This window comes from Hemiscyllium ocellatum, unplaced genomic scaffold, assembly GCF_020745735.1.
Source record: "Hemiscyllium ocellatum isolate sHemOce1 unplaced genomic scaffold, sHemOce1.pat.X.cur. scaffold_498_pat_ctg1, whole genome shotgun sequence".
In the NCBI taxonomy this organism is placed as follows: Eukaryota; Metazoa; Chordata; class Chondrichthyes; order Orectolobiformes; family Hemiscylliidae; genus Hemiscyllium; species Hemiscyllium ocellatum.
In genome coordinates this window covers 74,640-135,828 of record NW_026869087.1, presented here as the reverse complement: position 1 = coordinate 135,828, position 61,189 = coordinate 74,640, and the positions used below count along the sequence as shown (strand labels likewise).

At 45.6% G+C, this 61,189-nt stretch overlaps 1 long non-coding RNA gene and 3 other non-coding genes across 9 annotated transcripts; 3 read left to right on the top strand and 1 right to left on the bottom strand.

Annotated features, from left to right (window-relative positions):
* Positions 1 to 3,482: 3,482 nt before the first annotated feature.
* trnal-cag (transfer RNA leucine (anticodon CAG)) lies at positions 3,483 to 3,564 on the top strand. Its single transcript has one exon. It is a non-coding gene; the product is annotated as a tRNA-Leu (tRNA).
* A 1,487-nt stretch (positions 3,565 to 5,051) lies between these two features.
* Positions 5,052 to 5,124, top strand: trnav-cac (transfer RNA valine (anticodon CAC)). The gene has a single exon. It is a non-coding gene; the product is annotated as a tRNA-Val (tRNA).
* A 14,960-nt stretch (positions 5,125 to 20,084) lies between these two features.
* Positions 20,085 to 20,248, top strand: LOC132813864 (U1 spliceosomal RNA). The gene has a single exon (XR_009644190.1). It is a non-coding gene; the product is annotated as a U1 spliceosomal RNA (small nuclear RNA).
* Positions 20,249 to 23,071: 2,823 nt separating this feature from the next.
* LOC132813862 (uncharacterized) lies at positions 23,072 to 53,956 on the bottom strand. 6 transcript variants are annotated; one of them, XR_009644182.1, is made up of 6 exons: positions 53,915 to 53,954; positions 49,705 to 49,893; positions 48,592 to 48,699; positions 45,364 to 45,472; positions 40,243 to 40,349; positions 23,072 to 23,498 (listed from the first exon to the last, which is right to left on the bottom strand). It is a non-coding gene; the product is annotated as an uncharacterized LOC132813862 (long non-coding RNA). The 6 variants fall into 6 exon arrangements; XR_009644183.1 differs by having other exon boundaries at positions 49,749 to 49,893; XR_009644184.1 differs by lacking the exon at positions 53,915 to 53,954 and adding an exon at positions 53,552 to 53,609.
* Between the last annotated feature and the right edge of the window lie 7,233 nt (positions 53,957 to 61,189).

Sequence of the window (61,189 nt, the reverse complement as noted above, 5' to 3'; positions counted from 1 at the left end):
GAATTCAGCAATGCAAAAACCTTGATCTGTATCATTTTCCTGGCCATGCAACACCAAGTATGATCACAGCAACACAGTGAGCAAGTGTCAGAAGGAAAATTAGTGCAGTGCCAGAGAGAATGCTGGAGCAGCAGTTGACACACGGGGAAGTGCATTTCCAAAACAGGAACACTACCAATAAGCGACTGTGGTGGAAGAATTCAGAGGGGGTTACACTTTGGAATTGATACCAGAGACACAATGGAGATCTGTCATTGAGTCTGTTAAAGAGAAGATTTTAAGATTCACTACAGATGAAAAACAAAATAAAATGTTCATTGGTTAGTGAAGGCAAATGTTGCAATTATATATTTTTCAAAAATCTACCCATCTTTGCAATGAGTATCTCACCATTTTCCTCACTCGGAGTCAGAACCACTGGTGAAGATGATCGTTAAAATCCCCGTTACTAGCCATGAATCAGAGAACTTCGTTTCCCAAACGTTAAGGTACAACCAGGAACTTGAGATAATCATTAATGTGTGCTCCTGTGATGCAGGTGACAGTGCATGGAATCTCTGTGCAGTATATGTGGCTGTGCTGCGCTGAAGTTTTAAGTTTGACCTCACATGGAGCAGCTTCAATTATTCATTGTCTTGAGGGGTACGGATAGAAGGTGATATTGAGCAAAGCCAAGTATATGGGAAAATACCCGTGTTTGTGGATTGAGAAATGACCTTTATTGGATAATAACTCCTTGATCAACAAACATACTGCAAGTAGTTAAAACGTGAAGAGACATTTGTGTAGAGAGAGCCAAAGTGATTGACAGGCAGGTGATAACGTTTCCCATGTGCATTGCTTTAATTTCGCGAAAATAATGTTGAACTGTTTTATGTTATGCATTTGTTGCAAAGTCGCAAAGGTTATTGCAATAATCAAAAAGGAAAAATCACATAGGACCGTTGAATATTGTATTGAATTGAATTTTTGGCCTGAGCATATTTTATCTTCAATGGCATGCTGCAGAGAATACAGAGGGTTAAACATACAAAGATCAATCTTCTTGGTGCATTTCTTTGGTGGAGTAAAAATGTACGAAATATACATAACATCATGTGAATGTGTCGAATCTTTAAAGTAGTGTTGCGTCTCCCAAGTGACGTTCCAAATTCCGACTGATTAGGATATAACTTCTTCTGTCTGCAGTTATTTTAGGACATCAGCTCCATTTACAGAGTTTCACCATGAATAACAACGCCACACCTTACCAATCCATGAACGTTTTTTTTACTCAATCTTAATCATTCTTACGTGTTCATGAAATTCTTTGTGGCTGAAGTCAACCAAATTCGAATTTCTTACGCAACCACACTGACTTTCCTCTCAATGGTAAAGTCCCTCCTTGTATGTTTGTTCGTGTATCTTTTAAAAACACTGTGAAATCAGCTTCTACGTTTTTTTTTCTGAAAGTTCGTCACGATTTAACTAACTGTATTGATTGGAAGAAACTCTCATTCAAACTTATCTTAATCATTCACTAATTGTTTTGAATCTCTAACTAAAGTTATTGATTCACTCGAAAGAGGGATTTCCCTGATTTAGTCATTCAAACCTCACGTTATGTGAAAATCTCATTTGTTGACTTCAAACTTGGGTGTTTCTGCTCCAGCATTTCCAGATCTCGTGAATAAACTCCCTCATTCTTTCCATCATCCCGTTTGCATCTTTCTGATATTATGTCTCAGTAAACAACGTCACTTGTCTTCTAATATCTTGCTATCCAGAAACAGCGTCGGTGTCCCTTCCTAACCTCTTCACATGTTGTTGGTGTAGCATGAGGACAAGGATTACACACAATGCTCCCACTGAGGTGACCTGAAGATTTTACAGTCACACTATGAACTCTTTGCTTTTTAAATATGACGTCACTATGTAAAAACTCCACTCAGGTAAATTATTATCTATCCAGTTCATGAACATCATCTCCGTAGGATCGAAAATATCTATCACTCCCTTTATTCTTCCATGAAATGTTTGAAAGTTTTGTAAGGCCAACATCTCTAACTCCCCGTGCCCTGAGTGAGCCTCAGCTATTTCTAAAGGCGACTCAAGTTCAAATACTTCATAGTGTGTCTCCAGTCATTCCAGTGCAGACTGGTTCTGACAGTAAATGTCATCACCAAAGGCCACCGTGGATCTGAAATCAAAGTTTGTTCACATAGTAATTGTCTTAGCTATTGTGTATCGTACGTCCATGTTCTTTTTCAATGTGTTCATCATTTCATTGGTCCCTGTATTGAATTCTACTGAATGATTAATTTGTGAATGGAGACTTTCCCTTCACCACTCATTCGAAACTCCATGGAACATTGAATGATTTTACTCATATGCTTCCAGAGGACAGTCCTGCATCACTGGGATGAATCAGTGAACATTCCGGACGTATTCTTGAAGGCAAGGATTTCCTTCTCCAGTTTAGGGGATCATTACTGCACTGAATCCCATGTGTGCCTTCATTAAGATCAGAACAGTTGCAGCAAGATTTTAAAACTAAGATTTGCAATCTGCTTGCATTGGCAAGATAACATCGCATCCTTTTGGTTTTCTTTAATCACTGACGAGAAGGAAAATGTAAACGGGGAGAGCGAGTGGGAAAGTGAGGCAGTTGCAGCTCTGGTGAAACTCCTTCTTTGTGAGTCTCTCAGCAACAAGAGATATGCAGGTGACTCATTCGTGAGAGATCTTCACATCGAGAACAAAAAGCAATCAAGTGCAGTTAGCACCACTTCCGGAGTGGGGGTGGGGTGAGCAGTAACTTCTGTCGCTATGTTCAGAAACTGCCTTTTCGATTTACTTGGACACAAACTGCATTTCTAAAAAGCACCATGGAGTTTAGCAAAATTTATTGAGTCGCTTCTTGTCGATTCCCACACAGGTCCAACTCAGTTGATATCCATGTGGCTCAAGTCCAGGTGTGAACATCTCTGCAGTAAATTGCACGGTTAGGTAAAGGCAAGGAAAGTGGCTTCTCGATAGAAACAGTTAGTGAAACTATGCTGCACGGTATGATGTGGAACACGGCCTGCTCAGCTTGTGCATTTTCCCTGTAGTCCGGTGTGTTTCGTGTTCCGTGTAAACGTGAAAGTTGTCCTGTTTCGAGCAATCGGTGAAATCATTCAGCAAAGCAAGAATCGAAATTGAAGTAATGTCAAGCAGCTCATGGTGATTTGACCAAATCATAACCGAACATATATTCTCATGCAGTCAAAGATACATTCTGTTGAAAAGAGTCTGAGAAGATAGACACAGCTTACCATTGATTTTTGTCTGGATTGATGGGCTTTCATTATCTGCTGCGAAATAGACATTGTAGCCGGGCACATACCAGCTGCTGTGCGAGTCGGGACAGGGACCATGGAACCCTTTTTCATGTGACTTTGCATGTGTGGTTATGCAGGAGCACAATTCGAAATGCAAGAAAATGGGCGCTCAGGCTGTCTGGTAGTGTGGCCGAGCGGTCTAAGGCGCTGGATCCAGGTTCCAGTCCTGTAAAGGGCGTGGGTTCGAATCCCACCACTGCCATTTCAGCTGATCAACTCGAATGCTGCTTCGATCCCTGCTGCATTGATGTTCTCGGAGAATTAACTGTGGACAGGTGCCGAGAATTGTCAGGTCTCTCAGCTGCCATGATGTTATTCGCCTCCCCTGCAGAAAATCGCAAGCAGCTCAGCGATTGGTTTACGTTCCAGGCAAGTTGAGGTTTTACTGGAACCGAATGGAGACTGTTATTTCATCGCTGTTGTGAAACAAAGTCCGGCGGTGAGTCGATTCATCGTTATTTGGCTTTCTGGCGAATGGGAAAATCTTCCAATGCATATGTTATTGAATTTCTCCCATTTCCTGCATTTCCGTCCTGGAGACACCGGAAGGGAAAGGTAATCTAATCGAGACTGTGATTGGTGAAATTCACTTTTTTATGGCCATACTTATTATATTCTTTCTTTCTCTCTTTTCAGCATTGTCTGGGAAGTGGTGGTGCACTAAGGCTGCAGTATGTTTGAAAGAGTAGTTTGGAATTGCCCTGTTGTTAGTTGTGAGATTACTTTATGCCTCATGCCCTCGGACTGTCTCACATTTAGCATTCATGCTTCGCTGTGTCTGAACATGCATTAGGTATGCCAGTTTTGTTGTGTTCCGTGTTAAATGCTTTCTGTTTGCGATTCGGTCAATACATTACGAGTTAACAGGGGTTCTGAGGTAACTTGCAGCAGCAAAAATCCTCAACTGAGGATCTGGGAAAGTTTCACGAAGCATGGTCAGTCGGAGCAAAAGTAAGGAAGTCGTTCGTTTCTGCAGTGTTTCACAATACTACCTTTCCCGTGAGCAGTCGAACAGACTAAATGATTGTGCTACAGACTGCGACGGCAAGCTCCGCTGAAAAGTAATCCTTTAATACCGGTGTAAGCAACGCAAGGTTATTGGGGTACACCGCGTGGAAACAGAGACTTCGGTGTATCTCATCCATGCTCACCACATCACCAAAATTAAACAAGTCCCGTTCCGCAGCATTTCTCCTCAATCCCTCTAAACCCATCCTATCCAGAAACTCATCCGATTACCATTGCAATTTTCTGAGTGCAATAGCCTCCTCCACTCCCTCTGGTAGCTCATTCCATACACCCACAACCTTGTGAGTGGAAAATGTGCGTCGGGGTCCTTTGTCAATTTCAGACCACTCACCTTGAACCTATGCTCTCGAGTTTCCAACTCACCCTAGCTTGTGTAAAACACGTAAATACTCAGTTTACAACCCTTCCATAAAACCATGTCGCAGCCGTTATGCTGCCGGGAAAGTTGTCCCAGCTTATTCCACTTCACACTCCAGTCCAAACATTGACGACATCCTTGTCTATATTTTGTCACTAATTTCAGTCTATATTTTTTGACTTTTTCAAGATGTCAATTCCCTGGATAACAACGAGCTATTGGAAAAAGAAAGGTGAAACGTAGAATGGCTTCAACTTTCAGTGCTGGATGCCACAGAGCCGCAACGCGCTCGGCTGAAGCTCGTTTCTGTAGTGTAGTGGTCATCACGTTCGCCTCACACGCGAAAGGTCCCCAGTTCGAAGCTGGGCAGAAACTGCTTTGTTCTTCAATTGCAGCCTTTTACACGGACAAGAACGGAGCTTTCTTGCTTGCTCTCCCATCTGCAAATCTGCCTTCGAAAATGCTCGAACAAATCTGCTCTCTTTGTGAAATGTGATGCACTTCCATTTAATTAGTGAGCAAAGCATTGTAAAGGCTTGTTCTGATCAGAACCATTGTAAAACCTGGTTCTGATCATAAGTCATTCTGTTTGAGAGTGTAGTTACCGCGTTCTGATCCCTTCCACGAAAAACTGTCCCGCATTTGCATTCCTTGCGCAGGCGGACCGGTTCAAAGACAGGGAAGAAGCTGATGCGCTGGTGCTACTGATCAGCGCACCACTGATTCCTGAACTAGTCTGTCTGTCAAATGTAAACCAAAGTCTTCTCTGCAAGGCCTCATTTGGAAACTCTCTGTCGTTATTCAACGTGCGAGAATTGGCAGCAGAGGTGCTGAATCATGGTTTGGATCAGTTCGCACGTTAGTGACTCATTCAATCAGCAACAGCAATGAAAGAAATTATACTCTCCGAGGAACCTCTTGGACCTGTGCTTTCATAGCACCGCTAGTATTAAGGTGCGCTCCGAGATCTAAGCCATGTTGGAACTGAAACGGAGGAATTGACAGAGAGGCTGCAGAATGACATCGCATCCTTTTGGTTTTCATTAAATCACTGACGAGCAGGAAAATGTAAACGGGGAGAGCGAGTGGGAAAGTGAGGCAGTTGCAGCTCTGGTGAAACTCCTTCTTTTGAGTCACTCAGCAACAAGAGGCGTGAAGGTGACTCAGGCGTGAGAGCTCTTCACATCGAGAACAAAAAGCACTCAAGGGCAGTTAGCACCACTCCCGGAGTGGGGGTGGGGTGACATAATTACCTTTTGACTTCAGTTACTATGTTCAGAAACTGCCTTTTAAATTGAGGTGAACAGAAACTGCATTTCTAATAAGCACCATGGAATTTAGCAAGATTTATTGAGTCGCTTCTCGTCGATTCCCACACAGGTTTCCAACTCAGTCGGTATCGATGTGGCTCATGTCCAGGTGTGAACATCCTTGCAGCCAATTGCACGGTTAAGGTAAAAGGCAAGGAAAGTGGCATCTCGAACTGGCCCCGAGGTCAGAGCATCCTCACAATGTGATCTGTCGTTCTCGGATTGTAATGCTACCTCCGCTTTTAGGGTGGAGAACATTCTTTGGGACCCTTATGCTGCAAAACAGACACAGTGACTGAAACTATGCTGCACGGTATAATGTGGAACACGGCCTGCTCAGCTTTGTGCATTTTCCCTGTTGTCCGGTGTGTTTCATGTTCCATGTAAACGTGAAAGTTGTCCTGTTTCGAGCAATCATTGAGCAAAGCAAGAATCGAAATTGAAGTAATGTCAAGCAGCTCATGGTGATTTGACCAAATCGTAACCGAACATATACTCTCACGCACTCACAGAAACATTTGTAGCTGAAAAGAGTCTGAGTAGGTAGACTCAGCTTACCATTGATTTTTGTCTGGATTGAGGGGCTCCTTCTTTGTGTTTCACTCAGCAACCAGAGACATGAAGGTGACTCTGGCAGAGTGCTCTTCACATCGAGAACAAAGAGCACTCAAGGGCAGTTAGCACCTCTTTGACATCTTCTGGGGTGGGGTGGGGCAATCACCTTTTGACTTCTGTTAAGATCCTCAAAAACTGAAAGTTGTCCTGTTTCGAGCAGAGGACGAAATCATTTACCAAAGCAACAATCCAAATACCAGCAATATCATGCAGCTCATGGTTACTTTGCCCAATCATATCCGAATATACAGTCTCTCATACAGACATTACATTTGTGGCTTTAGCAAATCTCAGAAGCTTGATTCCAGCTATCAAATGATTTTTGGCTGGATTGAATGTTTGTTGCGAGATTGATATTGTAGTTGGGCATATCCCTGCAGCTGTGCCAGCAGGAGAGGGATCCCAGAACTGTTTCCCTGTGACTTTGCTTCTAATGTTTCACAGGAGCACCATGGAAGGTGTAAGACAATACACTGCAGCTGTGGCTGGTTTCGTGGCCAAGTGACCGAAGGAACTGCTTTCTCACTACAAACTCTCAGGTGGCTCGAGTTCAGATCCAACCGCTGCCCTTTGTGGGTGTGCTGTTTGTTTTACTGCAGCCTGTTAAATGCTGCTGTGTTTAAATTCCAACACAACCATGTGGTTTTGCTTTTGGAAATGTACCTCTGATTTGGGAGAGTGCACACTCTCTATCCTGTCAGTGTTTATGCTGTTATGATCACGTTTGCGTCCCACATGAAATGTCCCCGTTCTCAAGCGGTTCTACTGCTGCATCATGTTCCGGCCAAGTTGTGTTATTCACTGTTTTCACTGAAACAGAACGGAGATTGGTATTGCATCGCTGTTGTGAAACAAAATCCTGCAGTGACTTTACTTCTCATTATTTGGTGTTCTGGCGAATGGGAAAATAATTCCACTACATTGTGATGTCATATGGTCTTAAATTTCTTTTATTTCCTTCCCTTCTGCCCTGGAGATGGAGGAAGCAGGCACTGCCGCATTGTTGATCGGATGGGCAAATTAATCTAAACGAGACTGTGTTTGGGAATCTCTTAACTTTTCATGGTCCGTTCATGTTCAGTTCTTTCTTTTCCCTCATTTCGGAGCTTTTCGGGAGGTGGCGGTGCACCAAGTTTCCAATACATTTTGGGAGTGCAGTTTGGAATTGCTCTGAAGGATCTGGGAGATGTTTATGGCTGATTGCCCTCGCACTGTCCCCAGAACAGCATTCATGCTTCAATGTCTCTTAAAATGTATTTTAAACAAACTCCCATTTCCCAGCATCTGGCCCCTATCCCACTAAACCTTTCCTATCCAGAAGCTCAGCCGGTTGCCTTTGAAATCTTCTGAGTGTACGAGCCTCCTCCACTTCCTCTGGTCGCTGATTCCATACACGCACAACCTTCTCTGTGGGATAGGTGCCTCATTCCGTTTTATATTTTACCCGTCTCACCTTAAACCTATGCTCTCCATTTTTTAACTCGCCCCATATTGCAGAGATCAATAACTCAAATTTTTCTGTTGACAAACCTTCCTTAAGGTCATGCCTGACGATGAAGGGTAAGACGTCCCAGTATGTTCAGGCTCGCCCGACATTCCAAACTGTGCATCCCTGACACCATCTTTGTTTATATTTTGTGAGCAATTTCACGTGATTTTCTTATTTTTTAAATGATGCCAATTACGCTGGAGAATAACCAGCTCCTGGAAACAGAAAGATGAAGCGTTGAGCCGCTGTAAATTTTAGTGCTGGCCGACTCTGAACACCAGCTGCTCGCGGGGATGTTGCCTGTAGTGTAGTGGCTGTTAGAGTCACCTCATACACGAAAACTCCCCGCTTCAAAATCGGGCAAGAATAGCCTTATTCCCGATGGCAGCCTTTCAGACTGACATGAGCAGAGATTTGTAACTTGCTGTTCACGTCAGCAAACCTGGCTTTGAATTTGCTCGCTCATACATGCTCGAGTGATGAAACGGAATACAATCCCATTTCATTTCTGTGTGAAACATTTTCACAGTGTTCGCCAAACTGGTTTTGAATATGCACAGATGTGTACAGCACTGATGGCCATTCTGTGTCACAGTGGAGTTCCTGGACTCTGATCCTTCCACTAAAAACAGTACCACATTTGCTTTCCTTGGGCAGGCGGCCTGGTTCAAAGCCAAGGGGCAAAGGTTCCCAGCAAAAATCCTCAACTGAGAACCTGGGCATGTTTCATGGGGAATGGTCAGTGGGAGTAACATCGTGGAAGCACCCGGTTCTGCAGTGTTTCTAAACACTAAATTCAAGAGCGATTGGATTTTAGTATTCTGAGGCATAATTTAAATTGATTGGTAAAATTGGAATTGTTTCTTAATTACCAAACAAAACTGACTTGTTCCACAGCCAACCGTTACATCTTTCCAATTTTCCAGTACAGGCTGAGACTGCGAGCTGGTCATCACAGGTATTTGTCAGCGCTCAGTTCCGAACAGCATTCACTCTCATTTGAAGGTGGAGGGCACGTCTTCAACTTCATAACACTGTTCTCATCACAAAATCCTGCAGCTTCTCATCATGGGGACAGGGGTTGGATTGCAACCGTTCCCGTATTAAATGTAAAGATTTTCACACGGGAAGCGCCATTCATGAGGTGGGAGTGGGGATGGGGGAGTTTCTGTAAGCTGTGTCCCAGGGCTGTGCAGGGAGCTGCAGTGGCCACTGTCTGTTGACAGCAGGGGTCTGGAGAGAGCAGTGTTTGTCCCTATCTTACTCCATGTGGAGCCAGGGAACACAGAATCATCAATGGTTTGGGCTGCAATTCAACCTTGCCATGGATTTTCCGGTTTAAATGGAGCTAGGGTAGTATTCCCATAGTCTGATCTGGAACAACCAAAGCTCCATACCTGGATGGTGTCAAACTACCAACCTTTATCTTTCAGCCCACTGCTGACCATTGGAGTCATACAGCCTGTCACCAACCAGGCGTGCCGATTTCCCTAAAGCAGGAAGGTTAGCGGGGATCTGAAGGGCGGTGGAACAACTGGAGCTCTCACTGTTTTCAGAGTCTGTCACCAATTTTCCTGCTTTCATTACCAAAAGTGTCAGAGAGCTTGAGGGGTCTGCAAACACCCAGAGGGAAAGGAACTGGGAATTAGAAGATACCCAGATCGTTCAAAATGACTGCCTGAGCTACATCACTATGACTCTGGTACTGGGATAATTCAAGCACATGGCTTGACAGAATCTGAAAATTAAATACAGAACTTCAGGCTGTTCAGTCCAAATGAGATCCATTAAGATACAGTGGACATTGAATCTCTTCCATATAGCGACTTCATCAAATCCTCCCTGTCAATCTATCCACAATCTTAATTTTTGTATTTCTTCGTCCATTTCCCCCAGCTAATGTGAACATCTTGTTTTCATCTTCCTTATCTATACCAATTATAAGCCAATAAGCTCTATTGCATCTCGCTTCAACTCCAGTTGCTCCATTGCATCCTAAATCACTCCTTAATCTTACTGGTAAATGAATGAGTCTATCCCCTCTCTGGACCCTCCCATCCTTCACAATGTATGATGATCTCTGTTGTGAATATACTGATCACCCTCGACCTGGAGGAGGGATAATGCGAGTTTCTGAAATTATCGAGAGGGTGCAGGAGGAACCCAATAGGACTGGCACCTTTTGGGAGAGAGAAATAATGTTAATGTTTAGAGACAATTTCTTACTTTATTTTGATTATTCTTTTCTCTCTGCCCTAATAGTGATGGATCTTTGAAGCTTCTTTCTCCAAGGATTTCAAGGAAGGATATATACACAAAAGTATCAAACAAAGGGAATTATTTGTCTCTCTGATTTCTCACCTGGACAGACACTGCCTTTATTAAACTTCTTTGAATATTTGAAGAAGATTCATAGACAGGAAACGCCAAAGAAACATTTACTCTAGATCTGACTTGATCAATCGATTCATCACAAACTGGAAATAATTGGCATTTGAGTGTTGCATCCTCAGTCATTACCAATCACTGCATACAATTTCTCCATCATATCCTCCCTGACGATCTGTACCAAAGTCTTAGGTGATTGTTGGTGTATCCCATACCTGGGGGAGGTGTGTTCCAGTTGGAGGTAGTTGGGAGCTGACAGGATGAACTAGGTTGGGGAGTAGATGGGGCTTGGGTAATAGATTCTGGGAGTATTTGAACATTGCTCAGTCAGCCATTATCCTCAAGCCATGCGGGCTGACAGGGGGAGTATTGACCTGTTACTGTCTCTGTCTGTCTGTGAGGAGAAAGTGAGGACTGCAGATGCTGGAGATCAGAGCTGAAAATGTGTTGTTGGAAAAGCGCAGCAGGTCAGGCAGCATCCAAGAAACAGGAGATTCGACATTTCAGGCATAAAGCCCTTCTTCAGGAATGAGGAAAGTGTGTCCAGCAGGCTACGATAAAAGGTAGGGAGGAGGAACTTGTGGGAGGGGCATTGGTGATGCGATAGATGGAAGGAGGTCAAGGTGAGGGTAATAGGCCAGAGTGGGGTGAGGGCAGAGAGGTCACGAAGAAGATTGCAGAGGGAGTCCCTCCCTCGCTCACTGCACACCCCAGGTCATCTCCTCTGCACAGAAGCTCTTCAGCCACATTCTCAAACAGACTTGCTACCACAGCCACATCTCCTTCCTCAGCACCTGTCGACGGAACCGACCTCGAACTCAGCACTGCCTTCCTAACCTGTAATCTTCTTCCTGACCTCTCCACCCCCACCCCACTCCGGCCCATCACACTCACCTTGACCTCCTTCTACCTAGCGCATCTACAACGCCCCTTCTCCAAGTCCTTCCTCCCTACCTTTTATCTTAGCCTGCTGGACACACTTTCCTCATTCCTGAAGAAGGGCCTTATGCCTGAAATGTCGAATCTACTGTTCCTTGGATGTTGCCTGACCTGCTGCGATTTTCCAGCAACACATTTTCAGCTCTGTCTGAGTGTGACAGAGTGTGGGCTGGGGGTCACTTGTTCCCTTTTTGCCTTTTCTATCTCTCTCACTGTCGCTCTCTCTTTCGCTTCTCTCTCCTCTCTCGTTTTCTCTTTCACACTCTCATTCTTCTGCTCTCTTCTCCACCTCTTCTTCACCCCTCTTCTCCTCCTACCCTCTTCTCCCTCTCTCCTCCACTCTCTCTTCTCTCTCCCATCTCTTTTCGCTCTCCCCCTCTCTCTTGCCTCACTCTTCTCTCCCCCTCTCAACTCTCTCTTCCCCCACTCTCACTTCATCTCTCTCTCTCTCTCTCATTACGGTCGCACGGTGGCTCAGTGGTTACCACTGCTGCCTCACACTGCCAGGGACCCAGTTCAAATCCTGCCCAAGGCAACCGTCTGTGTAGAGTGTGTACATTCTCCCCAGTGTCTGCATGGGTTTCCTCAATCGGTCCAATGGTGTGCAGGTCTGGGTGGACTGGCCATAGTGGAGTTGCCCAAAGGGTAAGGTGAACTGTTCAGACAGAGCAAGGTCTATGTGGGTTACTCTCCTAACCATCTTTCCACCCCTCTCTTTCCCCCAGTATCCTACTCCCCTCTCCTCTGCCACCCTGCCCTCACCTGTCTTCACGATTCCCTCCTCGTTTTCCGCCCCCACTTTCACTGTCCTACCCATCTGCACTTCTGTCTTTCACCCAATCTCCTCCTCCCCACCTTCAACCACTCTGTCCTCCCGAATTCTTCTCGCCACCTCCTTCTGTTCCCACGCCTCCTGCTGTCTATTCCCTCTTTCCATGCCACCACCTACTCCCCCTCACCTCTTCTCTCCCCGCTAACATCCCCCCGCTCTCCTCCTCCTCGCCCCCACACCTCACCCACTCTCCTCCTCCCCCCCTCTGAAACCCTCCTTTGCCCCTGCTGCTGTCTGCCTCATTCTCCCTGCCCCTCTTTCCTCCACCTCTCTCTCCTCTCCCTCTCTCTCTTTCACCCCTATTTTCTGCGCCCTCTCTCCTCCCCTCTCTCTCCTCCCACTCTCTGTCCTTCCCCTCTCTCCTCCCACTCTCTCCCCCCCCCCTCTCTTCCCCCTCTCATTCCCCTCTCTCCTCGCCCCTCACTCTCCTACATCTCTCTCTCCTCCCCCTCTTCGTACACCCCCTAACCTCCTCCCTCTCTCCTTCCCCGCTCCATCCACCTCTCCTCCCATTCTCTCTCCTCTCCCTCTCTCTCCTCTCCCTCTCTCCTCTCTCTCCTCCCCATCTTCCTCATCCCCCTCTCCTCCCCCATGCTCTCCCTCTCCCATCTCCCCTCTCCCACTCCCCTCTCTTATCCCACTCTCCTCCTCCTCCTTCTCTTCTTTCTCCTCTTCCCTCTCTCCTCTCCCCTCTCCTCTCATTCCTCACTACTCTCTCCTCTCACTCCTCATCACTGTCTCCTCTCCCCTTTCTTCTTCCCCTTTCCCCTCTCTCCTCACCACTGTCTCATCTCCCCCTCCCGTCTCTCCTCTCTCCTGTCCCCCTCTCTTCTCTCTCCTCCCCTTCACCTCCCCTTCTCCTCTTTCTCCCCTCTCCCCCTCACCTCTCCACTCTCCCCTCTCTCCTCATTCCCTCTCCTCACCCCTTCTCTTCTTCCACCTCTCCTTTCTTCACCTCCCCTCCTCTCCCGCTTCCCTGCCCTCTCGTTCCCCTCTTCTTCACACTCACTTCTTCCCCTCTCCCATCCCCCTCTTCTTCACCCCTTCTCCTGAACTCCTTCCCTACCCCCTTGTATCGTCTCCTCCCACCTGTCCTCCCTTCTACTCTCCCATCTCTCCTGCCCCCTCCTCCCTGGCTCTCCTCCCTGTCTCTGCTCCATTTCCCTGTTCACCTTCCCCCTCCTTCCCCCACTTCCGCCTCTCCTCCCCTTCACCTCCCACTGTCCTCCCCTCCTCCTCATCTTCACCTCTTTCCTCCCCAATCCTCATGTCCCTCTCTCGTCTACCTCCCACCACCTATCTCCTACTCCACCCCAAACTCCCCTTCGCCTCACACCCCAAACGCCCCCTACGTCCTCACTTCCTCCTCTCTCCTAACCCCTCTCCTTCCCTTCTTCCCCATCACTCATCCCCCCACTTCATTCGCTGTCTCCTCCCGTCCTCCACCTTCCACGTTCTCCCCACCTCTACTCCTCTCCTTCATTCCTCTCCTTCTCTCCTACAACCCCCTTCCCATACACCCTCCACCACTCTACTCCCCCTTACGCCATCCACTCCTTGCTCCTCACCCCCTGTCCTCCTGTTCCCTCTCCTCCCATCTCTCCTCCTACTCTCGCCCACCGTTCCCAGCTCTCTCCTACAGCCCTCTCTCCACCCCTTCTTTCCTCTGCCATGCCTCTTTCCCCAATCCAATTATCCCCGCACCTCCCCTTCCTCCACCCTCTCTTCTCCCCCTCCCTCCTCACCTCTCCCTCCCGTCCCCTCCCCACTCTCCCTTCCCATCTCTCACATTGAAAGATGAGGCACACAAAGTGGTCAAAAACAGCATGAAACTGGAAGATTGGGAAAGCGTTAAAGATCAGAAGAAAGTCACAAAAAGAGTGAGAAAGAACCGTAGGAAAGAACAGGAGAGAAAAGATGTACCACATAATTTAAAGACAGATAGCAGAAGTTTCTATGAAAACTTTAAATGAAAAAGAGTGGCTAAGGTAAATGTTGGTCCTTCAGGGGATGAGGAGGGACATTTAGTTATGGGGTGTGATGAAATGGCGGAGGCACTGAACAGGTATTTTGTATCGGTCTTCACAGTGGAGGGCGCTAATAACATGCCAGAGATTGACAAAGAGATGGAGTTGGTGAGGACCTGGAAACAAATATTATTACGGAACGCTAGTGTTGGGCAAGCCCATGGAGCTAATGATAGACAAGTCTTCTGTCCTGGTGGAATGCATCCCAGCGTGCTAAAAGAGACAGCGGGGGATAGAACAGTTGCACCGTCAGTAATTTTCCCAATTTGCTGGACTCTGGGGCAGTTCCAGCAGATTGGAAAACATTGGCGCCGCTGTTTAAAAAGGAAGGTAGACAAAAGATGGGGTAGTATAGATCAGTTAGTGCAACATCTGCCGTGGGGAAAATGCTTGAGTCTCTTATCAAGGAAGAAAGAGCAAGGCACTGCTGGATCCCCAAGTGAATACCTTCCCACACATGGAACAGCTGAACGACTTCTCCCCCATGTGAATAGGGTGATGTTAAATAAAGACCATTGAATTTAAGACATTTACAGATCTTAAAGTTTTTTTCCCCCACAGTCAGGGGAAAGCTCTCTTGTCAGTGTAAAGCCACTGGTGTGACATGAAGCTGGATGACAAAATAAATCTCTTCGCACAGAATGTCTGTGTCAATGAGTCTCCAGTAGGTCTGTGAATTTTCAATCCTTCTGACAATCCAGATATTTCCATGGTGCTGATCTCCTCGCATATCTCCAAGTTGGATGATCTGGTGAATCCTTTCCCATAAACACAACATATTTATGGCTTCTCTGTCTGTGAGTGTTTTTAGATTGTGAACTGGATAATGTTAAATAATTTCTGCAGTCAGTTCACTGGAACACTCATACACTTATGTGTGTGTGTGTATGTGTGTGTGTGTGTGTGTATGTGTGTGTGTGTATGTGTGTGTGTGTATGTGTGTGTGTGTGTGTATGTGTGTGTGTGTGTGTATGTGTGTGTGTATGTTTGTGTGTGTGTGTGTATGTGTGTGTGTATGTGTGTATGTGTGTGTGTGTGCATGTGTGTGTGTGTGTGTGTGTGTGTATGTGTGTGTGTGTGTATGTGTGTGTGTGTGAGTGTGTATGTGTGTGTGTGTGTGTGTGTGTGTGTGTCTGTGTTGGTGCTTGACCACACACAATGTTGTTTGAAACCTTTGCTCACTGACATACAAGATAATCATGTTCCCTTTATGGCCAAATGTATTTAGTGACTCTGTTGGATCTTTATATCATGTCTGATTTCTCTCACTTCTGGCGAGAGGTGCAAGTGGAGTTCAATGCACCTAAATGTGAGGTGATGCACTTTGGGAAGAATAACAGGAAGGCAGAATACTGGGTCAATGGAAAGATTTTGGTAGTGTGGATGTGCAGAGGGATCTTGGAGTCCGTGTCCATAGATCCTTGAAAGTTGCCACCCAGGTGGATAGTGCTGTTAAGGGGGCATACGGTGTGTTAGGTTTCATTGGGAGAGGGATTGAGTTCTGGAACCACAATATCATACGGCAACGCTACAAAATGATGGTGCAGCCACAGTTGAAATATTGTTTACAGCTGTGGTCGCCCCGTTAAAATACGATGTGGAAGCATTGGAAAAGGTGCAGAGGAGATTTATCAGGATGGTGCCTGGTCTGGAGGGAAGGTCTTATGAGAAAAGCTGAGAAACCTGGGTCTTTTCTCATTGGAAAGAAGGCGGCTAAGGGAGGATTTAATAGAGACATACAAGATAGTCAGAGGATTAGATAGGGTAGACAGGGAAAGCCTTTTTCCTAGGATGAGGACGACAGCTTGTACGAGAGAGAACAACTATAAATTGAGGGGTGATAGATTTAAGACAGATGTCAGAGGCAAATTCTTTACAGAGAGAGTGGTAAGTGTGTGGAATGCCCTACCAGCTCAGGTGGTCAACTCAGCTCCATTAGGGAGTTTTAATTAATCCTTAGATAAGCTCACAGATGATTTTGGGATAGTGTAGGGGGACGAGTTGAGAAAATTCCACAGGTCGATGCAACTTTGAGGGCTGAAGGGCCTGTTCTGCGCTTTATTGTTCTATGTTCTATAATCTGAATCTTTTTCCACGGTAGAAATGACAAATTCTAGAGGACATAGATTTCAGGGGATGGGGAAATTTAAAGAAAATAAAAACCGAAAGAACGGAAGATGCGGTTGATCAGAAACAAAAACAAAAGTTTCTGGAAATGTTCGACAAGTCTGGAAGCACCTGTGAAGAGAAATCAGAGTTCACGTTTCTGCTGAAGGACCCGAAACATTAATGGATTTTTATTTTCTCAGATGCTGCAAGACCTGCTGAGCATTTCCAACAGCATGTGAAAGTTTCAAGAGAGTTATGTCAGGCAAGTTTTAATACAAAAGGTGATAGTTGAGTAGAATGTACTCTCCTGGGAGGTGATAAAAGCAGAAACAATCACAATGCTTAAGAGGCATTTGGGCAGGCACATAAGCAGGCAAGGGGTAGGCAGGGATATGGATCATGTGCAGGCAGGTGGAATTAGTTTGGAACGGCATCATGGTCTGCACAGACATGATGGGCCAATTATTCCGGTGCTGTAATGTTCTGTTTTCCAAGGGGCACAATGTGTGGAGCGAGAGTTAATGTTTTTTTTAGAACATACAGTGAGTTGATACATTTTGAGAGAAGCAATGTAGAAAAGAAATATATATTTGCATGGCACAGACACAAAGAGTAGAGACTGAGGGAAGGGGGCAAGGTGTACAATTCTTTAAAGGAGAGAGGACATAATCAAAGTGTTTTGATCAAAACATATGGGATCCTGGGTTTCATTAAACAATTTCATTGACTAGTTAGGTCACAGTCAATCATTGTGTCCAATTCAGGTCAACAGATTCCTGATCTTCAGGGTGTGGAGTACAGACATATTGGTGTGGTGCACTGATGAAGAAAATGCAGTCACTGGATTGATTTGGAAAAAATGCTATTTTCTTTGAAGAAATCAAGTTGAAAAAATCATGATAGAATAAAATGGATATGATTATAACACATCTAGATAGAGCAGACAATAAAATAAATTGCACTTGATAGGTGATGGCTCAAAATTTAAGATTAGGTATAACGTTTTGAGAAAGTGGGAGATGAGCAAGTGTTCCACTGGCTGGAAATATGCAGAACATGCTGCCTATTATGGTGGTGCAAGTAGAGGTGATCCATGATTAATGAATACAATTATATCAGATATGAGAGAAATAAACTTTCAGGGTTTTGGGAACAGCTGGAGAATGAGAATAATGGATTCTGCTACAGAGAGCCAGCTTGGATTTGATGGGCCCCTTTCTGTGCCATAACATGTTTTTTTTGTACTTGCTTAACTTGTTCCGGTTGTTTGTCTTCAGGGGTTAGATTATCATCAAGGTAAATCTACTCTGTGTTCATGCTCAGACCAACACAGGTTGTCCTTCCACAGCAGGAGATAATGTTTACTGTTTTATACTGGGTTCTGGAGGAGTCCCTAGGTAGTGTACACAGAACTGAAAATCTGCTCTAGGGTGTTTTAACCAGGACTGTGAATATCTTGGAACATCTAATGCCACACCAATGCCTGGAATGCTTTCTAACTGACTGACTAAATGAAATATGTTCCTTCCACAGCATGTTGTTGGCTGGAGTTCTGTGGTCAGTGTTATTACACAAGGATCAGAATTGGATAATCTATTGTCTGTAACATATACCAATGATTAGCATGGAAATGTAAATGATTTAATTAGCAAGTTTCTAGATGGTACAAATTGATGAAGTTGTGAATCGTGAAAAATGGTGTCAATGGATACAGCAAGAAAGAGATCCGTTGGTAAACCCATACGGAGATAGATTTTAATCCAGACAAGTGTGAGGTGATGTATTTTGGGAGGCTCATTGCAAGAGGAATGTATTCACTAAACCGAAGGCCTCTCAGCAGCATTGATATACAGAGGGATCTTCAGGGGCAAGTTCACAGCTCCCTGAAAGTGGTGAAGGAAGTGGATGGCAGGCTTGCCTTCTTCTGTCAGGGGAGTGAATATAAAACTATCATTAGGCCACCTTTGGGGTATTGTGTGCTGTTTTGATCACCATATAAAAAGGAGGATGTGGAGGCTTAGTGCAGTGAGAGAAAAGGTTTACAAGGATGTTGCCTGGATTGGAGAGGTTGGAAAGACTTGGATTTTTGTCTTGTGAAAGTCAGTGGCTGCGGGTGATCTGAAAGGCTCAGAGTGAATAATCTGAAACCTTTTCCACGGTGAAAATGGCAAATTCTAGAGGCCATAGATTTAAGGGGAGTAGGGGCAAGTTTAAATGAAATGAAAACTGAAACAACTGCAGATGCTGTAAACCAGAAACAAAAACATTTTCGGGAAATGTTCAGCAGGTCAAGCAGCTTCTATGAAGATAAATTAAAGTTAACGTTTCTGAGGAAGGGTGACCAGACCCGAAACATTAACTGATTTTTCTTCACAGATGCTGCATGATCTGCTGAGCATTTCCAATAACATGTGCAAGTTTAAAGGCAGTTGTGTTGGCAATTTTCTTGTGCAGAAGGTGGACAGTGACTAGAATGTACTTGCCTGAGAGTTGGGAAAAGCAGAAACAATCACAACGTTTAAGAGGCATTTGGGCAGACACATAAGCAGACATGGGTTGGCAGAGATATGGATCATGTACAGGCAGATGGAATTAGTTTGGAATAGCTTCATCATCCACACAGACATGATGGGCCGATTATTCCGGTGCTACACTCTTCTGTTTTCCAGGCGGTAGAATGTGTGGAGGAGAGTTAATAATTTGAGTGGAATATGTCTCTTCATGAGAACACACAATAAGTTCATTCATTTTGAGAGAAGCAATGTAGAAAGTCAATATATATTTGAATGGCACAGACACAACATGCAGGACAGCAGGAATGGGGGACAATGTGCACCACTTATTAAAGGAGAGAAAACATAAAGTGTTTTGAGTAAAACAAATGGGATGCTGGGCTTCATTAATGGGGGAATGATAACAAACTCATGGAAAAGATGCTGACCATTGACAAAGCTCTAGTTAGGTCACAGTCAATCATTGCATCCAATTCTGGTCAACAGATTCCTGGTCAGAACGAGGAAGTTAAAATACCATAGAGGGGCCTGTTCCATACCTTTTGTTTCTCTTTCAGGACACTGTGGGGTCTCAAGGGTTAAACATTCCCTTGCCAAAGGCCATATTTCATTAACTGAAGGCCTGTACTCTTTCAATACAGACAGAACACCTCAGAAGGGGGGAGGCTGACAATATCTCAAAATAGAACCTCTTGCAGCCACACATGTGGATTCCCCCGTAACCCCAGACAGAGGAATTTGCCCTTTCCAGACAAGACTGAGAGCCCTGGGCACAACCCTGTTAAACTGCCTCCCGCTCCCATTGTCTTACCTCCCCTCCATATTAGCATAGGTAAGTGAATCCCCCATTTACTGAAGGAAGAACCCTCCAGCCTTAATCTCTTCCCATCAACACATAATCATGAACAATACGATAATCAGTTTCTGTAATCCATTCATACGTTAACGCAGGACATCGCCATTCATCAAGCTTTGTAAGGTCATAATTACCAGCTTTAAACTATGTAATGACAATCGCCCATGTGACTGATATGTCTTTGTCTAATTCCTATTAAATATACTGTCTCTGTGGGTAAGGCAGAGATTCATGAAGAAGAGTCTCTACAAGTCTCTATACTAACCTGGCAGGGGAGATACCATGATCATTGCGGTGGCGCTCCCAGGACGAGGCTATCCCATTGCACTTCGGGTGTGCTGACGCCTGCGATGTCACCAAATGCGGGATACTCAACAGCAAAATTTGTGGTAGTGGGGGTCTGCGTTCGCGCTCTCCCCTTGTGGGCGGCACGGTGGCACAGTGGTTAGCACTGCTGCCTCACAGCGCCTGAGACCCAGGTTCAATCCCGAATCAGGCGACTGACTGCGTGGAGTTTGCATGTTCTCCCCGTGTCTGTGTGGGTTTGCTCCGGTCTCCTCCCACAGTCCAAAGATGTGCGGGTCAGGTGAATTGGCTGTGCTAAATTGCCCGTAGTGCTAGGTAAGGGGTAAATGTAGGGGTATGGGTGGGTTGCACTTTGGCGGGTCGGTGTGGACGTGTTGGGCCGGAGGGCCTGTTTCCACACTGTAAGTAATCTAATCTAAAGTCGACACTGGGGCACCTTAGAAACGCTTTGAAACTCTCGCCTGCTGCCCAATAATAAAGCTACTTGTGTCTTTAGGATTTGTGGAACAAAATAGGCATCAACAATGAAGGATATGAGTGATCTTCAGAGTGTGGAGTACAGACTTACTGGAATGGTTCACTGATGAAGAAAATGCAGTCACTGAATTGATTTGAAGAAATTGCTATTTTCTTTGAAGTAAACAAGCTAAATATATTGGTTGATTTTTTTTTCTCTTTTTCACACCAAGTAATGAACAACGGTTTTGGCAGTTCATAAAGTTTTGCATATCGAGAACTTAGCTTTGGAAATGTTCACAACATCATTGAACATGCAGATTCACACTGGGTAGAGACTTTTATTTTCCTTTATTCATTCACAAGATGAGGGTGTCGCTGGCCCGGCAGCATTTCCTGCCCATCCCTAATTGCCCAGGGGGCAGGTAAGAGTCGACCACATTGTTGTGGGTCTGAAGTCACAATGTAGGCCAGACCAGGTAAGGATGGCAGCTTCCTTCCTGAAAGGGCATTAGTGATCCAGATGGGTTTTTCGGAAAATCGATTAATGGTCATCATGAGACTCTTAAATTCCCGAGTTTTTAAAAATTTAATTCAAATTCACCCATCTGCAGCAGTAGGCTTTGAACTCAGGTCTCCAGAAGTTTATCTGGGGCTTTGGACTAACTGTCCAGCGACAATATCACTCGGCCAATACTTCCCCACATCACTGCCCATCTGCACAGAGTAAACAGCGATTTTCTGGTACATCAGGACTGACATCAGGACTGGTTAATCACACATACATTTGCTGAATAATTGCAGGAGTTGGATGTTGATGGGCTATTGACATCCATCTATGAACCATGTGTAGTCTGAGGTTTGTTTCTGATCATGATTGGAAACAGCATCGGTCTTGTTATCTTTTGGGGATAAAAACAGTTTCAATTAGCTTTCTGTTAAATACCTAGCAATAAAGTCGATCCCTAACTCTCAGGCAGATTAGTTTCCTTTGAAGAGCTCCTCATCTCCCCAACCTCCTCCATCCTCACACCCAACAGTACAATAATCTCACAGAGTTTCTTTGTGACTATGAATGAGACAATCTGATCAGCTGCTTCTTTCCCTACTCCTATGTCAAGTTGGATCTTAAACTCCCCTTGCTGCAGTTGTGATCCTGCATCATTGTACAGTGTTGCTCGTATTTCATGTCTTGGACTGTCAGTGTTCATGATACTGCATGTAGCTTCTTGTACATCGGGGTTACAGTGCAAGAGTTTAGCTTGAGTCGTAGAGTCAAGTTAGTAGAGTTAGTAGAGTCGTACTCCAACAAAGCTTACAGAATCACGGCCCAGCATATTCCCCAACTTCCCTCCTTCCATCAAACCAGAGGATCAGCCCTCATTCAACTGAGAGAATTCAGGAGGGCATGTCAGTAACAGCAGCATGAATACCTAAAAATGAGGTGTTCACCTGATGAAGTTACCAAACAGCATAAGCAGCAAGTGATAGACAGAGCGAAGCAATCCAGTAAACAACGGAACAGATCTAAGATCTGTAGTCCAGCCACAACCAGTTGTGATTGAAGACAAAGGACAGCTGGAGTCCTGAAGACAGTTCTCTCCAAGATATTAATCAACAAGAATGTCAGACTGGATTAATCATCATAAACTGAAGTCCATTTGATATTAATATGTTTACAATCAGTGTTCAATTCACCACGTGTAGCTGAAGGTAAAGATAATCTTCAAGTGATTGTAACAGTGAAGATACCTGAATACTTATTCAGCAAATTAAAGCCTATTGTGTTAGTAATAATTTTAAAGAGATATTAAAAGTAAGGTGATTTGAGTATAATGGAAGAAATTTATTGGTGGGTATCTGATAATTCTGTTTTAATGTGAAGTTAATTTAGGATTAGTTAACAAATACACACACGGTAGGGAATCCCAGTCCCATGGAGTGCACATCCAGTTCCATGTGGGAAAACCAGGACACTTCTTGTATCAGCAACAACCACAAGAACACAGAAGTGACACTGGAACACTAGTTTGACCAAGGCGAAAGTACTGCACTCACTCATTGTCCCCACATTCCAGGATTGATGTGATCACACCAGAGAGGGGACAGAGAAGATTGATCAGAATGTTTCTCTGATTGGAGAATTTCTGCTCTGAGGAAAGATTGGATAGGTTGGGGGGTGGGGGTTTCCAAGGAAGATGAACTGAGATTAAATTGATGTGATAAAATGCTGAGGAATCCAGGTAGAATGGATAGGAAGCAGCTATTCATTAACAGAGCCATCAGGAACTAGAAGTTTTAGATTGAAGATAATTCTCAGAAAAAAAGGGGAAAGGAGAATGTATTTCCCACAGAAATGGTGGAGAGCAGGATCTCACTGATGGGGTGACAGAGGCAGTTACCAGCATTACATTTGAATAAAAGTACGTGGATGGAACTGAAATGTTGGAACGTGCAGGGCGATGGACTAAGTTCTGCAGAATGGGATAAATGCGATTTATTTGACATTTCTCCAGAATATTAAACTCCAGTCCAATTTGAGAAGTTAAACATCACGAAACATACTTTAGCAGGACTTATACAGTTAATAGTAAGTTCCTAGGGAGTGCTGCTAAACAAAGAGTCCTTGGAGTGCAGGTTCATAGTTCCTTGAAAGTAAAGTAGCAAGTAGATAGAATAGTGAAGGGCGGCAGTTTGTCTGCTTGCCTTTATTGGTCACAGCATTGAGAGGTCATACTGAGGCTGTACAGGACATTGATTCGGCAACTTTTGTAATATTCCATGCAATTCTGGTCTCCTTCCGATCAGATGGATGTTCTCAAACTTGAAAGGGGTCAGAAAATAATTATAGGATGTTGCCAGGTTTGGATAGGCTGCTTTCCTTGGAGCATCAGAGGCTGAACGGTGACCTGAAAGAGATTTTTAAAATCAGGCCGGGCATGGATAGGATAAATAGAGAAGATATTTTCCCTGCAGTGGGGGAGTACGAAACTAGGGGACTGGGAGGGGGTGGGCGGAGGGATAGAGAGGGTGGGTGGATCGAGAGTGGTGGGACAGAAATGGGTGAGGACAGAAAGTGGGCTGAGAGGGGAGGGGAACAGATGGGGGGAACAGAGGGGGTGACTGACGGTTGGGGGGGCGACCAACAGAGAGGGGGAACAGACCAAGCGGGGTGCAACCGACGGAGGGAGGGGAGGGAAAAGATGGGTGTGCAACCGACGGGGGAGCGACTGACAGAGAGGGGGAAAGACTGAGGGCGCGACAGACTGACAGATAGGGGGACAGAATGATCGGGGGTGGGGAGAGAGGGGCGACAGGGATGGCGGTGACCAAGAAAGGGCTGACCAATAGAGAGGGGGGAACAGACAGAGTGGGAGGAGACGGAGGAACACAGAGGGGGAAGATGGAGAGTTATTTTTTAGATCTACAACTCAACCCTTTTCCTGTTTTCTCCTCCTCAGCTTAATTCCATCTGAAGGTCACAGAACAACTGCATAGTTTCTGTAGAGTTTCAGGGAGATCAGGTGCTGAACATGGCATTTGTAACATGCTGATCAATAAATGGACTCTGGTTCGACTCCACTGTCTGTGTGGTGTTTGCACATTCTCCCTGTGTGTCTGCGTGGGCTTCCTCTGGGTGCTCTTAATTTCCTCCCACAAATCCAAAGACGTGCAGGTTAGCTGGATTAGCTTTGGGAAATGGTAGGTTACAGAGTTAGGGTGGAATGCTGTTCCGATGGTTGGTATGGGCCGAAAGGCCTGCTACCACACTGTAGGGATTCTGTCACTGAGTATAGGGGTTAGGAGGTCACGTTGTGGCTGAGTAGGGCACTGGTCAGGCCACTGTTAGAATACTGCATTCAATTGCAGTCTCCCTGATTTCAGAAAGATGTTACCAGAATAGGACTCAACCTCTTAATGGCAAGTTCTTGGGAAGTGTTAACAAACAAACAGACCGTGCAGTGTAGGTTGATAGTTTCTTGAAAGGTGTGGTTGAAGGTAGACAGGTCGGTGAAGGTGGTGTGCGGTATGCTAGCTGTTATTGGGCAGTGCATTGAGTATAGGAGTTGGGAGATTATGTTTCGGTTGCACAGTTTATTGGCTCGGCCACTTTTGGAATGTCCACTGCTTTGAATTCCAGTCTCCCTGCTATAGGAAAGATGTTGGGAAATTGGCAAGAGTTCAGTAAGGTTTTACCAGGGTGTTGCCAGTATTGGAACATTTGAACCATAGGGAGAGGCTGAATAGGCTGAGGCTATTTCCCTGAATCACTGGACACTTTAGGTGGCTTTATCGAACTTTATAAAATTATGAGGAGCAGTGATCGGGTGACTAGTCATGGTTTATTTTTTCCCAGGGCAGGGGAGACCAAACGAATAATGTGAAGTTTTTTTCCCCAAGGTGGAAATGACAAATTCTAGAGGAGAGGGGCAAAGTATAAAGGATATGAAAACCAAAACAACTGCAGATGCTGTAAACCAGGAAGAGAATCAGAAGTTTCTAGAAAAGCTCAGCAGGTCTAGCAGCATCTGTGAAAAGAAATTAGAGTTAACATTTCTGAGGAAGGGTGCCCAGACCGGTAACTTTAACTGATTTTTCTTCACAGATGCTGTATGACCTGCTAAGCGTTTCCAACAACATCTGAGCAAGTTTAAAGGGAGTTGTGTCTGACAAGTGTCTTGTGCAGATGTCGATAAATGACTATAATGTATTCTCCTGGGAGATGGGAAAAGCAGAAACAATCACAGTTTAAGAGGCATTTGGACAGACACATAAGCAGGCATAGGTTGTCAGGGATATGGATCATGTTACAGGCAGATGGAATTAGTTTGGAATGGCATCATGATCTACGCAGACACGGTGGGCTGATTACTCTGGTGCTGTAACTGTTATGTTTTCCAGGGGATAGAATGGTTTTTGAAGAAGTAACAAAAATGATTGATGAGAGCAGCCTGGTCGACATGATCAACGTGGACTTTAGTAAGGCGTTCAGCAAGCTTTCTCATGGGAGACTGGTTAGCAAGGTTAGATCTCATGGAATAAAGCGGAAACCAGCTATTTGAGTACAGACCAGGCTCAAAAGTAGAAGATAGAGAGTGGTGGCGGAGGGATGCTTTTCCGACTGGAGGCCTGTGGAGTGTCTCAAGGATTGGTTCTGTATCCACTATTTTTCATCATTTATATCAATGATTTGGATGTAAACATAGGAGGTATTAGTAATTCTGCAGATGACGCCAAAACTGGAGGTTTAGTGGACAGTGAAAAAGATGACCAAGGCTGCAATGTTTCCTGCAGGTGTCACCATTTCAGATGCTGCCCGTCCTGCTGGGGATCTCCAGCACTTCTTGGTTTTGTTGCAGATTTCCAGCATTTTGCTGAAGCACATGGAGACAGAGAGCTGTACAGCTCCAGATTTTGTTGACTCTGCAGGACTGATGGATGACGAGGGACTCAATCCTCGTTTAATCCTCCTTTCCTTTGGTTTTCGGAGTCGCTGACTACATCACTAATATTCTACGTCCCACTCCCTGACCTGAATCTGACCCATCTAACCCGACACTTCAGATCCCATCCCCCTGCCAGACTAGTTAATACCTCACCAATGGAACTGGCAATAGCGCTCCCCCCATCCCCACCCTCCAGGAGATTTGACCCAGCTCTGCACAGGGGTAACCAGTCAGGCTGGTACAGGTCCCAATTCCTTAAGAATCTAAGCCCTTCCATGGTACACCATTTCTCCAGCCACACATCCAGCTGATCTACCCTCTTATTCCTGCTCTCACTAGCATATGGCACTGGGAGCAAGTCTGACATCATTACATTTCAGGAGCTGCATTATAATGTGTCCCTGCTCTCCCAATATCCAGCTTTCAACCACTCATCCCTTTATTTCATTATGTCATTGGTATCAGGGTGTTGTACAACCACAGGCTGTTTACCCTCCAGCTCCAGAATATCCTGTAGCTGCTCCATGATATCGCGGATCCTATCACCAGGGAGATAACATACCATCCTGGATTCATGGCTGTGGCCATAGAAGTGCCTGTCTGTAACCCTGACTGTTGAATCCCCTGTCACTCTCTTTCTTCCCGTTCTGGGCAGCAGAGCTATCGACAGTGTCATGAACCTGGTTGTTGCTGATTTCCCCTGAGACCGACACACACACACACACACGAATCCCAAGCAGTATACATTATCTGTTTGGGAAGGGAATAACCACTGGGAACTCCTACACTTCCTTCCTGAGCCTTTTACTTGATCTGATGGTCCCCCATTCCCTTTCTGCCTGTGTAACCCTCACCTGCAGTGTGACTAACTCACTGAACATGCTGTCCATAACATTCTCAGTATTGCAGATGCTCCACAGCGAGTCCACGCACAGTCCAGGTCTGAAAAGCAGTTTCCCAGTAGCTGCTGATGGGCACATTTCCTGCACACACAGCCGTCAGGGACACTGGAAACATCCCTAATTTTCCCACATTGTACAAGAGGAGCACACCATGGGTCTGAGGTCTCCTGTCACACAGGCTCTCTAGATTCAGCTAGTTACTCCCATTTAGAGAATTTATATGACCAAGCAATCTTCCTCCCCTTCAAACATTGTAATAAAAATCCTGTATTCTTTACTTAAGCTGATATGTTATACCTTAAAAATGGTTACAAAATCTCCACAGGTATCGCTTACAAACTGGCTGTTCCCTTTGGGACCATGTGAATTTCTGAATGGGCTGAAACAAAACGGAGTTTCAGCTTCACCTTCTCCCTGTCCCACCTCGCTCTGTTTACACCCAACTCCAAAACACTCTCATTGAGCCAAGCAGCCCTCACAGTGCAGCCCTGTCATTATCATTGTCTGCTCACCCCTACACTGCCCTCAGCCTCCTGTACTGTTCCAATACATCTCAATGGGAGCTCAGGGACAGCACCTCATCTTTCAATTCAATCCTTTGTAACCCCAGAGTCAACATGGACCTCAGCAGTTTCTGGGTGAACAGACAGTTTGAATCTGGAACATTCCACCTAAAAAGGTACTGGAATTTGACTTCATAAAGAGTTGCAGGGAATTGAAAATAAGGAGTTTACAGGTGAGCATCATGAAGTGGGTGATTGGGACTAAATCTGACAGTCCCTACAAAGAGACAAAGTGCAATCTGGACAAATCTGTGCTCCCTCTCAGACCAAAGCAGACCCTGAGCTTCCAGTTGCCTGCCACTTTAACACACGAGCCTGTTCCCTGGCCAACATCTGTCGCATTCTTAATGCAGTGTTCCAGGGAAGCTTGATGCCGAACACTCCAGAACACACCAAATGGCCCTGTATTTCAAGGACGGCAATTTCCCCTCCCATGTGGTCAACAATACCCTTCAGTGTATCTCCACCACTTCCTGCACCTCTGCCCTTGAACCCCACCTCTCCAACCGCAGCAAGGATAGAACCCCCAAGTCCTCAATTTTCAATCAGATACAACACATCATCCTCTGCCATTTCCACCACCGACAATCAGATCCCACCAACAGATATCTTTCCCTCCACACCCCTTTCAGCATTCCTCGAGACCATTCCCGTGACTTCCACATTAGATCCATGCTCCCCACCAACCCACCCTCCACTTCCAACACCTTTGCCTGCCATTGCAAGAGGTGTAAAACCTGTGCCCACACCTTCCCCTCACCTCCATCCAAGACACCAGAGGTCCCTTCCACATCCAGCAGAGATTGTCCTGTACATTGAATAACCTCATCTATTGTTTTCATTGCTTTCTACAATGGGGAGACAGGACGCTAACTTGCAGAATGTTTCAGGGAACTTTTCTGGGAGACATACACCAACCAACCCCACTGTCCTGTGGCTAACCATTTCAACTCCCCCTCCCACTCTGCCAAGAACATGCATGTCCTGGGCCACCTCCACCACAAAATCCTAGCTACATGACTCCTGGAGGAAGAAAACCTCATCTTCTATCTTGGGACCCTTTAACCACTGAATCAATGTTTCGTCATTTCCTCTCCCCCACCTTATCCCAGATCCAGCCCTCCAACTCAGCACCACCCTCTTGAACAGTCCCACCTGTCCATCTTCTTTCGCAATTACCCACTCCACCCTCTCAACATTACCCTCCACCAGCATCTTCCTATCGCCTTCCCAGCTACCTTCCCGCCAGCCCCACACAAATGCTATTATCTGTCAGTCCTCTTCCCCACTCTCACATCCCTGCTGAAGGGCTTAGGCCCAATATGTCAATTCTCCTGCTCCTTGGATACTGTCTGACCTGCTGTGCTTCTCCTGCGCCAAACTTTAACATAAGCTGGAAGAACAACACCTCATTTTGTACTTGGGGACCCTTCAGGCCTCTGACCTTAAAATGGAACTCATTAATTTTAGGTCCTAAGTCTCCCATGTCCTCGCACCATAGTCCCCCACCCCACACACCAGGCCTTGTTATTACATCGCCTGCCATTACACATTACCTATGGTTAGTCACTAACAATCTCCATTAACATCTATTCACCCTCCCCCAGCCAGATCATTATCCATTCCTTTGTCCAATTGCTCCTGTATCTCATTTTGGACTATATCACCACCTATCACATTTACTCCTTAACCCCTACCTTCTGCATATAAACTGACATTTTTTCTCAGTCACATCAGTTCTGAGGAAGGGTCAGCGGATCCAAAATATTAACTCTGATTTCTCTTCACAGATGCTGCCAGACCTGCTGAGCTATTCCAGTATCTTCTAGCTGTTGTTTCTGATTTAAGCATCCACAGTTCTTTTGGTTTTCATTTACTGGGAGTTTCTAATTCAGGTCTAGCAGCCTACATCATGAGTTTATAAACCCTCCCAGTCCACACTAACTCCATTTCTCTCCCACTCCCTTCACACTCACTGGGTCTCTTCCCAACCCCTGCCCAGTGACACTGCACCTGCACAGCTCATGGTCACATGCTGGCCTGTTGGCGACACCCCTCATTCACTCCCATTGGCTGGAGGATTACACCTAGTCTCCTAATGGTCTGAAGCTGCCGTCAATCAGCCAGGCCCCATTGTGACATGAGTGGTGGGACCCTCCCAGGAGTGTGGGAGGCTGAGGGGTAACCTCAGAGGTTTATAAAATCATGGGAGGCATTGATGGGATAAATAGATAGATGAGGATAGGATATCTGGTCGGCACAGAGGAGTTTGACTGAAGGGTCTGTTTCCGTGCTGTGTATGTCTGTGGCTCTGCCCTGGGATGAGCTTCATCACTCACAGTGAATGGGGCTGAATCAATGTCCTGTAGAGCTGCAAAACAATGTCCCAACTCCAATACTCAATGCACTGACCAAGTACACCAAACGCCTCCTTCACTATCCTGCCTATCCAAGATTCCACTTTCAAAGAACTATGAACCTGTACCTCAAGTCTCTTTGTTCAACAACACTCCCCAGGACCTTCCCATTAAATGTATAAGTCCTGCCCTGATTTGTTTTTCCAAAATGCAGCACCTCACATTTATCTGAATTCACTCCATCTGCCACTCCCCAGCCCATTTGATTGAAGTCCCATTTTACTCTGAGGTAACCTTCTTTCCGATCCAATTTGGTGCCTGTGTAAAGTCACTGACCATAGCTCCTATTTTCACATAGTCATCATTGATATAAATGATGAAAAGCAGTGAACCCTGCACCGATCCTTACACCATATTGCTCATCACAGGCCTCCAGTCCGAAGGCAACCCTTCACCACTATCCTCTGTCTCCAACCTTACAGCCAATTTTATATCCAAATAGCTAGTCCTTCCACCTTGAATGTCTTTCTGAAGTCCAAGTTAGTGATTTCCATGCACAAAGCCATGCTGACTGTCCCTAATCATTTCTTACCTTTCCAATTACATCTAAATCCTATCCCTGAGAAGCCCTTCCAACAACTTGCCTGACTCCAGGCTCACCAGTGTATTGTTCCCTGGCCTTTCCTCATCACCTTTCTCAAATAATGGCACCTGTCTTCCAGCACCTCGGTGATACAAATATCTCAGCGAGGGACCCAACTACCACTTCCCTAGCTTCCCACAAAGTTCGGGGATTCACCTGATCATGTATCAGGGATTTATCAATCTTGATGCATTATACAAGTTCCAGAGACTCTGAACGAATATGGACACTTGTCAAGTTATCCCTATTTATTTCTCCAAACTCTCTCACTTCCATATCCTCCTTCAGTAAAAGCGGACATGAAATACGCAGATAGTATCTCTCCTGCCTCCTGCAGATCCATAGACCGCCTTGTTGATCTTTCAGGGTCCCTATTCTCTGCCTGGTTACTCTTTTGTCCTTAGTGTATTTCTAGAATCTCTTTGGATTTTCCCCAAACTCATTTCACAAAGTTCTCGTTCCCTTTTTTGCCCTCTTAGTTTCCCTCGAGTATACTCCTACCGCCCCTATACTCCTCCAGGTATTCACCCAAACCCAGCTGTCTGTACCTGCCATATCCCTCCTTCATTTTCTTGACCAGAGCCACAATTCCTCTTGACAGGCAGCATTCCTTACACCTCCCAGTCTTGGCCTTAACAGGAACATACAGTCTATATACTCATTGTCTCAGGCCTATGGGGCAACAGCAGATGAAGACAGAGAAACAATCAATCATTCTCGGTAAAGAGGCAGTGCTGGGAAAGATACCAGCCGAAAGGTAGATGGGTCTCCTGGCCGTGATGGAATGCATCCCCGGGGACTGTAAGGAATGGCAGTGGGTAAATAGCAAATACACTCGTGATAATTCACTAAACTTTGCTGACTCTGGGACGGTTCTAACAGATTGGAAAGCTGCAAATGTGATGCCAATATTTTAAAATGGACGTATTAGCATAACTTCTGTAGTGGGGGAAATGTCTGATCTCTCACGAAAGAAATAGTGAGCTATGTGGATAGAAATTGTCTCATCGAGCAGACACAGCATGGATTCATGAAAAGTGGACGACACTAAGATGAGTGGTAGAGCAATGTGTGCAGAGGCCACTGTCAGTCTGCACAGGGATACAGAGAGGTTAATTGAGTGGTTAAGGGTCTGGCAGATGGAGGACAATGTTGGGATATGTGAGGTCATCCATTTTGGTCGGACTAACAACAAACTGGATGATGAAATGGTGAAAACATGCAGCAGGCTGCTGTGCAGAGGGAGCTGGGTGTCCTTGTGCATGAATCACAGGAAGCTGGTTTGCAGGTACAGCAGGTAATTAAGGCAGTGAAGGGAATATTGTCCTTCATTGCTAGAGGGATGGTTATGCTGCAGCTATACAGGGGGCTAGTGAGGCCACACCTGGAGTACTGTGTACAGGTTTTCGTCCCCTACTTCAGGAAGGATGTAATGGCGCTGGCGGGGGTGCAGAGCAGGGTCACTAGTTTGAGTCTGGAGTTGAAAGGGTTGCCTTCTGAGCAGAGATTGACAAAACTGGCATGATCCTCATTGGAATTTAGAATAATGGGAGATTGTATAGGAAAAATATAAAATTATGAAGGGAGTAGATAAGATAGAAGCAGGGATGTCATTTCCACTGTGGACTGGACAAACTATGGTGCATAGCGACAAAATAAGGGGGTATCAGATTTAGGACTGAGTTCAGGAGAAACTTTTTCAGCTAAAGGGTTGTGAATCTGTGGAATTCCCAGCTGATTGAAACAGTTGAGACTTTCATCTTGAATGTCTTTAGGTCAAAATGTAGATTTACGAACAGGAAAGGAATTAAAGGTTATGGGAGAGAGCAGTAAAGTGGAGCTGAGATCAGCCCTGATCTTATTGAATGGCAGAGCAGGCTGGAGGGGCCAGATGGCCTCCTCCTGCTCATATTCCTTATGTTACGTTCCCACATTTCAGCCGTCCCTTTACCTGGGAATAGCAAAGAAGTATTGAAAGATTTTATCTTGTTCAATCACAATGCACCTTTATCCAATTTAGAACAGCAACTTTTAGATCTGGTCTATTCTTTTTTGGAACTATTTTAAAACTATTATAATTATCAGAGAATCCAGACAGTGGGGAAGCAGGTCATTCAGCCCATCACATCCGCACTGACCCTCAGAGACTCCCACCCTACCCATGTAATGTTGCCTTTCCCATGGATAATCCACCCAACCTGCACATCCCTGAACACTGTGGGTAATTCAGCCTGGATAATCCACCCAACCTGCACATCCCTGAACACTGTGGGTAATTCAGCCTGGATAATCCACCTAACCTGCACATCCCTGAACACTGTGGGTAATTCAGCCTGGATAATCCACCTAACCTGCACATCCCTGAACACTGTGGGTAATTCAGCCTGGATAATCCACCTAACCTGCACATCTTTACATAGTGGGAGGAAACCAGAGCAATCAGATGAAACACACGCAGATATTAACAATAAGGCGATCAATCCTTTCTTATTTCCCAGTTCCATCCAAATAATTTCACTGAACTTACTCACATGAATATCGTCCCCAAGCACAACTCTAATGCTATCCCTAACCAAAAACACCACTCGTCCTCCTCTCTTGTCCCCCTTTCTATCCTTCCTATAGCATCTATACCCTGGAACATACAGCTGCCAGTCACATCCATCCCTGAGTCATATTTCTATAATACCGATGATATCCCAGTCCCATGTTCAAACCATAACCTGATCGCATCTGCCTTCCCTGTCAGGCCTCTTGCATTGAAGTAAATGCAGTGTAACTGCTCGGTTCTACCGCGTTCTGCCTTGACTGTTTGATTTCTGAACTGTACCAGCCTCAGACTTACCTCCTTTCTCACTATCTCTTTAGGTTTACCCCCACTCCCTCACTGGTTTAATGCCTCCCGAGTAGTACTAGCAAATCTCCCTGCCTGGATATTAGTCACCTTCCAATTCAGGGACAATCCATCCTTCTTATTCAAGTCACTTCTACTCCAGAGGAGAATTCAATGACCAAAAGATGTGAATCCTTCTGCCCTACACCAGATCTTTAGCCAATCATTCATCTCCTCCATCCTGCTATTCCTACTCTCACTAGCATGTAGCATTGGGAGTAATTCAGATATTACGACCGAGTATCTACTTTTTTATATTCCAGGCTAATTTGCTATATTCTCTCATCAGGACCTATCTTTTTCTCTTCCTGTGTCATTGGTACCAATGTCCAATGACCTCCCACTGGTTATTATACCCTTTAAGGAATATTCTGCCACCAATCTTTTCTGAACCTTTCAAGTTCCACAACATCCTTCTGATAGGTGGAGAACAGAATTGCACTCAATATTGTAAGAGTGGCCAAACCAATGTCCTGTACAGCCACAACATGACTGCCCAACTCCTGTACTCACTGCTCTGACCAATAATGTAAATCATACCAATCACCTTCACTATCCTATCCACCTGCGACTCTACTTTCAAGGAATTATGAACCTGCACTGTAAGGAAACTTTGCTCAGTAACACTCCCTCGGACCTGACCATTAAGTCTATCAGTCCTGCTAGGCTTTGCTTTTCCAAAAAGCAGCACCTCACATTTATCTAAATTAAACTCCATCTGCCACTCCTCAGCCCATTTCCCCATCTGATCAAGATCCCATTGAATCCTGAGGTACCCTTCTTCACTGCCCACGACACCTCCAATTTTGGTGTCACCTGGAAACTTACTAACAATACCTCCTATGTTCACATCCAAATCATTTATGTAAATGATGAGAAGTAGTGGACCCAGCACCGACCCTTGTGGCACTCCAGTGGTCACAGTCCTCCAGTCCGAAAAACAACCTTCTACCACCACCCTCTGTCTTCTACCTTTGAGGCAGTTCTATATTCCAAATGGCTAGTTCTCCTGGTATGGTGAGATCTCATCTTGCTAACTAGTCTTCCATGGCGAACCTTGTCGAACGCCTTACTGAAGTCCATATAGATCCCATCTACCGCTCTGCCCTCAAAAATCCACTTTCTTACTTCTTCATAAAACAGCTCAGTCAAGTAAGTGACATGATTTCCCGCACACAAAGCCATGCTGACTATCCCTAATCAGTCCTTGCTTTTCCAAATACATGCAAATCCAGTCCCTCAGGGTTCCCTCCAACTTGTCTGGCACCAACATCAGGCTCACAGGTCTGTAGTTCCCGGGCTTGTCCAAACCGCCTTCATTAAACAGTATCATCATATTAACCAACCCCCAGTCTTCTGGCACCTCAGCTGTGACTATCGCTGATACAAAAATCTCAGCAAGGGGCCCAGCAATCACTTCCCTAGCTTCCTACAGAATTTTAGGACACACCTGATGAAATCCTGGGCATTTATCCACCTTTCTGCGTTCCAAGACATCCAGTACCACCTTCGCTGTAATATGGACATTTTTCAAGGTGTCACCATCGATTTCCAACATTCTATATCTTCCATATCCTTCTCCACAGTAAATGCTGATGCAAAATTCATGTTTAGTATCCCCTCCCCACCCCATCGCCTGCAGATCCACACACAGGCTGCCTTGCTGATCCTTGAGGAGCCCTATTCTGTCTCTAGTAACACATTTGCTCTTAATGTATTTATAAAAACCCTTTGGATTGTCCTTACCCTATTCGCCAAAACTGTGTCCTGTCCCCTTTTTGCCTTACTGATTTTCCTCTTAAGTATACTTCTATTGCCTTTATACTAGAAGGATGTTCTGGATTGGAATAAATGCCAAATATTTCATCTTGATAAAAGGGCAGGACTTACACTGATTAAAAGTCGGGCCTTGCATAGTGATATAGAACAAAGAGACCTCGGGGTTCAGATCTTTGCAGTTTATGTCACATGTAGACAGGGTTGTTCAGAAGATGTATAGCACACTTGCCTTCATTGCTCACACCTTTGAGTATAGGAGTTGGGACATTACATTGAGGTTGTACAGGATGTTGGTGAGGCCTCTTCTGGAATACTGTGCTCACTTCAGGTTGTGCTGTTATAGGACAGATGTTATTAAGTCGGAGCGGGTTCAGAAGAGATTTACCAGGATGTTGATGGGAACGGATGCTTTCGGTTATAAGGAGAGGCTAGGTAGGCTGGGACCTCTTTCACTGGGGTGTAGGAGGCTGAGGGGTGACCTTATTGGAGGTTTATAAAATCCTGAAGAGTATAGGTAATGTGAACAGCAGGTGCCCTTTCCAGGAGGGGGCGCGATTCAAGAGTGGGTGAGAAAAGGAAGACCCTAAAAAGACGTTCCGGATTTTACTTTTTGTTTTTGTACAGAGAGTGATTCACATGTGGAATAAACTAGCAGAGGACGTGGTAGCTGTGAATACAATTACAATTTAAGGGTGGCACAGTGGCTCAATGGTTAGCACTGCTGCCAGGGACACAGGTTCAATTCCTGCATTGGGTGGCTGTCCATGTGGAGTTTGGATATGCTTCCCCGTGTCAGCGTGAGTTCCTCCAGGTGCTCCCGTTTCTTCCCACAAGCCACAGATGTACAGGGTAGGTGAACTGGCAGTCCTCAATTGCCCATAGTGTTCAGGGATGATTGGGTTTAGTGAATTAGTAAGGGGTAAATGTAGAGTAAAACGGTAGGGGAATGGGATTCTAAGAGGAAAAAGCATTTGGACCTGTATATCGATAGGGAATGCTTGGATGGATTTGGACTAAGTGGAGGTAGATGCGATTAGTTCAGTTCGAATTTATGGTTGACACGGACTGGTTGGAACACAGGGTGTGTGTCAGTGCTGTATAACGTTCTGACTCTATCGCTCGTTATCTCTGTAAATTCCTCTATGCTCGGAAATCTCCCTGTCAATGCCACCTCATCCAGTCTTACAACTCTTCCTTATCTCGATAATTCCTCTCCAGCCTCAAAACTCAAAAAAGTCTATCAGAAATATCTCTATCTCTGTAACATCCTCAATCCTCAGAATCCTCTCCAACTTTCATCTCCTCCAGCTTCATTACTCTCCCTATCTCTAATCCCCTCCAGTCTCTCAAAGCTCTGCTATATGTGCCTTTTTTATTTCCAGCCTTCAGGATTCCCAATGTTTATTTCTCACTTGATGACGGCCCTTTCCGATTCTGTGCTGAGCTTCTGAATTCTTCCTTAAACCTCTCAATCTCCTTTTCCTCCCAAAACATCGGCCAATAATATGTCATCTACTCTAGTGTCACCTTTTCTGACCTGATGTCCAATGGAGCCTGTCATATTCCTATAATAAACATCTTAGCGGTCTACAGAACAGAAAAAGGCTCTGGTAGTACATCGGGTCTGTGACAAAGAAAACTACCACCTAACTGTCCTCATCTATTTTCCGATAATTGTGGAAAAGTCTCATCTATCATGGCATTGCAAGTGCACACTAAATACATCTCAAATGCTACCGGGATGTCTGTGTCTCCCACCCTGACAGACAGTGAGGTTCAATGCAACTGTTGCTCGATGATGACATCACCCACAGGAACACAGAGCAGCTGGGTCTGTGCAAACCAGAGATCACCCACACATTGGGAAGGATGGCAGGGTCCCTGAGGGGGGGGGGCACAGGAGATTTACCAGGATGGTTCAAGGAATGGGGGATTTTAGTTGCAGAGACATGGGTGCTGTTAATAAATATCAAGAATATCCATCTACAATAGATGGACTCTTGTTCTCAACCTCTCCCCTTGCCTGGGCTGTGGTAACCTTCAGGTTAAACCCACCACCAGACATTTCTCCCTAATGAGACAGCAGCCCTATGGTCTGGTCAGACAATGCTGCCTTTCCCTTTTACACAGTGATGCCACTGTACCCTGGGGATGGGGAGAGGGAATGCTGAAGGTGGGGGATGGGACACCACTCAGGCACAGTGCTTTGTCCTGGAGGATGTTCACTTTCTTTAACATTGTTGGGGGCTGCACTGATGCAGGCAAGTGGAGAATGTTCCAACACAATCCTGATGTGTGCCTTATAGGGAGCAAACAGACATTGGGGAATCAGGTGTTTGGGGAAACAGATTGTTCTCCTTGTAGCAGAGGAAATTGAGGGTGCCCTGTGTCAGAGGGGTTTACAGATTTAGAATAATCCACCTTACACTCATGAGTTCATCAGAAAAGGATTACAGGACACATATTGAAGACTTGGGGGAGATCTACTGAGAGTGTGGGGTGATTCAAAAGAGGACATTTATGCAGCAAATGGGAATGAGCTGGAATACAATACTCACACACAATGTGAATATCCAGCTCCTGATGAATTGAGTAATTTTGTCACAGTTTGACGTTACAATTACTGAGATTACCATCTGAATGTCCACCTGTAATACACGTTTATAAAACTGTCACTGTCAGTTCATTTAAGAAACTCTCACCACCCCCTCCTCCTGGCCCAGGATGACTGGACACATTACCCCTTGTGGGGGTCAGCAGTTAGTTCAGGGGGAAATCTGTATGGGTTTCTGTGAGTTTCCACACTGGGTCTTCATGTGACTGAACAGGGCAGATCTTTGACACATGGGACACAATGTTTCAAGAGTCAGTGCGATGTGGAGAGCAGGATGTGCGCTTCCTTTTCTTTCCTTCCGTGTTGCTGCTGTGCCTCATCAATTAGACGGGGGGGGGGGGGGGTGAAAGGCTCATGCAGCTCGATGGGCAAGTTGTCTCCATTCTGACCCATGAGCAGCAAGCTCCTCCCAGTCATTCCAAAGAGTATCTCTGAAAAGGTAACAACTGCTTCCCACTGCCCAGTGCTCCCAGGAAATGTTTAGAAGATTGAGCGGGAAATCTCTGAGAAAAGGCAGAACGGTAAAGTTCCAAAAGGATTATAAACAGTTTACAGAGAGGGATTCATTGGAGAAGTGGGCAACAAGTTAGCAAATGGAGCATAATTTGGGAAATTGTGAAGTTGCTCATTTTGGAGGAGATAATAAAAGAACAGAGTGCTATGTAAATGGTGGAAACTGTCGAAAGCTGCACCACAAAGGGACCAGGGGTAATTGCGTAGGAAACACAGTTATAACAGGGAATCAGGATGGGGAATGGAACGTTGTTTCTTATTACAAGGAGTTTTCAGTGTAAGTGTTTGGAGTATATACCTGAGAGTAACTTTACAAAGTGCGAGTGAGACCACATCTGGAGTAATGACAGAAGTTTTGGTCCCTTTATTTAAGGGAATACATAATTTCATCTGAGGCATTTCAGAAAAGATTAACTGGGATGATCCCTGGCTTGTAGGGATTATCTTTTAAGAAAAGGCTGAAAATGTTGGGACTCTACTCACTGGATTTGGGAAGAATGAGAGGTGATCTCATTGTAACATGCAGGATTCTTAAGGAGTTTGACAGGGTAAATACTGAGAGGATGTTTCCCATCATGAGGGATCTGGAATCAGATACTCGGATAGTCACGGAATCAAGGGTTCTGTTTTAGATTCGTCAAGTTTAAGGCAACATCAACACGGGTCAGGGGTTTCAGTAGCAATGGAGCTGGGGTGAAGGGGGGGGGGGAAGCAACGTTTTAGAGATTGGAATTCCTGGTGTTTGTGATTGTGTAGATACCTGATCAGAAGGTCACCTTGGGGTTACAGATATGAGAGCAATATTGTGAAGAGTGTAGTTCTGCCTCAGACAGTTCCCAGGGAGAGGGAGGGGCTCAGCAGTAAGGGAAAGGAATTTGTAATAGCAACTGAAGGCAATGGGTTTAACCATTTCAATGTTCCGTTGCAGGAAATTGCAGCCAATCGCGTAGTGGGAGTGTGATGAGCAGTTTGATAACTGAGTAATGGAGAGGGATGATGGGGAGGGAGAGCTAGGCATTGTCAGTGTACATGTGAACCCTCAGACGGTGCTTTTGGACGATGTCACCTCCTGACAGTATGTAGGTGAGAAACAGGAGGGACCAAGAATCGATCCTTGAGGGACACCACATACAAGGAATTTAGAAAGGAATGGGAGAGTGGGGATGGAGTAGGTTTTTCCAACAACGGTGAGGTCAAAATATTACTTCGTAGCAGAATGGGAGAGAAGGACATAACCAGAAAAGACAGACAGACAGAACAAGGAACAATACCTGTGATTTGGTGAGGGGAGGGAGGTGGGGGTGATGTGGAGGAAGAGCCCAACTCCAAAAACACACTTTCTTCATTGGTGACATCACCCAACTCCACCCTAGTCTCAGCTCATTTACTGAATGCAGGGATGGACGAGTATTTATCTCCAGACTTAATTATCCAAACACTCTTGGCCAGCCTCCCACATTCAACTTACATGTAATCTCAAGAGTATCTTAAACCCTCCTGCCCAAGTGCTCACTTGTACCAAAACTAGTTGATCCATCGAAAGGCTCCTATTTACAGGCAACAATTTAAAATTCTCACCCTGTGAACATCCCTGTCTCCCTGCACCACACACCCTGCAAGACCTTGACAACTCATTTGTGTTTATTCATTGCTTCACCTGTCTGGCTGTTTCTACTGTTGCCAAGGCAACACTGTCTGGATTTCCCACCTGAACCCTCTTAGACCTGCTTTCCGCTTTTAAGGTGTTCTCGAAAACCTGCTCATTTGGCAATGCTTTTGATCACTTGACCTAGTATCTCACTCTGTGGCCTTATGCCAGAATTTTTCAATAGTATTTCTGTGAAATTATAAACATGATTAAAAAAAACAAACTGTTGCTGATTTGCACATACATTGTCAACTCTTCAATATTGCTGAGTGAATAATCTATAACAGCACTTACCCAACCACATTGTGGGAGCACCTTCACCACATGAACTGCAGCTGGACAGGGAAATCAAACATCACCCTCTCCACAGGCAATGGGGCTTTGGCACTGATCACTGGGATCTGTGGAGGGAGAAACACAGTTGCTATTTCAGGGAGTGCAAAATGCATTATAAGGAGGGAAAATGGTGCAGAATTTGGGATTTTCAAATTTGTGATTCACAATGTGCACTAAGTTCTGTAAAGCCTCTCATCCCATACCATGAAAATTTCCTTCTCTTCCTGGTCAATATGTCTTTCCTTTCCCCTGCCCTGCACCTTCACACATTCCCAATGACTTGGCCACAACACACACTGCGCTGTCAGTGAGGTTTATCACGTGGTTGAGTATTGTCCCGCCCCTCATTCACTCCGATTGGTTGAAGGACCAACTGGCACATCCTGGTCCTCCAGCCCCGTTCCCCCCACTCTTATTGGTCCTGCGCTGACATCAATAATCCGAGGCCCATTGTGGGCTGGAGCATGCTCAGTGCTTCCTGCTTTTGCTGCTGTTCATCAGGTACAAGAGAGAGAGAGGGCTCATCCCTGTTTCTCCTGATGTCAGACAATAACAGCAACTACCTGCATTGTATGGAGCCTTTCACATTGACAAATCTCCTAAAATGCTTCAAGAATGATGGAAACGTTGATTAAAGAGAACGATTTTTAGATACATCTTTAAGGCGGACAGAGGGGGTGAGGGAGGATATTCCAAAGGTTTGTGTCCTCAGCAGCTCCAATCGTGGAGTGATATAGGTGGGCAACAGCTTACAATGGAGACAGTTCATGGCTAACCACAGGTTAACAACCTCATGTCGTAGCCACCTCATGTCACAGCCTGTCATTACACACTTCCTATGGTTAGCCACTAATAGTCTCCATTAACAGCTAATCACCCTCCCCCAGTCAGATCGTTATCCACTCCTTTATCCAACCGCTCTTCTCACTCTATCCCCACCTTTACTCCTTTTATCTTGCCCCCATCCCCCCACACTATCTTCTGCACATAAACGGACTTTTTTTTTCTCAGTAACATCTGTTCTGTGGAAGGGACACCGGATCGTAAACGTTAACTCTGATTTCTCGTCACAGATGCTGCCAGACCTGCTGAGCTTCTCCGGAACCTCCTGGTTGTTGTTTCTGATTTACAGCATCTGCAGTTCTTTTGGTTCTAATTTACTGGGAGTTTGTAATTCAGGACCAGCAGCCTCTGTCCCAGTCTCTGCTGTCTCTCCCACCCCCACCCAGTGACACTGCACCTGCACAGCTCATGGACAGGTGTCGTCTTGCTGGCCACACCCCTCATTCACTCCCATTGGCTGCAGGACCACACAGGCTCTCCTCCTATTGGTCTGGAGCTGCCGTTAATCAAGCCGGCGCCGATTGAGAGGTGAGCTCCTCCCTCTCTCTGCTCTGGGATGAGCTTCATCATTCACAGTGAATGGGGCAGTATCACAGAGCACAGGGGCTATTCAGCCCATTGGAGCTGTCCTCTCTCCCTCTACAGATGTTGCATATATGTCGCAACTACCCCCAAATCTTTCCTTAAAAAGTAAAATTCCAAGTCTGTTTCAAAATATCTGCTGAATCTGTGTCGTTCAGACTGTTCCAGATGCTCAGAACTTACTGAGTAAAATAGTGTTCACATTTTCACCTTGTATTATTTGCCAATTACTTGAACGTAGTTACTAAAAATTGTGACAGGGTTAACAATTCCTCTCTCTCTTTGCAAATTCAAGACCTTGGAACCAAATCTGCGCCAGGTCAAAATCACTGCTTCACCTTCTCAGCTCCAAGGATAATTATCTGTGCTTCAGCTAGCTCGAAACAAAAGAGAAGAATGCATCTTAATTTATTAAGATCAAAGAAACAGACCTCCGGTCCAATTCGTCTGTGCCAACAAGGAATCCTAAACTAATGGATTCCCATTTACCATCTATTGGCCTGTATCCATCAAAACCCTTCCTATTCATGTACCCAATTGGAAGCCTTTTAAATGTTGTGATTTTTCAGCCTCCACTACTTCATCTGGTAGCCCCTCCCATACACACATCACACTCAGCTTGAAAATGTTGCCAGTTCGATCCCTTTTAAATCTTTGCCCTCTCAACTTAAACCCATGTGCTCTAGTTTTGGACGCACCTAACCTGAGGAAAAAGGATGCCAGCTGCACACCTTATCCACGTGCCTCGTGATTTTATAAATCTCAATGAAGTCACCTCTCAGTCTTTGACTCTCCAGAGAAAATAGCCCCAGCCTATTCAGCCCCTCCCTGTAGCCCAAATCCTCCAATCCTGGTAACGTTTTTGTAAATCTTGTCCAAACCTTTTCAAATTTCACAACATCCTTCCCAGAACAGGGAAATTCAAACTGAAAACAGAATTCCAGAAGTGGCTTAATCAACGTCCTGTCCAGCCACAATATGACGTCCCAGCTTCTGTATTCAATGCATTGACCATTAACGGAGAGCGTTAATGGAGTCCCATTTGCCAGCGGTTCACCCTTATCCCTCTAAAACCTCCCTCTTCAAGTCCCCAGTCAGACACCTTTTAAATGCTGCAATTGTACTAGCCTCCACCCCTTCCTCTGGCAGCTCATTCCATACTTGCAATGCCCTCAACATGAACACAATGCCCCTTAAATCCCCTTTAAATCTTTTCCCTCTCACCTTAAGCCTGTACCCTCTCGTTCTGGAGCCACCGAACTTGGGAAAAAGTCCCTGACTGGTCACCTTATCCATGCCCTTCATGACTTTATAAGATCACCTCTCAGCCTCCAAATCTCCAGGGAAAATAGTCCCAGCCTATTCAGCCTTTCCCAATAGCTCAAATCGTCCAACCCCAGGAAAGTCCTTGCAAATGTTTTCTGAACCCTTTCAAGTTTCTCAACATTATTCCAAGAACAGGGAGATTGGAACTGAAAACAGAATTCCAGAAGGGCCTTAATCAGTGCCCTGTCCAGCCACAATATGACATCACAACAGCTGCATTCAATGCATTGACCAATAACGGGGAGCGTACCAAATGCTGCATTCACTCCCCTGCCTACCTGTGACTCTACTTTCAGGGAACTATGAACCTGCACTCCAAGGTCCCATTGTTCAGCAATGTTCCCCAGGACATTACCATTAAATGCATAAGTCCTGCCCTGATTTGCCTTTCCAAAATATAACAGCTCACATTTATCTAATTTGAACTCAGTCTGCAATTCCTTGCTCCAATGGCCCATCTGATCAAGATCCTGTTGTATTCTGAACTAACCTTCTTCACTGTCCACTACACCTCCAATTTTGGTGTCTTCTGTAAACCTACTGACCATATCTCATATATTCACATCCAAGTCGTTTATTTAAGGGCCCAATATCCATCCCTGCAGCACACTGCTGCTCACAGGCCTCCAGTCCGCAAAGCAACCCTCAATCATCATCCTCTGTCTCCTACCTTCAAGGTAGTTTTGTAATGGCTTGCTCTCCCTGCATTCCATGTGATCTAACCCTGCTAACCAGTCTGCTTTGTGGAACCTTATTGAATGTCCATATAAACAACATTCACCGCCTGGCTTAATCAATTTTCTTTGTCACTTCAAAACACTCACTCAAGTTAGTGAAACACAATTGTGCATGTACAAAGCCACAGTGACTCTCCCTGATCATTCCTTACCTTTCCAAATAGATGGATTCCTGTCCATTCGAACAACTTGCCTGCCTGACTTCCGGCTCACTGTTCTCTTGTTCCATGGCCCCTCCTTACCACCTTTTTTAAAATAATGGCACCTCACCTGTCGCTATCAAACATACAAATACCTCAGGAGAGGCCCAACAATCACTTCCCTAGATTTCCAGAAAGTTCCAGGATACACCTGATCAGGTTCCAGGGCTTTATCCACCTTGATGCGATTTAAGACATCCAGTCCCACCTCCTCTGTAACATGGACACTTTTCAAGTTATCACTGTTTATTTCTCCAAACTCTCGAGCTTCCATATACTTCTCCAGTAAAAATGACGTGAAATATTTGCATATATTTCACACCCTCTGTGATTCCATAGACAGCCTTGTTGACCTTTTAGGGGTCCTATTCTCTGGTCCAGTTAATCTTTTGTCTGTGATATATTTGTTTAATCTCTTTGGATTCTATTCCAGGACATCCCAGAAAGGCCTACTACAAGGACCGTAACTTTCCTCTGACTTGATCAACAATGCCCTCCAACACATACCCTCCACTTCCCGCACCTCCACCTTTACCCCACCCCTCCAGCCACAATAAAGAATACAGCCCTGCGGTCTTCATCTTCCACCCCACTAATCTCCAGATACAGCGCATTAACCTCTTATTTCTGCTACCTAAAGTCAGACCCCACCATAGACATATTTCCCTCCCCACCGCTATCTGCGTTCCACAGAGACCATTCCCTCTGCACCTCCCTTGTTAGGTCCACACCCTCCCACCAACACATGCTCCACACCTTTGACCTTCCCTTACCGCCACGGGAAATGTAAAACGTTCAGCCACACCTCACTGAGCTCTGTCCAGGACCTCAAAACGATCTTTTTACATCAGGCAGAGATTTGCCTGCACATCCCAAAACCTCATATACTGCATCTGGACACTATGGGAAATTTAACATGGTTCATCCAACTAACCTACACATCTTTGGACTGTAGGAGTAAATTTGAATATCCGAAGGAAACCCTCACAAACACTGGGGAGAATGTGCCAACTCCAACAGAGACAGTTGCCTGAGGCTGGTATCAAACCCAGGTCTCTGTTGCTGAGGAAGCAGCGCTAACCACTGAGCCACAATACTGTGGGATCTTTGGTGCTGATGTGCTGCCCCACGGATAACTCAGTCACTCACCCTGCCTCATTTCCTAAGAGGCAGTGATGATGGAGTGAAGTTATCACGAGACAGTTCATCCAGAGACCCAGATAACGTTCTGGGGACCTGGGTTTGAATCCCATCACGGCAGATTTTGGAAAGTGAATTCAATAAATATCTGGAAAAAATAATCTAGTGACGACAAGGAATCCATTGTCAATTGTTGAAAAAACCCATGTGGTTCACTCATGACCTTTAGGGAAGGAAAATGCCATCCTTACCTGGTCTGGTCTGCATGGGACTCCAGACCTATAGCAACGTGGTTGATTCTTAACTGCCCACTGGGTAAACGCAGCAATAAATGCTGGCCGAGCCAGTGACAGCCTCATCCTGTGAATGAGGAAAGAAAACAGGTCAGGTTTTGTTCCTTCTCTGGTAGGTACATCCTACAAACTCAATCAGAAATGTTCTCGTACACACTGAACAAATACATTTCCATCCAAGCCCTTAACACTACAGCACTCCGAGGCCATGTTGGTAAAGTTAAAACCCCTTATCATTGCAACTATATTTTTACAGATAACTGAGGTCTGCCGGTAAAATTGTGTCTCAATTCCCCACTGACTATTGGGAGAGAGTCTATAATACAATCCCAGTAAGATGGTCACCCCTTTCTTATTTCTCAGTACCACCCAAATAACTTGCCTGGATGTACTCCCAGGAATATCCTCCCGAAGCCCAGCCATAATGTTATCCCTAATCAAAAACACCTCTCCCCCTGCTCTGTTGTCCCCTTGCTATAGCCTCTATACCCTGGAACATTAAGCTGCTAGTCCTATCCATCCCTGAGTGCTGCCTCTGTAATTGCTGTAATATCCCAGTGCCATGTTCAAAACCATACCCTGAGCCCACCTGCCTGACCTGTCAGGTCTCTTGCACTGAAATAAATGCAGTGTAACTGGTCCGTCCCACCTCATTCTGTAGCTTGCTCTTGCCTGCCTTGACAGTCTGATCTGGTGAACAGTACCAGCCTCAGACTCACCTCTTTTCTCACTATCTCTTTAGGATTACCCCGACTCCCTCACTGGTTTAATGCCTCCCGAGTGGCACTAGCAAATCTCCCTGCTCCTCAGGACCCCATGCTTTCCCCTTCCTATGTCATTGGTACCAATGTACAATGTCCTCCCACTGGTTATTTTCCCTATTGAGAATGTTCTGCTCCCTCTGAGAGATATCCTTGACACTGGCACCAGGGCAGCACCACCCCATTCTGATCTCTCACTGTCAGCTGCAGATACGGCAGACTGTGCCCCTAACTAGAGAGTAACCTATCACCATCGATCGTGTGGAACTGGATATACCTCACATTATGTTAGAAGCCAGTCTCAGTAACAGTAACTTGGCTGTCAGTGCTACATTCCCCTGAAAGTCTATTACCACCTACATTTTCCAAAACAGTATACTTGTCTGAGATGGGGATAGCCACAGGAGACTCCTGCAGTACCTACCTACCCCTCCTAGCTTTCCTGGAGGTAACCCATCTACCTGACTATCTGCAGTATCATGCAATCCTGACAATGCCACCTACCATACCCCCCAGGGTCCTGTCAATTCCTCACTGCCTTTATTCACTCCTCCACCAATCCATGCGATCCAATAGGATTTGCAATCACACTTCCTGCAGACATAATCATCAGGATCATTGAAACTCTCCCTAATCTCCCACATCCGACAGGAACAGCACGCCACTCTACAACAGGCCATCTCTCCGCCTTAACAACCTACAGACCAAGACAAAGGCACAGTCTTACTGCTCGAAAAATACTGCCCGAGAATAACTTAATGCTTACGGTTCATATCTTAAACATTTAATCAAGAGACCGTAAGACATTAAAAAGAAATCCTCACCTGACTCATGATTGTAGATTTAATAAAATAAAACTGACTAAGATTGACGTTTGAAGAGACTGAAACTCACTGAGCTGATCCCTGGCTCTGAGTACTTCCAAGGGGGAGGTCTCTCTGTGGGCAGCTGTGAAATGTCACTGTTTCTCTTCTCTGCCCACTCCATTTCCAGAGAGGTTTTTAACTTCACAGCAAGTCAGCTCAGAGAGGTCACTGCTTGGTTTTATTCACTGGGGGTTGCCATTACTGCCCAGACCAGTATTTATTGGCCACCTTTACTTGTCTTGGAGAAAGTGGTGGTTAACCGCCTCCCTGAAATGCTGCAGTCCATGTACACCACAGTGATGTTTGGACAACAGTCCCCCTCTGGCCCCACAACCCTCCCTGCCTCTGTAATCCCCCTCTGGCCCCACCACCCTCCCTGTCTCTGTAATCCCTCTCTGGCTTCATACATGTCGGGACATTAGATTTTTATTTGGATTCATTTTTGTTTGGTAAACCCCAAACAAAAGTGAAATATTTCACCCCCAAACAAATTTCTGTTGATTGACCCTTTTGGAGAGGCTGACACGTGGACATTGCAGTATTTTATCTCACATTGTACACGTAGAATGATGGAACTCTCTTTTAAACATTGCTAAAAAGGAGGCAATGGCTTAATGGTATTCCTGCAAGATGAGTGACATGTGCAATGTTCCAAGAATTAGGGTTAGAATCCCAACATGGCAGCATCGGCATCCAATACAATCCCGAATGAAAAGGCGAATGATGACCATGAAACTATTGCCGATTGTTAGAAAACCCATCTGGTTCACTCATGTCCTGTAGGGAAGGAAACTGTCATCCTCACCTGGTCTGGCCTACATGTGACCCCAGACCCACAGCAATGTGGTTAGCTCTCAACTGCCCTCAGGAAAATACTTTAATAACTGTTAACAAATACCCCGCAGGTATCACTTAAAAACTGGCTGTTCACATTAGGACCATGTGAATTTCTGAACGGCCTGAACTAAAACTGAGTTTTAGTTTCATCTTCGCCCTGTCTCACATCAGTCTGTTTACACCCAACTCCAAAACACACTCATTGAGCCAAGCAGCCCTCACAGTGCAGCCCTGTCATTTTCACTGTCTGCTCACACCTACACTGCCCTCAGCCTCCTGTACTGTTCCAACGCATCTCAATGGGTGTTCAGGGACAGCATCTTATCTTTTGATTCAGCCCTTTGTAACCCCAGAGTCAACATGGACGTCACCAGTTTCTGAATGAACAGACAGTTGTCAGAAGCTGGAACATTCAACTTGAAAAGGTACTGGAATTTGAGTCCAAAAGGACTTTTAATGGGAAGTTTGCAGTTAATTGAAAATATGACGCTTACAGCTTAACATCATGAAGTGGGTGATTGGGTCTAAATCTGAGAGTTCTTACAAAGCGACGAGGTGTAATTTGGATAAATCTGTGCTCCCTCTCAGGCGAATATCTCCTTCCTCAGCTGGAGGGTCCAGAACAGAGCACACACCCAAAGGGTGATCCAAACACGAATTTGTACATCTTTCTGCTAAACAAAAATATTGGAGATATTTTCCCACAAACAGAACTGACAAACCTTTCTCCGTCCACAGTCAAATGCAAATGATATTCAGATCCCGATGACTCCATTGACTGTAAAAACTTGCTTTTGAGTTTCTAGCCTCAATAATTCTGATTTAATATCCTATGAAACAAATTCACAAAACAAAACTCACAGTCAGTGCAGGTAGAATATAAAGACATACTTTTCTCTTGGTATGTGCTTGATGTGTAAATGCCTCTCTTCAAATCACACCCCCCCCCATCCTTGGAAGAGGACATGTCCATGCCCCTCACTGTACCTTGCCCCCAATAAAGATGGAGCCCATGTCCCAGGACCTATCACCACCTGAGGGCCGCAGCCATTTTCCCATCTGCTGCAAACGCGGGAAAGAGTTTCTAATTCAGACTTACCGCACAGAGTGTAATTAAAACTTCGCAGTCTAAAGTGACTCATTATCTCCCTGTCTCCGAGGCCACTCTCCCCTTCCCTGTTTGCCTGTCCCACACTCACCAACGGCCGAGTCACGTGACACTGCACAGGCGGAGTTACTGGTGACGTGTCATCCCACTGGCCACGCCCCTCATTCACTCCCATTGTTTGGATGACCATCTTTATCACTTCATCCACCAGTCCCACCATCTTTTCCTATTGGTCCGAAGCTGCCATCAATCAGCTGGACCCCATTGTGAGGTCAGTGGTGGGATCCTCCCCCTGCCTGAATCAAACCCGGAAGGTGGATGGATGGTGTCAATCAGGAACAACAAGCAGGAGGTGCTGGGAAAGCTCAGCAGGTCTGGCAGCATCTGGGAACAGAAATCTGTCCAGTGGCCCTTCCTCAGAACTGATGGGAGCTGGGAAAATTAGAATCCTGAGTGTGGAAACAGGCTATTCGGCCCAAAACGTCCACAGCGTCCCTCCGAATGGTATTTAAAAATATAAAAATATACCCTATTACTGTATATTTCTCCTGACTAATGCAGCTAACCTACACATCCCTGAGCGTTATGGGAAATTTAGCTTGGCCAATTCAACTAACCTACAGATCTTTGTACTGCAGGAGATAGGGGTTAAAGAGTAAATAATAGGCAGGGACAGAACCCAGAGAGAGACCGGAACATTTGGAAAGATAAAGGAGTGGAATATGACCTGGCTGGGGAGGGTGCATAGCTGTTAATGGAGGGGACGGGAACCTGTGTCTGGCAGCATCTCAGTGGAGGTGGCGGAAATGGCGACTGATGATCTACGTTCTGCTGCAAAAACACAGCCCGAGCTTCCAGCTGCCTGTCACTATAACACACGAGCCTGTGTGGAATGAACTTCCAGAGAAAGTGGTAGCTGTGAATACAATTACAATATTTAAAAGACATTCAGATACGTACATAAATAGGAAATATTTGGATGGATGTGGACTAAGCGGAGGCAGATACAATTAGTTCAGTTTGGAATTATGTTTGGCATGGACTGGTTGGATCACAGGGCCTGTTTCCTTGCTGTATAACATTATGACTAATCCTCACTAACTCTAAATTCCGATTTCACAAATCTCCCGATCACTATCACCTCATCCAGCTTCACAACTCTTCCTTATTTATATAATTCCTCACCAGCCACAGAACGCTCCCTAATTCATGTCCTCCAGTTTCTCAAATCTCTGCGATAGGTGCCTTTCTTTAGTTCCAGCCTTGAGGATGCCCTCATTCACTCAGATTGGTTGGAGGACAAACTGGTATGATCTGGTCCTCCAGTACTGCCCTCTGCCCCCTATTGGGCTGTGCTGACATCAAGCATTCAGGGCCCATTGTGAGGGGAGTGGTGGGATCCTCCCTCTCTCTGCCCTCGAATGAGCTTCAACATTCACAGTCAATGGGCAGTGTCACAGAGCACAGGGGCTGGGGGCTATTCAGCCCATTTGGGCTGTACTCTCTCCCTCTGGAGATGCTGCAAATCTGTTCCAATTCCCTTCCCATTTGCCCATAGCCCCCCAAATCTTCCCTTAAAAAGTAAAATTCCAAATCTGTTTATGAATAACTGCTGAGTGTGGGTCCAGCTGCCATTCAGACTGTTCCAGATGCTCAGAACTTACTGAATAAAATAATGTTCACATATTATTTACCAATTACCTGAAAATAGTCACTAAAATTGTGACATTGTTAACAATTCCCCTCTCTCTGCAAATTAAAATATCCCAGAAACAAATCTGCACTTGGTCAAGATCACTGCTTAACCTTCTCAGATCCAAGGACAATTATCTGTGCTTCTGCTAGCTCTCCACAAAAGAGGAACAAAGTGTCATAGAGATGTACAGCACAGAAACAGATCTTTGGTCCAATTTGTCCATGCCAACTAGGAATCCTCAGCAAATGAAGCCCCATTTGCCAGCTATTGGTCCGTAGCACTGGAAACCCTTCCTATTCATGTACCCAATCGGATGCCTTTCAAATGTTGTAATTGTATCAGCCTCCACTACATCATCTGGCAGCTCAGTCCACACACACACCACACACAGCTTGAAAACTTTGCCCCTTAGATCCGTTTTAAATCTTTGCCCTCTCAACTTAAGCCCATGCGATTTTGTTTTGAACCCACCTAACCTGGGGGGAAAAGACCCTGGCTGTTCACCTATACATGTCCCTCATGATTTTATAAATCTCCATGAAGTCACCTTTCAGTCTTTGATTCTCCAGGGAAATTAACCCTGGCCTATTCAGCCTCTCCCTGTAGCCCAAATCCTCCAACCCTAGCAAAGTCTTTGTAAATCTTGTCTGAACTCTTGCAAGATTCACAACATCCTTTCCAGAATAGGGAATTTTGAAGTTAAAACATAATTCCTGAAATGGCTTCATCAATGTCCTGTCCAGCCACTATTTGACGTCCCAGCTTCTGTCCTCAAAGCATTGACCAATAAATATAAATATACGAAACACTACCTTCACTACCCTGCCTACCTGCATCTCTACTTTCAAGGAACAATGAACCTGCATTCCATGGTCTCTCTGTTCAGCAACATTCCCAAGGACTTTACCATTAAGTGTATAAGTCCTGCTCTGATTTGCCTTTCCAAAATCTAACAGCTTACATTTGTCTAAATTGAACCCAGTCTGCCATTCCTCGCACCAATGGCCCATCTGGTCAAGATCCTGTTGCATTCTGAACTAATTTTCTTCATTGTCCACTACACCTCCAATTTTGGTGTCTTCTGTAAATCCAATATCCATTTCTGCAGCACACTGCTGCTCACAGGCCTCCAGTCCACAAAGCAACCCTCTTTCACCACCCTCTGCCTCCTACCTTCAAGCCAGTTTTTTTTATCCAAATGGCTAGTTCTCCCAACATTCCATGTTATCTAACCTTGCTAACTAGTCTGCTTTGGGGAACATCATTCAGTGTCCATATAGACAAAGTCCACAGTCTGCCTTCATCAATCATCTTTGTCACGTCTTCAAAAAAAAACTCAATCAAGTTAGACAGAAAAAACTTCCCACACACAAAGCCACGTTAACTATCCCTAATCATTCCTCGTCTTTTCAAATATATGTAAATCCTGTCCCTCAGAATCCATTCCAACAACTTGTCTGCCACAGACTTCAGGCTCACTGTTCTCTTGTTCCCTGGCCTTTCCTTACCACCTTTTTAAATAATGGCACAGATCTTCCAGCACCTCATCTGTCACCAATGACAATATAAATATCTCAGGGAGGGGCACTGCCATCACTTTCCTAGCTTTCCACAAATGTCTGGGATACACCTTAACAGGTCCCAGAGATTTATCCACCTTGCTACGATTTAAGACATCCAGTACTACCTCCTCTGTAATATGGCCAGGAGCCGGGCAGCAGTGGACAATTCATTTACAGAAAGGTCTGTGAATGTAATAGTAAAATACTAAACAGAGCAAAAATACACTCAGAGACTGAGGAAGCTAGATAATGAACAAGTGAACATCAAGGAGCTCAGAGGCGAATCAGAGCAGTGTTCACTTTTATGATCCCACAGTCAGAGATGTCTAGCACCAAAACAGACTCTTCAGTCCAACCAGCCTATGCCAACCAGATATTCGAACCTAATCTATTCCCATTTGCCAGCACTTGGCCGACATCCCTCTGAACCCTTCCTATTCAAGTGCCTTTGAAATGTTACAATTTTTGTTGCCCTTTAGGCTCCTGTTGAATTTTCCCCTCATGCCGTAAACCTATATCCTCTAGTTCTGGGCTTCACCACCCCAGGGTAAACACCTTCTCTATTTACGCTATCCATGCCCCTCACGATTATATAAATCTCTTCAAAATTACACCTCAGCCTATGACACTCCAGGGAAAATGGCCCCAGTCCCTATAATGCCTCTCCCTGCAACTCAAATCCTCCAACCCTGGCAACATCCTTGAAAATCAATTCTCAAACCTTTCAAGTTTCAGTGCCTCCTTCTGATAAGAGGGAGACCAGAATTGCACACAATATTCCAATAGTGGCCTAACCAATGTCCTGTCCAGCTCCCTTAGTCAGCACTCTGACTAATAAAGGGAAGCATACCCAATGCCGCCTTCACTATCCTGTGACTCTACTTTCAAGGAACTGTGAACCTGCATTCCAAAGTCTCTTTGTTCAGCAAGACTCTCCAAGACCTTACAATTCAGTGTGTGAGTCCTGCTCTGATTTGCTTTTCTAAAATGCAGCACCTCACATTTATCTAAATTAAACCCTATCTGCCACTCCCAAGCCCATTGGTCCATCTGATCAATATCCCATTGTATTCTGAGACAACCTTTATCACTGACCACAATACCAACAATTTTGGTGTCACCTGCAAACTTACTAACGGTACCGCCTCTATTCACATCCAAATCATTTAAATGAATGACGAAACAAACCCAGAGAAAAACAAAAATCCATTTCCATAGGTTTGTATAAGAACATAGGAGTGGAAATAAGGCCATTTGGCCCATCGAGTCCACTCCGCCATTCAATCATGGCTGATGGACATTTCAACTCCACTTACCCGCATTCTCCCCGTAGCCCTTAATTATTCGAGACAACAAGAATCTATCAATCTATCAATCTCTGAATGAGCTCTGTGTAAATCCTGCCCCATGACTCTCTATCAGGGAGAGCTGCACATACACCCCTCTGAACTTTGCCCCCTACAAAGATGGCGGCCGCACGTGTCCAGTGAATCGTTGCCCCGAATAAAGATGGCGGCGCTTACTCGAATCAATCAGATGAGGCATTTTCCCGTTTACTGCAAAAACGAGACTAAGTTTCAAATCTGTCTTTTCCGATGTGCACCAAATGTTGGTAAACCCTCTCAGCCCAGACCAACACCATTTCCCTCCCGCTTGCTGCTGTTTATTTCTTTCCTTACCGACAGCTCTCCGCCCGCACATCCGCGCTGTCCGCGAGGATGAACACGTGGTATAGTCAAGTCCCGCCTCTCATTCACTCTGATTGGTCGGAGGACCAGGTCCTCCAGCCCCGCCCCTGTCTTTTCATTGGTCCGCTGCTGACATCAATCATCCTGGGACTATTGTTGGCTGGAGCATGCGCACTGCTTCCTGGCTTTTGTTGCTCTGCATAAGTTACAAGAGTGAGGGACAAAGTTAAAAACACACAACCACCTGATGAAGCAGCAGCAGCAGCAGCGCTAGTGCTTCCAAATAAACCTGTTGGACTATAACCTGGTGTTCTGTGAATTTTAATTTTGTCCATCCCAATCCAACACCAGCACCTCCAAGTCACGAGTGAGGGAGGAAGGTATAACATAAGAACTAGGTACAGGAGAAGGCCATCCTGCCCTTTGAGCTTGCTCTGCCATTCAATAAGATCATGGCTGATCACTTCGTGGACGCAGAACCATTTATCCAAGTTCTCACCGTATTTCTTTTTTTAAAAGAAAAAGCAACCTTAGCTTTAAAAACGTTTACTGAACTAACATCAACTACTTCCCTGGGCAATGAATTCCATTGAGGTTAAGAAGTTCCTTCTCAATTCAGTCCTAAATTTGCTGCCTCTAATCTTGAGTCGATGCCCTCTTGTCCTAGATTCACCTGCAAGTGGAAACATCCTCTCTACTTCTATTTTATCCATTTCATTCATTATTTTATACGTTTCCATTCTTCTGAATTCCAATGAATATAATCACAATCTACTCCGTCTCTGTTAAGCCAACCCCCTCAACTCGGGACAGCTAATGATCCGCATGATCCTGTGCATTTATGCATTCCTGATGAAGGGCTTATGCCCGAAACGTCGAATTTCCTGTTCCTTGGATGCTGCCTGACCTGCTGTGCTTTAACCAGCAACACATTTTCAGCTCTGATCTCCAGCATCTGCAGACCTCATTCTTTACACCATTTATGAATATTCATATCTACTCTCCGTTAACAACAGGCACATGCGCAGTTTGGTTCCTACGTGGAGCATGCGCAGTGTCACATTGATCAGGAGAGAGAGAGAGATGGACATGGAGCTGCTTTCTCCGGCAGCGGCTGCGATCGGCTTCAGAGAGCGGCGCTCAGAGCCGGTGTGTGGGAGCCTCGCTGGGAGAAAGGAGCGGAGAGAATTCACAAGTCCCGGATAGAGGTAAAAAAAACCCGAAAAAGCCCCTCCAGGCCCGGGGAAGGAGGTGGCGGTCTCTGATCGGGGAAGCGGCTCAGGGTCACGGCCGCCATTTGTTTGAGGGAAGAGGGAGCGCGGGCCTCAGGGCCGCCATGTTGTGAAGGTCAAGGTGCAGGAGGGCGGGGCTCTCGGGGTCTGTAGAACAATCAGAGGAAAGGGAAGCCCCATTGTTGTTGATGAATTCCATGAACACAGCGTCACTGGGCGGTCCCGCAGGAATCTCCTCTCTCAGTCCCTGCTGTGATGTTTCACCCCAATCACAACCAGCAGCTCTCCTCCTCTCTCAGCTCCCCTTCTGTCCTTCCTGCAGCATCTGTCCCCTGGGGCATTGAGCTGCCTGTCCTGTCCCTCCCTCAGCTGTTGTTCTGTAATCCCTGTGATATCCCAGTCCCATCCTAGATTACTTCACTAAGGACATCAATGCACCCGATGGATTTCTTTTAACATCAACAATTGTTTAATACTCATTTACAGGTTTTTAATTACATCTTTTTTAAAGAGTTCAATTCACATTAATTCATGTGCAATGGTTTCTGGATAAATTGCCTCACAATAATGGCATTAGACCATCACTTCGTCTGCTCCCAGGTTGCGCATCCTATTGTAGCATGAATTGAAACCCTTTGTTCCTGCACAATTGTTTGATCCTGTACTCTGGTAATATCACTCAGTATCCCTCCATGTGGTATCCCTCCCTGTGTGGGTCTAATTGCTGCCTCTGTCAGTGTCTCTCTCTCTTGCAGCTACTCCAGATCCTGAGCCAACAGAACTCTCCAAAGAGATGAGGAAACACAGACCAGGAATGGAGACTGGGATTTTCCAGATCTCTATGGGCTCAGTGCCATTCTACATGTGTATCCCTCACAGCATCAGTCTAATTTCCCATTCTGTCTGTTTCTGTGTCTTCTACAGGTATTCAGGAAGTTCCTGATTCAATAGACTTGCCAGCTGCTGGTTGGGAAGATGGTTGGTCAGCCAGAGAGATAACAGTCAGGAGCCTTCAATAAATCCTGCTGTCAGGTAAGATCATTCCAGTCTGCAGAGCAGAAAGCAATGAGAGAGCTCCAAACATCAGCTAACAGGACATGACATAGATATAGTGCTGAAGGCAGAGCACAGTACAGACACACTGAAGGCGCAATCACCACCTTTACTTTAAGTTTTGTTGTACTGAGACAGTATCGGGAGTTCCCATTTTTCAATCCAGGCATGTGCTGTCTTGGTGAGCACCAGGACAATTCAGGGGAAAGCAGGCCTGCAATGAGAGGGTGGTAATGCTGCCTGGGATCTTTCTGTTCCCTATTCCTTTTCCAACACTGTATCTATGGCTTGTCTTTTGGACCAGTGTCTTCAATCATTCTAATTCCTATAACAGTTCCTATCTCGGTCATCTCCTCACTAATTACTTCACATATTTGAAACCTCCAGTCCAGATGACCATCTATATTGCTGTAACCTGATTCAGTCTCTACAACATGTCTTGTCTCAATAGTCTCCTCCTCCAACAACTGGAGACATAGGGTCTGTTTCTGTGCTGCATGACTCTTCGGCTGAGGTTTCTGAAATGGAATGAGTCGCATTTGCCTGAGTTTGGCCCATATCCCTTCAAATCCTCTCCTCTCCATGTACCTGGCCAAGTGTCTTTTCCATGTTGTAATTGTACTTGCTTCTACCATTCCCTCTGGCAGTCCATTCCGTCTATGCACCATCCTCTGTGGATAATGTTGCCCTCCAGCTCCCTCTTTAAATCCTTGCTCTCTCACCTCACGTTTATGCCTCTAGCTTTGGACTCACCTACCCTTGGCTGTTCACTTTACTTAGGCCCTACATGGTTTCATAAACTTTTATAACGTCACCCCGTGATGTCCTCTGTCCAGGAGAAATATTGACGACAATGTTACAAATATCTCCAACTCATGTACTCAGTGCTCTGACCAATGAAGACAAGTGTGCCCAAATGCCACTTTCCCCTTCCTGTCCCCCTGTGATGCCAGTCCAAGAAACAATGTAACTGCACCCCTTGGGCTCTCTCTGTCCAGGACCCGACCATTAACTGTATTAGTCCTCCCTGGTTTGTCTGAACTAAATCCAACACCTGAATGCATCTCCATCTTCCATTCCTTGGCCCACTGGCCCAGTTGATTAACATCCCCTTCAATAACTATATTCCCTGCCCATTCTTCCACTATTGGTATTCGCAAACATACTAATCGGGACTCCTATGTTTTCACACAAATTGTTTACATAAATGGTGTGCAACAGTGGTCCCAGCACCAATCCTTCCAGCACACCGCTGGTCAGCAATCTAAACAACAACCCTCTCCCACCACCCTCTGTCTCCCACTGTCATCCCATTGTGTATCCCATTGCTGGCTAGCTCTCCCTGACCCCTTGTGATCTACGAGGAGAAAGTGAGGACTGCAGATGCTGGAGATCAGAGCTGAAAATGTGTTGCTGGAAAAGTGCAGCAGGTCAGGCAGCATCCAAGGAACAGGAGATTTGACGTTTCGGGCCTGAGCCCTTCTTCAGGAAGGGCTGAAGAAGGGCTTATTCCTGAAGAAGGGCTTATGCCTGAAACGTTTAATCTCCTATTCCTTGGATGCTGCCTGACCTGCTGTGCTTTTCCGGCAACACATTTTCAGCCCTTGTGATCTACCCTTACTAACCAATGTATCATGCTACACCCAGACAAAGGGTTTGCTGAAGCCAGAAACAACGTCTGTTGCTCTGCCGTGATCTATCTTTTTGGTCACATCTTGAACAAACTCAAGTCAAGTTTGTGAGACATGTTTTCCCACGCACAAAGCCATGCTGGCTGTCCGTAATCAGTCCATATCTTTCCAAATGCATGTAAGTCCTACCTCTCAGAATGACCTCCAACAACTGACCCTCCTAGCAGAGCGCTTTAGGGAACATCTCCGGGACACCCACACCAATCAACCACACAGCTCCGTGGCCCAACATTTCAACTCCCCCTCCCATTTTGCCGAGGACATGGAGGCCCTGGGCCTCCTTCACCGCCGCTCCCTCACCATCAGACGCCTGAAGGAAGAACGCCTCGTCTTCCGCCTCGGAACACTTCAACCCCAGGGCATCACTGTGGACTTCAACAGTTTCCTCATTTCCCTTCCCCACACTTCACCCCAGTTCCAAACTTCCAGCTCAGCACCATCCCCATGACTTGTCCTACCTGCCTATCTTCTTTTCCACCTATCCACTCCACCTCCCCCTGACCTATCACCTTCATCCCCTGCCCCACTCACCTATTGTACTCTATGCTACTTTGTCCCCACCCTCCTCTCGCTTATCTCTCCACGCTTCAGGCTCACTGCCTTTATTCCTGATGAAGGGCTTTTGCCTGAAACGTCGATTTCTCTGCACTTTGGATGCTGCATGAACTGCTGTGTTCTTCCAGCACCACTGACCCAGAATCTGGTTTCCAGCATCTGCAGTCATTGTTTTTACCCTGTTTTTACCAACAACTGACCCACCCTGATGTTTGGCTCATCAGTCTGTAGTTCCCTGGCTTTCCCTTGCAACCTTTGTTAATTAATGAGATAACATTATGATCCTAGTCAGAGAGCCATACCGCACTGTTTGGTAAACGCTAACCATACTCTAAAACTGATCTCCTACCACCTGCCTGTTCCTTGATCATATCCCTTCAAAACCTTTCCTATTCCTGTCCTAATCCTAGTGTCTTTTAAACATTGTAATTCCCGTGTTCACCCCTTCCTTGGGAAGTTCATTCAAACACAACCCACCCTCTGTGTAACAACGTGCCTCTCATGTCTTTTTGTTAACTTTGTGTTTTAAAACCTCCAGCACCTCCTTTTCGATAATGTGGACTCATTTCAAGACATTGGCTCATAGAGATGTACAGCACGGAAACAGATCCTTCGGACCAACTCCTGCATGACGTATCTAGTCACATTTGCCAGAACTTTGCCAATATCCCTCTAAACCCTTCCTACTCATACACCCATCCACATGCCTTTTAAATGTATTTCTATCAGCCTTCACTATTTCCTCGGCAGCTTATTCCATACACTCTGCAGGAACCAATTGTCCTTTAGCTCCCTTTGAAACGTTCCCCTTGCACTTTAAAGCTATTCCCTGTTGGTTTAGAATCCTCCAGCCCTTGGGAAAAGACCTTGTCGATTGACCCTATCGCTGACCATCATGATTTTAAACACCTTTATCAGGTAACTCCTCAGCCTCCCATGTTCAAGTGAAAACAGCCCCAGCTTATTCAGGCTTTTCCCTGAAGCGCAAACCCTCCAACCCTGGCAACATCCTTGTTCATTTCTTCTGAACCCTTTCATGTTCCATAACATCCTTCCTGTGGCATTGAGACCAGAATTGCACACAGTGTTCCAATAATAGTCAGGACAAACACCGTTTTGTTCCCTGAGCGCCCCAGTCTTTATCCACAGTACGTTCCAAAGTGAAATATTTGTTTTGCATCTTGTAATTCCACACATCGTTGGCTTCATTGATCATTAAGGATACTGGTTTTGTCCCTTGCTCTTCTTTTGCTCTTAATACACTTGTAGAATCTCTTTCAGTTCTCCTTAACTTTCTCTGCCAAAGCTATCTCATGTTCCCTTTTTGCATTCCTGATTTCCATCCTAAGTGTATTTCTACAGCCCCGATGCTCCTGAAGGGATTCCCTTGAGTCAGCCAGTTATATCTGACATGTGTCCCCTTTTTTCTTGACCAGAGCCTCGAAACTCAGCCAATGTTTCCTAATTCTGTCAGCATCGAGCTGCACACTAACAGGAACATGCTGGCACTGAACGCTCCTTTTATCTCGGTTTTAAGATATTCCTCCTTGCCAGACTTCCCTTTACCTGCAAATAGCCTTCCCATATCTATTTTAAAAATTCCTGTCTAATACTATCTTGCTCCATTGTATAACTTGAACTTGTGGACCAGGCCTGTCCTTTTCCATCGCAATTTTCCATCGCAATGACTGGGAGTTTCTGGAACAGGCTGAACAAATTCCTCCCATCCAAATGCTCAACACTGCAGCAGTCCCAGTCCGGGTCTGGAAAGGTTAAAATCTCCGACTGCTACAAACCTAATATTCGAACAGATATCTGAGATCTCCTGACATATTTGTTCCTCCATCTCCCATTGCCTATCGCTGTAGTACGACCGTAGCAAACTGATGACCAATTTCTATTTCTCAGTTCCACCAATATCGCTTAACTGGGCGATCCTGCATGAATACTCCCTCTAGGTACTGCTGGGAGTTTTCCCCCAATCAAAACCACCAGCTCTCCCCCTGTTTTGCCTCCTGTTCTATCCTTCCTGCAGCATCTGTCCCCTGGAACATTGAGCTGTTGGTCCTGTCGTTCCCTCAGCTGTGTTTCTGTAAGACCTACAACATCCCAGTCCCATGTTCCCATCCATGCTCTGGGTTCATCTGCCTTATCTGTCCGGCCCTTTGCATTGAAATAAATGCAGTTTAATTCATCAATTTTCCCTCATTGCCTGCTATGTTCTTGCCTGCCTTGTCTATTTATATTGCTCTCTTGAACATCTGTACCAACCTCAAATTTCTTTCCGGCCTTACGACTGTTTGGGGTCCCACACCCCTGCCAGATGAGTTTAAATCCTCTCGAGCAGCTCCAGCAACTCTCCCCACCAGGATATGGGTCCCCCTCCTGCTCTCAGTTCAGGTGTCTTCCCCACCCTGTCTGCTTGTGCTGACATATTTAGACATCCAGAGATTTGTTCACCAAGGTCCTGCCCTGCCCTCCCCACCACACTCTCCCCCTCCCTTCCCCTCCTCTCGCCCCCCCCCTTCCCCTCTCTCGTCCTCCCCTCCCCTCCCCTCAACCTCACACCCCTCTCTCGCCCTCCCAGCCCAACCCTCACCTCCACTCTCTCGCCCACCCCTCTCTCGGCCTCCACTCCACATTCTTGCCATCCGGGCCCTCCCCTACCCTCTCTACCCTCCCCTTCCCTCCCCTCTCTAGCCCTCCCCTTCCCTCCCCTCTCTGGCCCTCCCCTG